The sequence below is a fragment of the Poecile atricapillus genome, chromosome 32 (assembly GCF_030490865.1).
Source record: "Poecile atricapillus isolate bPoeAtr1 chromosome 32, bPoeAtr1.hap1, whole genome shotgun sequence".
NCBI classification, from domain to species: domain Eukaryota; kingdom Metazoa; phylum Chordata; class Aves; order Passeriformes; family Paridae; genus Poecile; species Poecile atricapillus.
In genome coordinates, this window is record NC_081280.1 from 776374 (window position 1) to 845736 (window position 69363).

The window sequence follows — 69363 nt, forward strand, 5'->3', positions numbered from 1 at the left end:
AACCACCCCAAAACCACCCCAAAACACCCCAAACCACCCCAAACCACCCCAAACCCACCCCAAACCCACCCCAAACCCACCCCAAAACCACCCCAAAACACCCCAAAACACCCCAAAACCACCCCAAAACCACCCCAAAACCACCCCAAAACACCCCAAAACCACCCCAAAACACCCCAAAACACCCCAAAACACCCCAAAACACCCCAAAACCACCCCAAAACCACCCCAAAACTCACAGGAACCCCAAATCCACACCTCCCACAACCCCTGAGGTGATTTTGGGGTGATTTTTGGGGTCTCCCTCAGGGATTTTTTGGGGTTCCCCCACAGGAACGCGAAGAAGATCCGGGGGAATCTGAGCTGGTATCCGGAATTTTGGGGGTTCCCAAAAAAATTTGGGGTGGAAAGAGTCCAAATTTGGGGTTTTACACCCCAAAACTCAAAGGGTTTTTTTTTTTGTGGGGATTTGGGTGAATTTTGGGGGGATTTGGGGTGGATTTTGGGGTGGATTTTGGGGGGATTTGGGTGAATTTTGGGGGGATTTGGGGTGAATTTTAGGGGGATTTGGGTGAATTTTGGGGTGAATTTTGGGGGATTTGGGTGAATTTTGGGGGATTTGGGTGAATTTTGGGGTGAATTTTGGGGGGTTTTGGGGTGAATTTTGAGGGCATTTGGGGTGAATTTTGGGGGGATTTTGGGGTGGATTTTGGGGGGATTTGGGTGAATTTTGGGGTGAATTTTGGGGGGATTTGGGTGAATTTTGGGGGGATTTGGGGTGGATTTTGGGGGGATTTGGGTGAATTTTGGGGTGGATTTTGAGGGGATTTGGGGTGGATTTTGGGGGGATTTGGGTGAATTTTGGGGAGATTTGGGTGAATTTTGGGGTGAATTTTGGGGGGATTTGGGGTGAATTTTGAGGGGTTTTGGGGGGATTTTGGGGGGTTTTGGGGTAAATTTTGGGGTGGATTTTGGGGAGATTTGGGTGAATTTTGGGGTGGATTTTGGGGAGTTTTGGAGTAAATTTTGGGGGGATTTGGATGAAATTTGGGGTGAATTTTGGGGGGATTTGGGGTGAATTTGGGGGGATTTGGGGTGGATTTTGGGGGGATTTGGGTGAATTTTAGGGTGAATTTTGGGTGAATTTTGGGGTGAATTTTGGGGGGATTTGGGGTGGATTTGGGGGGATTTGGGGTGAATTTTGGGGGCATTTGGGGTGAATTTTGGGGTGGATTTTGGGTGAATTTTGGGGGGATTTGGGGTGAATTTTGGGGTGAATTTGGGGGGATTTGGGTGAATTTTGGGGCATTTGGGGTGAATTTTGGGGGGATTTTGGGGTGGATTTTGGGGGGATTTGGGTGAATTTTGGGGTGAATTTTGGGGGGATTTGGGTGAATTTTGGGGGGATTTGGGGTGGATTTTGGGGGGATTTGGGTGAATTGTGGGGTGAATTTTGGGGGGGATTTTGGGGTGAATTTTGGGGGGATTTTGGGGTGAATTTTGGGGGGATTTGGGGTGGATTTTGGGGGATTTGGGGTGAATTTTGGGGGGATTTGGGGTGAATTTTGGGGGGATTTGGGTGAATTTTGGGAGGATTTGGGTGAATTTGGGGTGAATTTTGCGGGGATTTGGGGTGGATTTTGGGGTGAGAAAGTTTGTGGGAATCCCAAAATTGGGAAATTCCCAAATCTGTAAAATTTAGGGGGGCTTTGAATGGGATCCTAAAAATTGGGGGGACCCCAAAAATCGAGGGGGGAATTCCCAAAAAATTGGAATATCCCAAAAATTGGGGAAATCCCAAAAAATTCTGGGATGATTCCAAAATTTCTCCTTAACTCAAGGACCAGGTACAGGCACCTGCAGGAGCTGGAGGTGAGGGGGACCCCAAAATTTTTGGGGGGTTTGGAGGGAATTTGGGGTGGGGAACCCCAAATTTTGAGGGGATTTCCTTTAAATTTCATTTTTCTATTGGGGTTTTCCCAAATTTTTGGGGTTGTTTTGGGGTGTCCCTAAAATTTTTGAGGAATTTTGGGGGGATTTTGGGGAATTTTGGGGGCTTTGGGGATTTCTTTTAAAATTTGGGGGTCCCTCGAGTGTGGGGGGGAGATTTGGGGTGAATTTGGGGGGATTTGGATGAATTTTGGGGGAGATTTGGGTGAATTTTGGGGTGAAATTGAGGTGAATTTTGGGGGTTTTGGGGTGAAATTTGGGGTGAAATTGAGGTGAATTTGGGGGGTTTTGGGGTGAAACTTGGGGTGAAATTGGGGGGATTTGGGGTGAATTTTGGGGTGAATTTTGGGGGATTTGGGTGAATTTTGGGGTGAATTTTGGGGTGAAATTGGGGTGAATTTTGGGGTGAATTTTGGGGTGAATTTTGGGGTGAATTTTGGGGGGATTGGGGTGAATTTTGGGGTGAATTTTGGGGTGAATTTTGGGGGATTTGGGTGAATTTTGGGGTGAATTTTGGGGTGAAATTGGGGTGAATTTTGGGGTGAATTTTGGGGTGAATTTTGGGGTGAATTTTGGGGGGATTGGGGTGAATTTTGGGGTGAATTTGGGGGGATTTGGGGTGGATTCTGGGGTGAATTTTGGGGTGCTTGGGGTGAATTTTGGGGGGTTTTGGGGTGAATTTTGGGGGGATTTGGGGTGGATTTTGGGGGGATTTGGGGTGAATTTTGGGGTGGATTTTGGGGGGATTGGGGTGAATTTTGGGGGGATTTTGGGGGGATTTGGGGTGAATTTTGGAGTGAATTTGGGGGATTTTGGGGTGATTTAGGGTGAATTTTGGGGTGATTTAGGGTGAATTTGGGGGGTTTTGGGGTGAATTTGGGGTGTATTTTGGGGTGTATTTGGGGTGTATTTTGGGGTGTATTTGGGGGTGAATTTGGGGTGAATTTGGGGTGATTTTGGGGGTTTTGGGATGTGATTTTGGGGTGTTTTGGGGTGTATTTTGGGGTGAATTTGGGGGTGATTTAGGGTGTATTTTGGGGTGAATTTGGGGGGTTTTGGGGTGTTTTGGGGTTTTGGGGTGTATTTTGGGGTGAATTTGGGGTGATTTTAGGGTATTTTGGGGTGAATTTGGGGTGAATTTGGGTGTATTTGGGGAGTATTTTGGGGTGAATTTGGGGGGTTTTGGGGTGTATTCTGGCTCCTCCCAGGGCGCAGTTGCTCCTCCGAGCCGCCGGGGGGCGCTGGGCGCGGGGTGTATTTTGGGTTGAATTTGGGTGAATTTGGGGTGTATTTTGGGGTGAATTTGGGGATTTTGGGGTGAATTTGGGGTGAATTTGGGGTGTATTTTGGGGTGAATTTGGGGTGTATTTTGGGGTGAATTTTGGGGTGAATTTGGGGAGTATTTTGGGGTGAATTTGGGGGTGAATTTTGGGGTGTATTTTGGGCTGTATTTTGGGGTGAATTTTGGGATGTATTTTGGGGTGTATTTTGGGGTGAATTGGGGGGGTTTTGGGTGTATTCTGGGGTGAATTTGGGGTGTATTTTGGGGTGAATTTGGGGGTTTTGGGGTGAATTTTGGGGTGTATTTTGGGCTGTATTTTGGGGTGAATTTTGGGATGTATTTTGGGGTGTATTTTGGGGTGAATTGGGGGGGTTTTGGGTGTATTTTGGGGTGAATTTGGGGTGTATTTTGGGGTGTATTTGGGGGTGAATTTGGGGTGTATTTTGGGGTGAATTTGGGCGGTTTTGGGGTGATTTTGGGGTGTTTTGGGGTGTATTTTGGGGTGAATTTGGGGTGTATTTTCAGGTGAATTTGGGGTGTATTTTCAGGTGAATTTGGGGTGTATTTTGGGGTGAATTTGGGGTGTATTTTGGGCTGATTTTGGGGGCTTTTGGGGTGAATTTGGTGTGGATTTTGGGGTGAATTTGGGGGTTTTGGGGTGTATTCTGGCTCCTCCCAGGGCGCAGTTGCTCCTCCGAGCCGCCGGGGGGCGCTGGGCGCGGGGTGTATTTTGGGGTGAATTTTGGGGTGAATTTGGGGTGTATTTTGGGGTGAATTTGGGGTGTATTTTGGGGTGAATTTGGGGGTTTTGGGGTGTATTTTGGGGTGAATTTGGGGTGATTTTGGGGTGAATTTGGGTGATTTTTGGGGTGTATTTTGGGGTGAATTTTGGGAGTATTTTGGGGTGAATTTGGGGTTTTTGGGGTGTATTCTGGCTCCTCCCAGGGCGCAGTTGCTCCTCCGAGCCGCCGGGGGGTGCTGGGCGCGGGGTGTATTTTGGGGTGAATTTGGGGGTTTTGGGGTGAATTTGGGGGTTTTGGGGTGAATTTGGGGTGAATTTTGGGCTGTATTTTGGGGTGATTTTGGGGGTTTTTGGGGTGTATTCTGGCTCCTCCCAGGGCGCAGTTGCTCCTCCGAGCCGCCAGGGGGCGCTGGGCGTATTTTGGGGTGTATTTTGGGGTGAATTTGGGGTGTATTTGGGGTGATTTTGGGGTGATTTTGGGGTGTTTTGGGGTGTATTTTGGCTCCTCCCAGGGCGCAGTTGCTCCTCCGAGCCGCCGGGGGGCGCTGGGCGCGGCCGTGGGCCGGATCCGGAAGGAGCTGCAGGCTCTGGGCGCCGCCATCGCCGGCGCGCAGGAAACGGCGCAGAGCCTCGGTGAGTGCACCCCAAAACCCCGATGTGGGGTCCCAGAACCCCTAAATCCCCCCAAAACCCCAATGGGGGGTCCCAAAACCCCCAAATCCCCCCAAAACCCCAATGTGGGGTCCCAGAACCCCCAAAACCCCCCTAAACCCCGATGGGGGGTCCCAGAACCCCCAAAACCCCCCAATGTGGGGTCCCAGAACCCCCAAAACCCCTAATGTGGGGTCCCAGAACCCCCAGTGTGGGGTCCCAGAACCCCCAAAACCCCAAAACCCCGATGGGGGGTCCCAGAACCCCTAAATCCCCCCAAAACCCCAATGTGGGGTCTCAGAACCCCCAAATCCCCCCAAAACCCCAATTTGGGGTCCCAAAACCCCCAATGTGGGGTCCCAGAACCCCCAAATCCCCCAATGTGGGGTCCCAGAACCCCCAAATCCCCCCAAAACCCCAATGGGGGGTCCCAGAACCCCCAAAACCCCGATGGGGGGTCCCAGAACCCCCAAATCCCCCCAAAACCCCAATGGGGGGTCCCAGAACCCCCAAATTCCCTCAAAACCCCAAATTTGGGGTCCCTCAACCCCCAAAACCCCAATTTGGGGTCCCTCTGCCCCCAAAACCCCGAATTTGGGGTCCCTCAACCCCCAAAACCCCCCCAAAACCCCCAATTTGGGATCCCCTGAGCCCCCAAACCCCATTTTTGGGGACCCCACCCCAAATTTGGGGTCTCTCAACCACACCCAAACCCAAATTCTGGGGACCCCACCCCATTTTTGGGGTCCCTCAATCCCCCTCCAAACCCAAATTTTTGGGACCCCACCCCAATTTTGGGGTCCCTCAATCCCCCTCCAAACCCAAATTTTGGGGACCCCACCCCAATTTTGGGATTCCTCTGCCCCCCAAACCCCCCCAAAAATCCCCAAATTTTGGGATCCCCTGAGCCCCCAACCCCCATTTTTGGGGACCCCACCCCAAATTTGGGGTCTCTCTTCCCCCAAAACTCCAAATTTGGGATCCCCACCCCAATTTTGGAGTCCTTCATTCCCCCCCCAAACCCAAAATTTTGGGGACCCCTCCCCATTTTTGGGGTCCCTCTGCCCCCCAAACCCCCCCAAAAATCCCCAAATTTGGGACCCCTCCCCAAATTTGGGGTCCCTCAACCACACCCAAACCCAAATTTTGGGATCTCCACCCCAATTTTGGGGTCCCTCAATCCCCCCCAGACCCCAAATTTGGGATCCCCTGAGCCCCCAACCCCCATTTTTGGGGTCCCCAAACCCCATTTTTGGGGTCCCTCAATCCCCTCAAACCCCAAATTTTGGGGTCCCCTCCCCATTTTTGGGGTCCCCTCCCCATTTCTGTGTCCTCCCCTCCCCCGCAGAGGCGTCGCTGGGGGCGGGGCAGAGGCGCCGGTGGGCGGAGCTTCAGCGAGGGGCGGAGCTTCGGCTGCTGGGGGCGGAGCCGGGCTCTGATTGGCTGAGCCGCCTCCAGCAGGGGGCGGAGCCAGGCTCTGATTGGCTGAGCCACCTCCAGCAGGGGGCGCTAAAGCCCCCCCAGCAAAGGTAAAAGGGGGCGGGGCTTAACCGGGACTTCCTTATATGGGCAAAGGGGCGGAGCTTGGGGAAAATTTGGGAATTTGGGGGGAATTTTTGGGAATTTTGGGGAATTTGGGGATCCTGGGGTGGATTTGGGGGGTCCCGGTAAAAGTGGGGGAGGAATTTTGGGGTTTGGGGAATTTTGGGGGGGAATTTGGAGGGTGGGGAGGGGATTTTGGGGATCCTGAGGGGATTTTTGTGATCCTGATGGAATTTTTGGGATCCTGAGGGGATTTTTTGGGATCCTGATGGAATTTTTTGGGATCCTGCTGGAATTTTTTGGGATCCTGATGGAATTTTTGGGATCCTGCTGGAATTTTTGGGATCCTGATGGAATTTTTTGGGATCCTGAGAGAATTTTTGGGATCCTGCTGGAATTTTTGGGGATCCTGAGAGGATTTTTGGGATCCTCATGGGATTTTTTGGGATTTTCGGGTTTCTGATGGAATTTTTTTGGATTTTGGGGTTCCTGATGTGATTTTTTGGGATCCTGAGCAGATTTTTGGGATCCTGCTGGAATTTTTGGGATCCTGAGGGGATTTTTGGGATCCTGCTGGAATATTTTGGGATCCTTCTGGAATTTTCTGTGTCTCTCCCCTCAGGCCAGGCCAGTCCTGGGTGGAGCTTTCCGCCATCTTGGCCTCGGGGGCGGAGCCGGAAGTGCTGGTGAGTGGGCGTGGCCGGGGTGGGCGTGGCCTCGGGGGTGGGCGTGGCCTCGGGATGGGCGTGGCCTGATCTGGCCACGCCCCCAAACCCATCAATCCCCCTCAGGTGTCAATCAAAGCTTTATGCAAATCAAGGGAGGCGGAGCTCCAGTGGGCCCATCCCCCCAGGTACAGCCCACTTATACAACTCATTAATTAACCCATTAATCAGTCAATTAATCAATCAATTAATTAACCACGGTGCTGTCAATCACCACAGGAAGCCGCAGGCGGAGCTGAACGAGGCTCGGGATTGGCTGGAGCAGGCTGAGGTGGGCGTGGCCTGAAGGGAAGGGGGCGTGGCTTCACCTCTGGCCCCGCCCCTTTTGCTGACGCTTGGCGCCCCCTGCAGGCTCTGCTGATTGGCCACAGCCCCGGGGCCGTGCTGTGGGCGTTGGAGGCGCTGGCCAATCAGAGCACGAGGTGGGCGGGGCTTAGACTGAGGGTGGGCGGGGCTTAAAGGGGTGGGCGGGGCTTGGGGAGAGGGAGGCTGGGGGGGGTCCCAAGGGGATTTTGGGGGGTCCCGAGGGGATTTTGGGGTCTCTGAGGGGATTTTGGGGCGTCTTGAGGGGATTTTGGGGGGTCCTGAGGGGATTTTGGGGGGTCCTGAGGGGATTTTGGGGGTCCTGGGGGGATTTTGGGGGGTCCTGAGGGGATTTTGGGGTCTCTGAGGGGATTTTGGGGGGTCCTGGGGGGATTTTGGGGGGATTTTGGGGGGGTCCTGAGGGGATTTTGGGGTCTCTGAGAGGATTTTGGGGGGTCCTGAGGGGATTTTGGAGTCTCTGAGAGGATTTTTGGGGGTCCCAAGGAGATTTTGGGGGGTCCTGAGGGGATTTTGGGGGGTCCTAAGGGAATTTTGGGGTCTTTGAGGGGATTTTGGGGGGTCCTGGGGGGATTTTGGGGGGTCCTGAGGGGATTTTGGGGGGTCCTGAAAGGATTTTGGGGGGTCCTGAGGGGATTTTGGGGGGTCCTGGCGGGATTTGGGGGGGTCCTTGGGGGATTTTGGGGTCTCTGAGAGGATTTTTGGGGGTCCTGAGAGGATTTTGGGGGGTCCTGAAGGGATTTTGGGGGGTCCTGAGGGGATTTTGGGGTCTCTGAGGGGATTTTGGGGGGTCCTGGGGGGATTTTGGGGGGTCCTGAGGGGATTTTGAGGGGATTTTGGGGTCTCTGAGGGATTTTGGGGGGATTTTGGGGTCTCTGAGGGATTTTGGGGGGTCCTGGGGGGATTTTGGGGGGTCTCTGAGGGGATTTTGGGGGGATTTTGGGGGGTCCTGAGGGGATTTTGGGGTCTCTGAGGGGATTTTGGGGGGATTTTGGGGGGTCCTGGGGGGATTTTGGGAGGATTTTGGGGGGTCCTGAGAGGATTTTGGGGGGTCCTGAGGGGATTTCGGGGGGTCCTGGGTGGATTTTGGGGGCTCCTGGGGGCGTGGTTTAACCCTTTGTGGGCGTGGCCTCAGGGAGCTCCTGGCTGGCCCCGCCCCCTCGGCTCAGGCCCCGCCCACCCTGAGGAGCCTGGTCCAGGTGAGGGGGGAGGGGAACCCGGGGATTTGGGGGGGTCCAGGGGGGATTTTGGGGTCCTTGAGGGGATTTGGGGGGTCCTGAGGGGATTTTGGGGGGATTTTGTGGTCTTTGAGGGGATTTTGGGGGGTCCTTGAGGGGGTTTTGGGGGGGTCCAGTGGGGATTTTGTGGGGTCCTGAGCAGTTGTTGGGGGGTCTTTGAGGGGATTTTGGGGTCTCTTGAGGTGACTTCGGGGTCTTTGAGGGGATTTGGGGGCTCCTTTAGGGGATTTTGGGGTCCTTGAGGGGATTTTGGGGGGTCCTGAGCAGATTTTGGGGGGTCTTCGAGGGGATTTTGAGGGTTCAGAGGAAATTTTGGGGTCCTTGAGGGGATTTTGGAGTCTCTGAAAAGATTCTGGGGTCTTTGAGGGGATTTTGGGGGGTCCTGAGGGGATTTTGGGGTCCTGAGGGGATTTTGGGGTCTTTGAGGGGATTTTGGGGTCTTTGAGGGGATTTTGGGGTCTTTGAGGGGATTTTTGGGGGGTCCTGATGGGATTTTGGGGGGTCCAGGGTGGATTTTGGGGGGTCCTGAGGGGATTTTGGTGTGTTTGAGGGGATTTTGGGTGATTCTGGCTCTGTTTTGGGTTTTTTGGGTTCCTGAGTTCATTTTTGGGGTGTTTTTGTGCATTTTGGGGGTTTTGAGTGGTTTTTTTGGGGTTCCAGGAGAGCTGGGGAGCCGTGGGGGAGGTTTGGGGGGCTCTGCCCCCGCTCCTGACCCACCTGAGACACCTGAGGGGGCTCCTGGAGGAGCTGGAGCCGCAGCTGAGCCGGGACCCCAGCGCCAGGTACCCAAAAAACCCCAAATTCACCCCAAAACCAACAAATTCACCCCAAATTCACCCAAAAAACCACAAATTCACCCCAAATTCACCCCAAAAACCACAAATTCATCCCAAAAAAACACAAATTCACCCCAAATTCACCCCAAAAACCACAAATTCACCCCAAAAACCACAAATTCATCCAAAATTCACCCCAAAAAACACAAATTCACCCAAAAAACAACAAATTCACCCCAAATTCACCCCAAAAACCACAAATTCATCCCAAAAAAACACAAATTCACCCCAAATTCACCCCAAAAACCACAAATTCACCCCAAAAACCACAAATTCATCCAAAATTCACCCCAAAAAACACAAATTCACCCAAAAAACAACAAATTCACCCCAAATTCACCCCAAAAACCACAAATTCACCCCAAAAAAACCCAAATTCACCCCAAATTCACCCCAAAAACCACAAATTCACCCCAAAAAACCCAAATTCACCCCAAAAACCACAAATTCACCCCAGAAAAACCCAAATTCCCCCCAAAAAAAACCCCCAAATCCACCCCAAGTTCACTCCAAAAAACCTCAAATTCACCCCAAATTCACCCCAAAAAATCCCAAATTCACCCCAAAAAACCCCCAAATTCACTCCCAAAAACAACCAAATTCACCCCCAGAAACCCCGAAAACCCCTAAATCCATCCCAAAACGCCCAAATCCACCCCAAAAACCCCAAATTCACCCCAAAAACTTCAAATCCACCCCAAAAAACCCCAAATTCACCCCAAAAACCAAAAAATTCACCCCAAAAAACCCCAAAAAAACTAAAATTCACCCCAAAAAAACCCAAACTCACCTTAAAAACCCCAAATTCACCCCAAAAACCCCAAATTCACCCCCAAAACTCCCAAATTCACCCCAAAAACATCCGAAAAACCTCAACCCCCCCCCAAAAACTTCAAATCCACTCCAAAAAACCCAAAAAAACCCAAATCCACCCCAAAAACCCCAAATTCACTCCAAAAACCCCAATTCCCCCCCCAAAAAAACCAAATTCACCCCAAAAACCCCCAAATTCACCCCAAAAAACCCCAAATTCACCTAAAAACCCCCCAAATCCATCCAAAAAAGCCCCGAATTTACCCCAAAAACCTCAAGTTCACCCCAAAAACCCCCAAATTCACCCCGAAAATCCTGAATTCACCACAAAACACCCCAAATTCACCCCAGAAAAAACTCAAATTCACCCCAAAGAACCCAAAATTCACCCCAAAAAACCCAAATTCACCCAAAAAAAGCCGAATTCACCCAAAAAACCCCAAATTCTCCACAAATTCACCCCAAATCCACCCCAAAAACCCCAAATTCACCCCAAAAAACCCCAAATCCTCCCCAAAACTCTCATTTTTTCCCATTTTCTCCCCATTTCCTTCGCATTTTTCCCCATTTTCCCAATTTTTCCCCATTTTTCCCAATTTTTCCCATTTCTTCCCATTTTTTCCCATTTTCCCCCATTTTATTCCCATTTTTTCCTCAATTTTCCCCCTTTATTCCCATTTTTCCCCCTTTTCCCCATTTCTCCCGTTTTCCCCTCATTTTTCTCCCATTTTCCCCATTTTTTCCCATTTTTTTCTCAATTTTTGCCCTTTATTCCCATTTTACCCCATTTTCCCCATTTTTCCCCCTTTTCCCCATTTCTCCCATTTTTCCCTCATTTTTCCCATTTTCCCCATTTTTCCCATTTTTTCCTCAATTTTTCCCCTTTATTCCCATTTTTTCTCAGTTTTTCCCCTTTATTCTCATTTTTCCCCATTTTTCCCATTTTCCCATTTTTTCCCAATTTTTCCTCCATTTTTCCCATTTTTCCCTTTTTCCCCATTTTTCCCCATTTTCCCCAATTTTCCCATTTCCCCCCATCTTTCCCCCATTTTCCCTGATTTTCCTCATTTTTTCCCATTTTTTTCTTAATTTTTGCCCTTTATTCCCATTTTCCCCCATTTTTCCCCTTTTTCCCCCATTTCATTCCCATTTTCCCCCATTTTTCCCCCATTTTTTCCCCATTTTCCCCGTCCCATTCCCGTTTTTCCCGTTTTCCCCTGATTTTCCCCCATTTTCTCCCCAGGCTCTCTCTGCTCCGGGCGGGGCTCGAGGCATTTTTGGGATCCCTGAGCCGGGAACTGCGGCAGCTGCGGGGGAACCTCCCCAAATCCCCCCAAAAACCCCCAAAACCCCCCCAAAAACCCCCAAAATCCCCCCAAAAACCCCCAAAATCCCCCAAAAACCCCCAAAATCCCCCCAAAAACCCCCAAAATCCCAAAAATCCCAAAAACCCCCCCAAAAAATCCCAAAATCTCCAAAAAAATTCCCAAAATCCCCCGAAAAATTCCCAAAATCCCCCCCAAAATCCGAATTATTCCCCCCAAAATCTGAAATATTCCCCCAAAAATCCCCCCCAAAATCTGAAATATTCCCAAAATCTTCCCAAAAATCCAAAATTTTCCCCAAATCCCCGCCAAAATCCACGATCTTCCCCCAAAAATCTGAAATTTTCCCAAAATCTTCCCAAAAATTCCCAAAATCTCCAAAATTTGCCCCAAAATCGGCCCTGGGGGAGCTCCGGAAGCGGCTCCGGCTGGGACGGGAACGAGCGGTGAGAGACGGGATCGGGAATTCCGGGGGAAATTCGGGAATTTTGGGGGGAATTTTGGGAATTTTGGGGGAAATTTCGGGGAGATTTGGGAATTTTGAGGGAAATTTGGGGAAAATTTGGGAATTTTAGGGGGAATTTGAGATTTTTGGGGGGATTTTTGGAGGAGATTTTGGAAATTTTGGGGGGAATTTGGGAATTTTGGGGGAATTTTGGGGGGAAATTTGGGAATTTTGGGGGAATTTTGGGAATTTTTGGAGGAGATTTGGTGAAGTTTTGGGAATTTTGGGGGGAATTTTGGGGGGAAATTTGGGAATTTTGGGGGGATTTGGGAATTTTGGGGAAATTTTTGGGGAATTTTGGGGGGAAATTCGGGAATTTTGGGGGAAATTCCGGAATTTGGGGGGAATTTGGGGGAAATTCGGGAATTCTGGGGGAATTTGGGAATTTTGGGGGGAAATTCGGGAATTTTGGGGGGAAATTTGGGAATTTTGGGGGGATTTGGGAATTTTGGGGGGAATTTGGGAATTTTGGGGGAATTTTGATGGAATTTTGGGGGAATTTTGGGAATTTTTGGAGGAGATTTGGTGACGTTTTGGGAATTTTGGGGAAAATTCAGGAATTTTGAGGGGAATTTTGGGGAGAAATTTGGGAATTTTGGGGGAAATTCAGGGAAAATTTGGGAATTTTGGGGGGAATTTGGGAATTTTGGAGGATTTTTGGGGGGATTTTTGGAGGAGATTTTGGAAATTTGGGGAATTTTTGGGGGGAATTTGGGGAATTTTGGGGGAATTTTGATGGAATTTTGGGGGGAATTTGGGAATTTGGGGGGAAATTTGGGGAGATTTTGGTGGGAACTTGGGAATTTTGGGAATTTTGGGGGAATTTTGGGGAGATTTGGGAATTTTGGGGGAAATTCAGGGAAAATTTGGGAATTTTGGGGGGATTTTTGGAGGAAATTTTGGGGGGAATTTGGGAATTTTGGGGGAAATTTGGGGAGATTTTGATGGGAACTTGGGAATTTTGGGAATTTTGGGCGAATTTGGGAATTTTGGAGGATTTTTGGGGGATTTTTGGAGGAGATTTTGGAAATTTGGGGAATTTTGGGGGAATTTGGGGAATTTTGGGGAATTTGGGGTGGAATTGGTGATTTTGGGGGGGAAATTGGGGAATTTTGGGGCAATTTTGGGGGGAATTTGGGGAATTTTGGGTTGATTTTGGCTGGTTTTGGGGTATTTTGGGCTGTTTTTGTCTGTTCTGGGCTGGTTTTGGGTTAATTTTGTGTTTTGAGCTATTTTTGGCTGGTTTGGGCTGGTTTTGGGTTGATTTTGGGTTGATTTTGGTGTAATTTTGGCTGTTTTCAGCTGTTTTTGGGGTATTTTGGGTTGATTTCAGCAGTTTTTGGGGTATTTTGGGTTGATTTCAGCCGTTTTTGGGTTGATTTTCTCTCTTTTTGGGGTATTTTGGGTTCATTTCAGCTGTTTTTGGGTTCATTTCAGCCGTTTTTGGGGTATTTTGGGTTCATTTTGGCTGTTTTTGGGGTATTTTGGGTTCATTTTCTCTGTTTTTGGGGTATTTTGGGTTGATTTCAGCCGTTTTTGGGGTATTTTGGGTTGATTTCAGCTGTTTTTGGGGTATTTTGGGTTCATTTTGGCTGTTTTTGGGTTGATTTCAGCCGTTTTTGGGGTATTTTGGGTTGATTTTCTCTGTTTTTGGGGTATTTTGGGTTGATTTCAGCCGTTTTTGGGGTATTTTGGGTTGATTTTCTCTGTTTTTGGGGTATTTTGGGTTCATTTCAGGCGTTTTTGGGGTATTTTGGGCTGATTTTATCTGTTTTTGGGGTATTTTGGGTTCATTTCAGCAGTTTTGGGTTGATTTCAGCTGGTTTTGGGTTGATTTCAGCCGTTTTTGGGGTATTTTGGGTTGATTTCAGCCGTTTTTGGGGTATTTTGGGTTGATTTCAGCCGTTTTTTGCTCTCTCTCTCCCCCAGCTCTGGTGGCAGCAGCGCCTGCGATTCCTCAGCTCGGCCACTCGGGGGCGCCGGGCGGGGCTGAGACCCCTGCAGGAACAGGTGGGGATGGCACCAGTACGGACCAGTATAGACCAGTATGGACCAGTATAGACCAGTATAGACCAGTATAAGCCAGTATGGACCAGTGTAGACCAGTATAAACCAGTATGGACCAGTACGGACCAGGATAGACCAGTATAGACCAGTACGGACCAGGATAGACCAGTACGGACCAGTATAAACCAGTATAGACCAGTACGGACCAGGATAGACCAGTGTAGACCAGTATAGGCCAGTACGGACCAGTGTAGACCAGTGTAGACCAGTATAGACCAGTACGGACCAGTGTAGACCAGTATAGACCAGTATGGACCAGTATAAACCAGTATAAACCAGTATAGACCAGTATGGTCCATTATAAACCAGTATGGACCAGTATGGACCAGGATAGACCAGTATGGGCCAGTATGGACCAGTATAGACCAGTATGGACCAGTATAAACCAGTATGGACCAGTATAAACCAGTATAAACCAGTATGGACCAGTATAAACCAGTATAGACCAGTATGGACCAGTATAAACCAGTATGGACCAGTATGGACCATTATAGACCAGTATAAACCAGTATGCACCAGTATAGACCAGTACGGACCAGTATAAACCACTATGGACCAATATAAACCAGTATGGACTGGTATAGACCAGTACGGACCAGTATAGACCAGTACAAACCAGTATAAACCAGTACGGGCTGGTACAGACTGGTATAGACCAGTATAAACCAATATAGACCAGTATAACCCAGTACAGACCAGTATGCACTGGTATTGACCGGTATAGACCAGTACGGGCCAGTATAAACCAGTATGGACCAATATAGACCAGTACAGACTAGTACAGACCAGTAGAGACCAGTATAGAACAGTATGGGCTGGTATAGACCAGTACGGACCAGTATAAACTGGTACACACCAGTATGGACTGGTACTGACCAGTATAAACCAGTACAGACCGGTATGGACTGGTACTGACCAGTATAGACCAGTATAGACCAGTATAAACCAGTACAGACCAGTATGGATCAGTATGGGCTGGTACAAACCAGTATAGACCGGTACAGACTGGTACTGACCAGTACAAACCAGTATGGGCCAATATAGACCAGTATGGGCTAGTACACACCGGTACAGACCAGTATAAACCAGTATAGACCAGCACAGAACAGTACAGAACAGTACAGACCAGTATAAACCAGTACAGGCCAGTATAGACCAGTATAAACCAGTCCCAGTCCATCCCAGTCCCTCCCAGTTTGTCCCAGTCCCTCCCAGTTTGTCCCAGTCCCTCCCAGTCCATCCCAGTCCAGCTCCTCTCTCTGATTGGCTGCAGGTTCTGGGCGTGGCCCGGCTGAGCTCGGCCCCGCCCCCGCTGGAGGGGGAGGGGCGGCGGCGCCGCAGCCTCGTACTGGGAGCACTGGGAGCACTGGGAGAGCCCCTCCCCCCACCCGGGACCCCTCCCCCACTGCAGAGACTGAGCCGGGAGATGGGGGAGGGGCAGGTGAGGAGGGGGAGGGGCCGGAAAGGGTGGGGGAGGGGCAGGTGAGGGGGGAGGGGCTGGAAAGGGTGGGGGAGGGGCTGGTGAGGAGGGGGAGGGGCCGGAAAGGGTGGGGGAGGGGCAGGTGAGGGGGGAGGGGCTGGAAAGGGTGGGGGAGGGGCTGGTGAGGAGGGGGAGGGGCCGGAAAGGGTGGGGGAGGGGCAGGTGAGGAGGGGGAGGGGCTGGGAGGGGTGGGGGAGGGGCTGGTGAGGAGGGGGAGGGGCTGGGAGGGGTGGGGGAGGGGTAGGTGAGGGGTGGGGGAGGGGCCGGAAAGGGTGGGGTAGGGGCTGGTGAGGAGGGGGAGGGGCTGGAAACGGTGGGGGAGGGGCTGGGAGGGGCTGGAAAGGGTGGGGGAGGGGCAAGAGGGAGGGGCCTGGAGCTGGGGGAGGGGCTGGAAGGGTGGGGCGGGTGGGGGAGGGGGAGGGGCTGTAAAGGTGGGGGAGGGGCCTGGGGTGGGGGAGGGGCAGAGAAGGGGGCGGGGCTTGGGGCTGGGGGAGGGGCCTGGGGCGAGGTTTGAGGGGTGGGGGAGGGGCAGGGGTAAGGATGGGGGGGGGAGCGAGGTCTGGGGAGGAGGGGGAGGGGATCTCAGGGGGGAGGGGCTGTGGGGGGAGGGGCTCAAAGGAAGAGGAGCTGTGGGGGGAGGGGCTCTATGGGGGAGGGGCTATGGGGGGAGGGGCTGTGGGAGGAGGGGCTCTATGGGGGGAGGGGCTCAGAGGGGGAGGGGCTCAGATGGGGCGGAGCTGTGGGGGGAGGGGCTCTATGGGGGAGGGGCTATGGCAGGAGGGGCTCAGAGGGGGGAGGGGCTCTATGGGGGAGGGGCTCAGAGGGGGAGGGGCTATTGGGGAAGGGGCTCAGAGGGGGAGGGTCTCTGTGGGGGAGGGGCTCAGAGGGGGAGGGGCTATGGGGGGAGGGGCTCGGGTCTCTCCCCCATTGTGGGCGTGTCCATCCCCCCTCCCCTCCCCCCCAGGCCTCTCTCCTATCCCGAGCCGCCATCTTGCGGCAGCGGCTGCGCCAAACGCGGCTCCGCCTGCGCCGGGGGGCGTGGCCAGGCCGGGGGGCGGAGCCAGAGCAAGCCCCGCCCCCTCCCGAGGGCCTGGCCGAGCTCCTCCCCCGGCTGCGATTGGTCAGCACCGGCTGCCAGCAGCGAATCAGGAGCTGGCCCCGCCTCCAGGAGCTCCTCAGCCAATGGTGAGCGAGGGACGGGGCTAAAGGGGGCGGGGCTTCTGCACAAGCCACGCCCCTTTTTAAGCCACGCCCCTTTTTCCCAGGTGGGCCCAGCCAGCTCAATGGGCTCTGGCCACGCCCCCCGGCCACGCCCCCTTCTCCCATTGGCTGCAGCGATGGAGAAACGCTGCTGCTGCCCTGCAGGCCACGCCCACCGCCCTGCTGGCCACGCCCACTGCTCTGGCCAGGCCCACTGCCCTGCTGGCCACGCCCACCGCCCTGCAGGCCACGCCCACTGCTCTGGCCAGGCCCACTTCTCTGGCCACGCCCATCACAGCCCTGGCCACGCCCACTGCGCTGGCCACGCCCGTCACTGCTCTGGCCACGCCCACCCAGGAGGGGGAGGAGGAGGCCCCGCCCCCTGCAGGGATCCAAAGGCTCTGATTGGCTGGGAGGGGAAAGGGGGCGTGGCCTGAGGTTGTGTTTAATAAAGGGTTCGGAAAAGCAGCGATGGCACAAAATGACCCAAAATGGCCCCAAATGGCCCCAAATGTCCCAAAAATGTCCCCAAAATGTCCCCAAATGGCCCCAAAATGGCCCCAAATGTCCCCAAATGGCCCCAAATGGCCCCAAAATGGCCCCAAAATGTCCCCAAATGTCCCCAAATGTCCCAAAAATGTCCCCAAATGTCCCCAGGTGTCCCCAGGTGTCCCCGGGCTCTCTGAGGTGGCCCCGCCCCCATTGGTACCGAGGGAAACCAGCAGGGGGCGCACCCAGCCCAAACCAGTTCAAACCAGTTCAAACCGGTTCAAACCGGTTCAAACCAGTTCAAAACAGTTCCAACCAGTCCAAACCAGTTCAAACTAGTTTATCCCAGTTCAAACCAGTTCAAATCAGTTCAAACCAGCTCATCCTAGTTCAAACCAGTTTAAACCGGTTCAAACTGGTTCATCCCAGTCTCTCTCACTTCAAACCAGTTCAAACCAGTTCATCCCAGTTCAAACCAGCCCAAACCAGTTCAAACCAGTTCATCCCAGTTCAAACCAGTTCAAGCCGGTTCAAACCAGTTCATCCCAGTTCAAACCGGTTCAAACCAGTTCAAACCAGGTAATCCCAGTTCAAACCAGTTCATCCCAGTTCAAACAGGTTCAAACCAGTTCAAACCGGTTCATCCCAGTTCAAACTGGTTCCTCCCAGTCCATCCCAGTTCCATCCCAGTCCATCCCAGTTCCCTCCCAGTCCATCCCAGTTCCATCCCAGTTCCTCCCAGTCCCTCCCAGTCCCTCCCAGTCCATCCCAGTATCCCCCAGTTCCCATCTGAACCGGTTCTGTGTTTATTGGGGGAGGGGCGGGGAGGATTTGGGGGAATTTCGGGCGATTTTGGGATCCCGGGAATTCCCGAAATTCATCTCAGGCGGGTGGAGAGACCTGGGGGGAAAACCGGGAATGAGAAAAAAACCGGGAATGAGGAGAAAAAACCGGGAATGAGGGAAAAAAAACCGGGAATGAGGAGAAAAAACCGGGAATGAGGGAAAAAACCGGGAATGAGGGAAAAAACCGGGAATGAGGGAAAAAACCGGGAATGAGAAAAAACCGGGAATGGGAAAAAACCGGGAATGAGGGGAAAAAACCGGGAATGGGAAAAAACCGGGAATGGGAAAAAACCGGGAATGAGGAGAAAAAACCGGGAATGGGAAAAAAAACCGGGAATGAGGGAAAAACCGGGAATGAGAAAAAACCGGGAATGGGAAAAAACCGGGAATGGGAAAAAACCGGGAATGAGAAAAAACCGGGAATGGGAAAAAACCGGGAATGAGGGAAAAAAACCGGGAATGAGGGAAAAAAACTGGGAATGAGGGGAAAAAACCGGGAATGAGGGGAAAAAACCGGGAATGGGAAAAAACCGGGAATGAGAAAAAAACCGGGAATGAGGAAAAAAACGGGAATGAGAAAAAAAACCGGGAATGAGGAAAAAAACCGGGAATGGGAAAAAACCGGGAATGAGAAAAAAACCGGGAATGAGGGGAAAAAACCGGGAATGGGAAAAAAACCGGGAATGAGGGAAAAATTGGGAATTTGGGGGGCAATTTTGGGAATTTGGGGAAAATCGGGAATTTGGCGGGAAAATCAGGAATTTGGGGGGAAATCGGGAATTTGGGGAAATTTTGGGAATTTTGGGAAAATTGGGAATTTGGGGAAATTGAGGGGATTCGGGAATTTGAGGGAAAAATCGGGAATGAGGGGAAATTTTGGGAATTTTGGGGAAAATTTGGGAATTAATTTGGGGAAATTTGGGAATTTTGGAATGAGGGGATTCAGGAATTTGGAAGGAAAATTGGGAATTTTGGGGAAATTTGGGAATTTGGGAGAATTTTGGGAATTTGGGGGGAAATTTTGGGAATTTGAGGGGAAATTTTGGGAATTTTGGGGAAAATTTGGGAATGAGGGGGAAAATCAGGAATTTGGTGGAAATTTGGGAATTAATTTGGGGAAATTTGGGAATTTGGGAATGAGGGGATTCGGGAATTTGGGAGGAAATTTTGGGAATTTGGGGGAAATTCGGGAATTTGGAAAAAATCGGGAATTTGAGGGGAAAAAACTGGGAATAAGGGGAGAAATTTGGGAATTTGGGAGGAAATTCTGGGAATTTTGGGGGAAATTTTGGGAATTTTGGGGAAAATCTGGGAATTTGGGGGAATTTGGGAATTTGGGGGGAAAATCGGGAATTTTGGGGAAAACCGGGAATTTGGGGAGAAATTGGGAATTTGGGGGGATTTGGGAATGAGGGAAATTCAGGAATGAGAGAATTTTTTGGGAAATTTGGGAATTTTGGGGAAATTTTGGGGAAATTGAGGGGATTGGGGAATTTTGGGGGAATTTTTGGGAATTTTGGAGGAAATTCGGGAATTTGGGGGATTTTGGGGGGAATTTTGGGAATTTCAGGGAATTTTGGGGGAATTTTTCAGGAATTTTGGGGAGGATTTGGGGGAATTTTGGGAATTTTGGGGAGGATTTGGGGGGAATTTTGGGAATTTTGGGGAATTTCAGGGGAATTTTGGGGAATTTTGGGAATTTTTGGGAGGATTTGGGGGAATTTTGGGGGAGATTTGGGGGAATTTTGGGAATTTTGGGGGGGATTTGTTGGGAATTTTGGGAATTTCAGGAAATCCAGGGGAATTTTGGGGGAATTTTTCAGGAATTTTGGGATTTCAGGGAATCTGGGGGGGATTTGGGGGCATTTTGGGAATTTTCGGGAATTTTTGGAATTTTGGGAATTTTTAGGGAGATTTTGGGGGAATTTTGGGAATTTTGGGGGGGATTTGTTGGGAATTTTGGGAATTTCAGGGGAATTTGGGGGAATTTTTCAGGAATTTGGGGGAATTTTGGGAATTTTGGGAGGATTTGGGGGAAATTTTGGGAATTCCAGGAATTTTGGGAGAAATTTTTGGGATTTGGGGGATTTTTGGGGAATTTTGGGGAATTTTGGGGATTTTTGGAAATTTTGGGATTTTGGGATTTTTGGGGAATTTGGGGATTTTGGGAATTTTTGGGAATTTTTCAGAATTTTGGGATTTTTGGGGAATTTTGGAAATTTGGGAATTTGGGGATTTTTGGGATTTTGGGGGAATTTTGGGGAATTTGGAGAATTTTGGGATTTTTGGAAATTTTGGGGAGGATTTGGGGGGAATTTTGGGAATTTCAGGAATTTTAGGGAAATTTTGGGGGGATTTTGGGGATTTTTTTGGGATTTGGGGGAATTTGGGAATGAGGGGATTTGTTGGGAATTTTGGGGGGAAATTCGGGAATTTGGGGGGAATTTTTCAGGAATTTTGGGGGATTTGTTGGGAATTTTGGGAATTCTTGGATTTTGGGATTTTTTGGGATTTTTTTGGAATTTTGGGGAATTTTGGAGATTTTGGGAATTTGGGGGATTTTGTGATTTTGGGGATTTTGGGGATTTTTGGGAAATTTGGGAATTTTGGGGAATTTTGGGGGAATTTTGGGAATTTTTTTATTTTTGGGATTTTGGGGAATTTGGGGAATTCTTGGATTTTGGGATTTTTTGGGATTTTTTTTGAATTTTGGGGATTTTTGGGATTTTTGGGAATTTTTTTGAATTTTTCAGAATTTTGGGATTTTTGGGGAATTTTGGAAATTTGGGAATTTTGGGAGTTTTTGGGATTTTGGGGGAATTTTGGGGATTTTTGGGATTTTGGGAATTTTTGGGAATTTTGGGAATTTTTGGGGGATTTTGGGAATTTTTGGGGATTTTTGGATTTGGGGGAATTTTGGGGAATTTCGGGAATTTCGGGAATTTTGGGGAATTTGGGGAATTTCGGGGAATTTTGGGAATTTGGGGATTGGGGCTCAGCCCCTCCCCCACTCACGCCGCATGGATTGGCGCAGGGGCCCCTCGGCCTCGTCCGGCTCCCCCGTCCTGCAACCAGTCAAAACCAGTTAGAACCAGTTAGGGACCAGTATGGACCAGTTACAGACCAGTTAGAACCAGTTAGAACCAGTTAGGGACCAGTTAAACCAGTTACAGACCAGTTAAAACCAGTTAGGGACCAGTTAGGGACCAGTTAAAACCAGTTACAGACCAGTTAAAACCAGTTAGGGACCAATTAGGGACCAGTTAGGGACCAGTTAAACCAGTTAGAACCAGTTAGAACCAGTTAGGGACCAGTTAGAACCAGTTACAGACCAGTTAGAATGAGTTAGGGACCAGTTAAACCAGTTACAGACCAGTTAAAACCAGTTAGGGACCAGTTAAACCAGTTAGAACCAGTTAGAACCAGTTAGGGACCAGTTAGAACCAGTTACAGACCAGTTAGAATGAGTTAGGGACCAGTTAAACCAGTTACAGACCAGTTAAAACCAGTTAGGGACCAGTTAAACCAGTTACAGACCAGTTAGAACCAGTTAGGGACCAGTTAGGGACCAGTTACAGACCAGTTAGAACCAGTTAGGGACCAGTTAAACCAGTTACAGACCAGTTAAACCAGTTAGAACCAGTTAGAACCAGTTAGGGACCAGTTAAAACCAGTTAGAACCAGTTAGGGACCAGTTAAACCAGTTAGAACCAGTACAAACCAGTTAGGGACCAGTTAGAACCAGTTACAGACCAGTACAGACTACTATGGACCAGTTAAACCAGTTAGAACCAGTTAAAACCAGTATGGACCAGTACGGACCAGTTAGAACCAGTACGGACCAGTTAGAACCAGTTAGGGACCAGTTAAAACCAGTTAGAACCAGCTAGGGACCAGTTAAACCAGTTACAGACCAGTTAGGGACCAGTACGGACCAGTTAGGGACCAGTTAGAACCAGTTAAACCAGTACGGACCAGTTTGGACCAATCAGAACCAGTACAGACCAGTTAGATCCAGTTAAACCAGTTAGAACCAGTATGGACCAGTATGGACCGGTTAGAACCAGTACAGACCAGTTAAATCAGTTAGAACCAGTATGGACCAGTACGAACCAGTACGAACCAGTACAGACCAGTTAGAACCAGTTCAACCAGTACAGACTAGTATGGACCAGTTAAACCAGTTAGAACCAGTATGGACCAGTTAAACCAGTTAGGGACCAGTTAGAACCAGTATGGACCAGTATGAACCAGTTAAACCAGTGACCCCACCCCAGCGCCCTTCCCAGTCCCTCCCAGTTCCCTCCCAGTTCATCCCAGTACAAACCAGTTCCCTCCCAGTTACCCCAGGCTCCGCAATCCCAGTCCCAGTTCCCTCCCAGTTCCCTCCCAGTTCCCTCCCAGTAACCCCAGTAACCCCTCCCAGTCCATCCCAGTTCCCTCCCAGTTTATCCCAGTTCATCCCAGTCCCTCCCAGTCCATCCCAGTCCCTCCCAGTTCATCCCAGTTCATCCCAGTCCCTCCCAGTTCATCCCAGTTCCCTCCCAGTTCCCTCCCAGTTCCCTCCCAGTCCATCCCAGTTCCCTCCCAGTTTATCCCAGTTCATCCCAGTCCCCTCCCAGTCCCTCCCAGTCCCTCCCAGTTCCTTCCCAGTCCATCCCAGTTCCTTCCCAGTCCATCCCAGGCCCTCCCAGTCCATCCCAGTATTCCCAGTTCCCTCCCAGTCCCTCCCAGTCCCTCCCAGTCCCCCCAGTCCATCCCAGTTCCTCCCAGTTCCTCCCAGTTCCCTCCCAGTCCATCCCAGTATCCCCAGTAACCCCTCCCAGTCCATCCCAGTTCATCCCAGTTCCCTCCCAGTCCCTCCCAGTCCCTCCCAGTTCCTCCCAGTCCATCCCAGTTCCCTCCCAGTCCCTCCCAGTTCCTCCCAGTTCCCTCCCAGTCCATCCCAGTATCCCCAGTAACCCCCCCCAGTCCCTCCCAGTCCATCCCAGTATCCCCAGTTACTTGGGCTGTTGGTCGAACTTGCAGCGGCAGTGGCGGCCTGAGGGGGGGAGGGGGAGTCAGAGCGGGAAACTGGGACAAACTGGGATGGACTGGGAGGGAACTGGGATGAACTGGGAGGGAACTGGGATGGACTGGGATGGACTGGGACAAACTGGGATGGACTGGGATGAACTGGGATGGACTGGGATGAACTGGGATGGACTGGGATGAACTGGGAGGGACTGGGAGGGATTACTGGGGATACTGGGAGGGAACTGGAAGTGAACTGGGATGGACTGGGATGAACTGGGAGTGAACTGGGAGTGAACTGGGAGGGAACTGGGAGGGACTGGGATGAACTGGGATGGACTGGGATGGACTGGGATGAACTGGGAGGGACTGGGATGAACTGGGACAAACTGGGATGAACTGGGAGGGACTGGGATGAACTGGGAGGGACTGGGATGGACTGGGATGAACTGGGATGAACTGGGAGGGACTGGGATGAACTGGGACAAACTGGGATGAACTGGGATGGATTGGGATGAACTGGGAGGGGATTTGGGGGTCCCTGGTGGGAATTTGGGGTATTTTTGGTTATTTTGGGCTATTTTGGGCTATTTTGGGATATTTTGGGGTGTTTTTGGGTATTTTGGGGTATTTTGGGGTGGTTTTGGGGTGTTTTGGGGTATTTTGGGGTGGTTTTGGGGTGTTTTGGGGTATTTTGGGGTGGTTTTGGGGTGTTTTGGGGTATTTTGGGGTATTTTGGGGTGTTTTGGGGTATTTTGGGGTATTTTGGGGTATTTTGGGATATTTTGGGATATTTTGGGTTATTTTGGGGTGGTTTTGGGTTATTTTGGGATATTTTGGGGTATTTTGGGGTATTTTGGGGTATTTTGGGGTATTTTGGGGTATTTTGGGGTATTTTTTGGGGTATTTTGGGGTCTCTCACTGAGGATGAGGACGACGCCGAGCACGAAGAAGATCCCGGCCACGATGAGACCCCCGAGGCGCAGAGACTCGTAATCTGTGAGAGGAGAGGTGAAACAGCCGGAAAACAGCCGGAAAACGGCAGAAATACCCCAAAAACAGCTGGAAAACAGCAAAAAACAGCCAGAAACACCGCAAAAATACCCTGAAAACAGCCGGAAACAGCCAAAAACACCCTGAGAACAGCAAAAAACAGCCGGAAACAGCCGGAAAACAGCCGGAAAACGCCCTGAAAACAGCCGGAAACAGCCCCAAAAACACCCTGAAAACAGCAAAAACCAGCCGGAAACAGCCCAAAAACAGCGAGAAAACAGCCGGAAACAGCCCAAAAACAGCCAAAAAACAGCCGGAAACAGCTGGAAACAGCCCAAAAACACCCTGAAAACAGCAAAAACCAGCCGGAAACAGCCGGAAAACAGCCGGAAACAGCTGGAAAACAGCCGGAAACACCCCCAAAACGCCCTGAAAACAGCAAAAAACAGCTGGAAACAGCCCAAAACAGCCGGAAAACAGCCGGAAACAGCCAAAAAACAGCCGGAAAACAGCCCAAAAACAGCCGGAAACAGCCCCAAAACCCCCCTGAAAACAGCAAAAAACAGCTGGAAACAGCAAAAAAAAACCCCAAAACCAGCCGGAAACAGCCAAAAAACACCCTGAAAACAGCCGGAAACACCCCAAAAACACCCTGAAAACAGCAAAAAACAGCCGGAAACAACCTGAAAACACCCTGAAAACACCCTGAAAACAGCCAGAAACAGCAAAAAACAGCCGGAATCACCCCAAAAACAGCCCGAAAACAGCCCAAAAACAGCCAGAAACAGCCCAAAAACCAGTGAAAACCAGCCTGAAAACAGCCGGAAACAACCCAAAAACAGCCAGAAACAGCCGGAAACAGCCCAAAAACAGCAAAAAACAGCCCAAAACAGCCCAAAACCAGCCAGAAACAGCCCGAAAACAGCGAAAAACAGCCTGAAAACAGCTGGAAACAGCCCGAAAACACCCTGAAAACAGCCCGAAAACAGCCCAAAACCAGCCAAAAAAAACCCCCAAAACAGCGAAAAACAGCCTGAAAACAGCCAGAAACAGCCGAAAACAGCGAAAAACAGCCCAAAACCAGCTGGAAACAGCACAAAACCAGCCGGAAACAGCTGAAAACAGCCAGAAACAGCCCAAAACCATCAAGAAACAGCACAAAAACAGCCAGAAACAGCCCAAAACCACACCTGGACACACCTGAACCGCCCCCGTGCACACCTGGACACACCTGGGGACACCTGGGGACACCTGGGGACACCTGGGGACACCTGGGGACACACCTGGGGACACACCTGGACTACACCCGGACACACCTGGGGACACCTGGGGACACACCTGTCCCCCCCCATCCCCCCCGCCCCTCCCCCACTCACCGTACTCAAACCGATCCCATTCCCTCGGCGCCGCCTCTGCAGAGGGGGAGGGGCATCATCAATGACGTCATCGCCGCCATGTGACGTCATCCACCATGACGTCACACCCCTCGCGATGACGTCACCGCCCCTCCCCCCCCCCCTCCGCTCTCACCTGTTCTCGCCGCGCTCGGCGCCATCGCGGCCGCACCTGGAGCAGGGACAGGCTCAGCCCCTCCCCAAATTCCCAAATTTCCCCAAATTTCCCCAAGTTTTGCACCAAAATTCCCAAATTTTCCAAAATTTCTCTGGTTTTGCCTTTATTTCCCAGAATTTTCCCCATTTTTCCCAAAATTTTCCCCGATTTTTCCTTTTTTTCACAGAAATTTTCACAATTTTTCCCAATTTTCCCTTTTTTTCCCCCTGAATTTCCCCCCAATTTTCCCCAATTTTTCCCATTTTTTCCCCAATTTTCCCCAAATTTTCCCCAAAATTTTCCCAATTTTTCCCCCAATTTTCCCAATTTTTCCCAATTTTCCCCCAATTTTCCAAATTTCCCCAGATTTCCCCACGTTTCGCACCAAAATTCCCAAATTTCCCCAAGTTTTGCACCAAAATTCCCCCAAATTTTCCCAAATTTCTCCAGCTTTTCCTTTATTTCCCTGAATTTTCCCCATTTTTTCCCCCAATTTTCCCGATTTTCTCCAATTTTTCCCCGAATTTTTTCCCAATTTTTCCCAATTTTCCCTTTTTTTTACCCCTGAATTTCCCCCCAGTTTTTCCCCAATTTTCCCAATTTCCCCCCAATTTTCCAAATTTTCCCAAATTTTCCCATGTTTCCCACCAAAATTCCCAAATTTTCCTAAATTCCTCCAGTTTTTCCTTTATTTCTCAAAATCTTCCCCATTTTTCCTATTTTTTCCCAGTTTTCCCCAATTTTCCCTGAGTTTTCCTTTTTTTCCCAGAATTTTCCCCAATTTTCCCCCAATTTTCCCCAATTTTCCCAATTTTCTCAGTTTTCCCCCAATTTTTAAAATTTTCCACAATTTTCCCCCAATTTTCCCCCAATTTTCCCCCAATTTTCCATATTTCCCCAAATTTCCCCACGTTTTCCCCCAGAATTCCCAAATTTTCCCAAATTCCTTCGGTTTTTCCTTTATTTCCCCCAATTTTCCCCATTTTTCCCAGAATTTCCCAGAATTTTCCCCAATTTTCCCCAATTTTCCTTTTTTCCCCCAATTTTCCCTTTTTTCCCCCAATTTTCCCCCAATTTTCCCCAATTTTTCCCATTTTTTCCCCAATTTTCCCAAATTTTCCCCAAATTTTCCCAAAATTTTCCCAATTTTTCCCCCAATTTTCCCAATTTTTCCCAATTTTCCCCCAATTTTCCCAATTTCCCCAAATTTCCCCACGTTTTCCCCCAAAATTCCCAAATTTCCCCAAATTTCCCCACATTTTTTACCAAAATTCCCAAATTTTCCCAAATTTCCCCACGTTTCCCACGAAAATTCCCAAATTTTCCCAAATTTCTCCATTTTTTCTTTTATTTCCCCAAATTTTCCCCATTTTCCCCAGAATTTTCCCCAATTTCCCCCAATTTTTCCTTATTTTCCTTTTTCCCCAGAATTTTCCCAATTTTTCCTTTTTCCCCCATTTTTTCCCCAAATTTCGTTTTTTCCCAGAATTTTTCCCAATTTCTCCCATTTTTCCCAATTTTCCCCTTTTCCCCCCGAATTTTCCCTCAGTTTTCCCCAAAATTCCCAATTTTCCCCAAATTTTCCCATTTTTCCCCAGAATTTTCCCAATTTTTCCCAATCTTTCCCTATTTTTCGTTAATTCCCCCCAATTTTTCCCAATTTTCCCTGATTTTCCTTTTTTCCCAGAAATTTTTTCCAATTATTCCCTTTTTCCCCCATTTTCCCCAATTTTCCCAGAATTTTCCCCATTTTTTCTCAATTTTTCCAATTTTCTCCAATTTTTTTCAATTTTTCCCCAATTTTTCAATTTTTCCCCAATTTTCCCCTCATTTTTCCCTTTTCCCCCCAGATTTTCCCCAAATTTTCCCCCAATTTCCCCCCATTTTCCCCAATTTTTCCCAATTTTTTTTCCCCTGGATTTTCCCAAGGATTTTTCCATTTTTTCCCCAATTTTTCCTAAATTTTCCTTTTTTACCCCAGAATTTTCCCAACTTTTCCATTTTTCCCAGAATTTTGTCCACTTTTTTCCCCATTTTCCCAATTTTTTCCTTTTTTATCCCAGAATTTTCCCAGTTTTTCCCTTTTGTTCTTTAATTTTCCCCCTTTTTCCCCCAATTTCCCCAATTTTCCCAATTTTTCCCCAATTTTCCCAATTTTCCCAATTTTCCCCCAATTTTTCCCAATTTTTCCCCAATTTTTCCCAATTTTCCCAATTTTCCCAGTTTTCCCCCAATGTTTCCCATTTTTTTCCCAATTTTCCCATTTTTTCCCAATTTTCCCCCAATTTTCCCCCAATTTTCCCAATTTTTCCCAGTTTTTACAATATTCCAATTTTCCCCCAATTTTTCACAATTTTCCAAATTTTCCTCGAATTTTCCTTTTTTCCCCAGAATTTTCCCAATTTTTTTTTCCTGGATTTTCTCCAATTTTTCCCAATTTTTCCCAATTTTTCCCAATTTTCCCCATTTTCTTCTTTTTTCCCCAGAATTTTCCCAAATTTTTCTCTTTTTTCCACAATTTTCCCTTTTTTCCAAGAATTTTCCCTTTTTCTCCAATTTTTTCTTTCTTTTTCCCTTTTTTCCCCAGAATTTCCCCAATTTTCCTCAAATTTTCATTTTTTTCCCCAGAATTTTCCCAATTTTTCTCTTTTGTTCTTCAATTTTCCCCCAATTTTCCCAATTTTCCCCGATTTCCCCCCAATTTTCCTCCATTTTTCCCAATTTTCCCCAATTTTCTCCAATTTTTCCCAATTTCCCAAATTTTCCCCCAAATTTCCCCAATTTTTCCCTGATTTTCCTGAAATTTTCCCAATTTCTCCCAATTTTCCCCAAATTTTCCTTTTTTTCCCCCAGAATTTTCCCAATTTTTCCCTTTTTTCCCCCAATTTCCCCCAAAATTCCCAAAATTTCCCCAAAAACTTCCCCAAATTTCATCAAATTCCCTCAATTTTCCCCAGTTTTGGGGAAAAATTGGGAAAAAATGGGGAAATTGGGAAAAATTGGGGAAAAATGGGAAAAATGGGGAAAATTCTGGGAAAAAAAGGAAAATTTGGGGAAAATTGGGAAAATTTGGGAAAATTGGGAAAATTTGGGGGAAAATTGGGGGAAATTGGGAAAAATTGGAAAAATTGGGATAATCGGGGGAAAATGGGGAAAAATTGGGAAAAATTGGGAAAAATTGGGAAAATTGGGAAAAAATGGGGAAAAATGGGAAAAATTGGGAAAATTTGGAAAATTTGGAATATTAAAAAAACTGGGAAAAATTGGGAAAATTGGGGAAAAATAGGGAAAAATTGGGAAAAAATGGGAAAAATTTGGAAAAATTTGGGGAAAATTGGGTAAATTGGGGAAAAATGGGAAAAATTCTGGGAAAAATTGGAAAAATTTGGAAAATTGGGAAAAATTTGGGGAAATTTGGGGAGAAATTTGGGGAAAATTGGGGGGAAATTGGGAAAAATAAGGAAAAAGGGAAAAATTGGGGAAATTGGGGAAATTGGGAAAATTGTGGAAAATTGGGAAAAATAAAATTGGGGAAAATCCAGGGAAAAAAAATTGGGAAAAATTGGGAGAAAATTGGGAAAAATTGGGAAAAATTGGGGAAAAATTGGAAAAATTGGGAAAATTTGGAATATTGCAAAAACTGGGGAAAATTGGGAAAAATGGGGGGAAAATTGGGGAAAAAATGGGAAAAATTGGGAAAAATTTGGGGGAAAATTGGGAAAAATGGGGAAAATGGGAAAAATTTGGGGAAAATTGGGAAAATTGGGGGAAATTTGAGGAAAATTGGGGGAAAATCCAGGCCTGGACTGGGCAGGAGTGGGTTAAACTGGGTTAAACTGGGACAAACTGGGAGGGACTGGGGGAGTTGGGCAATGGGGGAGGGGCCGTTGCTGGGGAAACGCGACCTTGACCCCTCCCCCACCCAAGCGGGGGGGACTGGGACAAACTGGGACAAACTGGGAGGGACTGGGAGGGACTGGGGGGGCAAACTGGGACTAACTGGGACAAACTGGGAGGGACTGGGAGGGACTGGGAGGGCAAACTGGGAGGGACTGGGAGGGCAAACTGGGACAGACTGGGACAAACTGGGAGGGACTGGGGTGGCAAACAGGGGTTTACTGGGAGTTACTGGGAGGACAAACTGGGAGTTACTGGTGGAGCCCCTGGGGTGTTACTGGGGTTACTGGGAGCTGTTACTGGGAGTTACTGGGGTTACTGGGAGCTGTTACTGGGGTTACTGGGTGCTGTTACTGGGAGTTACTGGGAGCTGTTACTGGGGTTACTGGGAGCTGTTACTGGGAGTTACTGGGAGCTGTTACTGGGGTTACTGGGAGCTGTTACTGGGAGTTACTGGGAGCTGTTACTGGAGTTACTGGGAGGTGTTACTGGGAGTTGCTGGGGTTACTGGGAGCTGTTACTGGGAGTTGTTACTGGGAGCTGTTACTGGGGTTACTGGGAGCTGTTACTGGGAGTTACTGGGAGCTGTTACTGGGGTTACTGGGAGCTGTTACTGGGAGTTGTTACTGGGAGCTGTTACTGGAGTTACTGGGAGGTGTTACTGGGAGTTACTGGGGTTACTGAGAGCTGTTACTGGGGTTACTGGGAGCTGTTACTGGGGTTACTGGGGTTACTGGGAGCTGTTACTGGGATTACTGGGAGCTGTTACTGGGATTACTGGGAGGTGTTACTGGGAGTTACTGGGAGCTGTTACTGGGGTTACTGGGAGCTGTTACTGGGAGCTGTTACTGGGAGTTGCTGGGGTTACTGGGAGCTGTTACTGGGAGTTGTTACTGGGAGTTGTTACTGGGAGTTACTGGGATTACTGGGAGCTGTTACTGGGGTTACTGGGAGCTGTTACTGGGAGCTGTTACTGGGAGTTACTGGGGTTACTGGGAGCTGTTACTGGGGTTACTGGGGTTACTGGGAGCTGTTACTGGGATTACTGGGAGCTGTTACTGGGATTACTGGGGTTACTGGGAGCTGTTACTGGGGTTACTGGGGTTACTGGGAGCTGTTACTGGGGTTACTGGGGTTACTGGGAGCTGTTACTGGGGCTACTGGGAGCTGTTACTGGGAGTTACTGGGAGCAGCCCCCACCCCCCCCCAAGGTCACCCCGAGGACGGGGGGGCCCCGGCCCTGCCCCCCCCAGACCCTCCCAGTTCATCCCAGTTGGTCCCAGTTGGTCCCAGTTGGTCCCGGCCCCTCCCAGGACCCCCCAGCGGTTCCCAGTTTGTCCCAGTTTGTCCCAGTTTGTCCCAGTACCTGACTGGGAGCTGCGGCTCCCCCCGGCTCCGAGCGGCCCAGACCGGGGCTATTTTTAACCGTGACGTCATCGGGGGTGGGGACTGGCCACGCCCCCTCCCAGTAACGGACCAGTAACACCAGTAACGGACTGGGAATGGACTGGGAATGGCCCTGAGCCCCGCCCAGTCCCAGTAACGGACCAGTAACACCAGTAACAGACTGGGAATGGACTGGGAATGGACTGGGAATGGCCCTGAGCCCCGCCCCAAACCAGTAACGAACCAGTAACACCAGTAACGGACCAGTAACACCAGTAACAGGCTGGGAACGAACTGGGAATGGCCCCGAGCTCCGCCCCTTCCCAGTAACACCAGTAACGGACTGGGAATGGACTGGGAATGGACTGGGAATGGCCCCGAGCCCCGCCCAGTCCCAGTAACGGACCAGTAACACCAGTAATGGACTGGGAATGGACTGGGAATGGACTGGGAATGGCCCCGAGCCCCGCCCAGTCCCAGTAACGGACCAGTAACACCAGTAACGGACTGGGAATGGACTGGGAATGGCCCTGAGCCCCGCCCCAAACCAGTAACGGACCAGTAACACCAGTAACGGACTGGGAATGGACTGGGAATGGACTGGGAATGGCCGTGAGCCCTGCCCCAAACCAGTAACGGACCAGTAACACCAGTAACAGACTGGGAATGGACTGGGAATGGACTGGGAATGGCCCTGAGCCCCGCCCAGTCCCAGTAACGGACCAGTAACACCAGTAACGGACTGGGAATGGACTGGGAATGGACTGGGAATGGCCCTGAGCCCCGCCCCAAACCAGTAACGGACCAGTAACACCAGTAACGGACTGGGAATGGACTGGGAATGGCTCCGGGCCCCGCCCCCTCCCAGTTACACCAGTAACGGACTGGGAAGCTCAGGGACACCGCCCCCCTCCCAGTCCCTCCCAGTGCTCCCAGTAACCTCCCTCAGTCCCTCCCAGTGCTCCCAGTAACCTCCCCCAGTCCCTCCCAGTGCTCCCAGTGACCTCCCCCAGTCCCTCCCAGTGCTCCCAGTGACCTCCCCCAGTCCCTCCCAGTGCTCCCAGTGACCTCCCCCAGTCCCTCCCAGTGCTCCCAGTGACCTCCCCCAGTCCCTCCCAGTCCATCCCAGTAACAAAGCCCCTCTGTCCCAGTCCCTCCCAGTCCCTCCCAGTCCATCCCAGTAACAAAGCCCCTCTGTCCCAGTCCCTCCCAGTCCCTCCCAGTAACAAAGCCCCTCTATCCCAGTGTCCCCCAGTCCCTCCCAGTCCCTCCCAGTAACAAAGCCCCTCTGTCCCAGTGTCCCCCAGTCCCTCCCAGTCCCTCCCAGTAACAAAGCCCCTCTGTCCCAGTCCATCCCAGTAACAAAGCCCCTCTGTCCCAGTCCCTCCCAGTCCCTCCCAGTCCCTCCCAGTAACAAAGCCCCTCTGTCCCAGTCCCTCCCAGTCCATCCCAGTAACAAAGCCCCTCTGTCCCAGTCCCTCCCAGTCCCTCCCAGTCCCTCCCAGTAACAAAGCCCCTCTGTCCCAGTGTCCCCCAGTCCCTCCCAGTCCCTCCCAGACCCTCCCAGTCCATCCCAGTAACAAAGCCCCTCTGTCCCAGTCCCTCCCAGTCCCTCCCAGTAACAAAGCCCCTCTGTCCCAGTGTCCCCCAGTCCCTCCCAGTCCATCCCAGTAACAAAGCCCCTCTGTCCCAGTCCCTCCCAGTCCCTCCCAGTCCCTCCCAGTAACAAAGCCCCTCTGTCCCAGTGTCCCCCAGTCCCTCCCAGTCCATCCCAGTAACAAAGCCCCTCTGTCCCAGTGTCCCCCAGTCCCTCCCAGTCCCTCCCAGTCCCTCCCAGTCCCTCCCAGTAACAAAGCCCCTCTGTCCCAGTCTGGCCCAGCGCCCGCTCCCAACAAGCGGCGCCTTTGTACTGGTTGTGGGCGTGGCCTCCCCATATATGGCAATAACTTCCATATATGGTCATGATGCCCATATATGGTCTGGCACCGCCGCTGTGGGCGTGGCCTCTCCAAGCCCCGCCCACCCCGCCCGGAGCCGCCAGCGCCGCCGAACGCGGGGGGGGGGGAAGGGGGAAAAATCCCGAATTTTGGGGGAATTTCCGGGGATTTTGGGCAATTTGGAGTGGGAAAAGGCGACCCCGGAGGGCTCCAGGGAGAGGGGGGAGGAGCGGAAATTTTGGGAATTTTTGGGGAATTTTTTGGGAATTTTTTGGGAATTTTTTAGGGAGTTTTTGGGGGAGATTTGGGCGATTTTCGGGCGGATTTTGGGGGGATTTTCTGGGAATTTGGGATCAATTTGGGATCGATTTGGGATCGATTTGGGATCGATTTGGGATCGATTCGGGGGGGCGGAAGCTCCAAGCGGGATTTTGGGGGGGATTTCGGGCGGATTTTGGGGTGGGAGGGGCCGGCGGGGTTCAGGAATCGCCTTTTTGGGGCTTTTTGGGGCTTTTTTTGGGCTTTTTCGGATTTTTGGGATTTTTTGGGGATTTTTTGGGGGTTTTTTAGGGCTTTTTGGGGATTTTTGGGGTTTTTTTTTATTTTTTTAGGGCTTTTTTAGTTTGGTTTTTTTTTAGGGTTTTTTGGGATTTTTTGGGGATTTTTTAAGGTTTTTTTTAGGTTTTTTGGGGATTTTTTTGGATATTTTGGGGTTTTTTTGGGGATTTTTTTGGATTTTTTGGGGGTTTTTTGGGAGATTTTTTAGGGCTTTTTTAGGATTTTTTTTTAGGTTTTTTTGGGATTTTTTAGAGCTTTTGGGGGTTTTTTTGTTTTGTTTTTTGGGGGTTTTTTGGGATTTTTTTAGGGTTTTTTGGGGGTTTTTTTGGGTATTTTGGGATTTTTTAGGGTTTTTTTTTAGGGTTTTTTGGGTTTTTTTTAGGGCTTTTTTAGGGTTTTTTTTTTGGGTTTTTTGGGGGGATTTTTTAGGGCTTTTTTAGGGTTTTTTTTTAGGGTTTTTTGGGATTTTTTAGGGCTTTTTTAGGGGTTTTTTTTAGGCTTTTTGGGGACTTTTTAGGATTTTTTGGGGTTTTTTTGGGGATTTTTTAGGGCTTTTTTAGGTTTTTTTTTTTAGGTTTTTTTTGGGATTTTTTAGGGCTTTTTGGGTTTTCTTTGGGGTTTTTTGGGATTTTTTTTAGGGCTTTTTTGGGATTTTGGGGGTTTTTGGGGATTTTTTTAGGGCTTTTTTGGGGGTTTTTTTTGGGTTCTTTGGGGGGTTTTTTTGGGTTTTTTGGTGGGTTTTTTTGTGGGTTTTTTGGGATTTTTTAGAGCTTTTGGGGGTTTTTTTGTTTTGTTTTTTGGGGGTTTTTTGGGATTTTTTAGGGCTTTTTTGGGGTTTTTTTTTTAGGGTTTTTTGGGATTTTTTAGGGCTTTTGGGGTTTTTTGGGGGGTTTTTCTTTGGGTTTTTTTGGGTTTTTTGGGGGTTCTTTTGGGGTATTTTGGGATTTTTGGGGTTTCTTTGGGGGGATTTTTTGGGGGGTTTTTTTGGGGATTTTTTGGGGGTTTTTTTGGGTTTTTTTTGGGGTATTTTGGGGGGATTTTTTTGGGTTTTTTTTGGGGTATTTTGGGGGGATTTTTTTGGGGTTTTTTTGGGGTTTTTTGGGGGGATTTTTTGGGGGTTTTTTGGGTTTTTTTTGGGGTATTTTGGGGGGATTTTTTTGGGGTTTTTTTGGGGTTTTTTGGGGGGATTTTTTGGGGGTTTTTTGGGGTTTTTTTGGGTTTTTTGGGGATTTTTTTAGGGCTTTTTCGGGGTTTTTTTTTTAGGGTTTTTCGGGATTTTGGGGGGATTTTTTTAGGAGTTTTTAGGGGTTTTTGGGGTTTTTTTGGGGGGTTTTGGGGTTTTTTTTAGGGCTTTTTGGGTTTTCTTTGGGGTTTTATTTGTGGTTTTTTGGGATTTTTTAGGGCTTTTTTGCGGGTTTGGGGGTTTTTTTTGAGTTTTTTTGGGTTTTTTTGGGGATTTTTGGGGTTTTATTTTGGGTTTTTTTGGGGTTTTTTTTGGGGTATTTTTGGGGGGTTTTGAGGGGATTTTTTTGGGTTTTTGGGTTTTTTTTTGGGGTTTTTTTGGGGTAATTTTGGGGTTTTTTGGGGATTTTTTAGGGCTTTTTTAGGGTTTTTTTGGGGGGGTTTTGGGATTTTGGGGTTTTTTTTGGGGGGGGTTGGGGATTTTTTGGGGTTTTTTGTTTTTGGTTTTTTTTTGTTTTTTGGGATTTTTTGGGGTTTTTTTTTGCTGTTTTTTGGCTTTTTTGGGTTTTTTTTTTTGGGGGGGGGGTTCGGGGGTTTTTTTGGGTTTTCTTTGGGTTTTCTCCTCCAACCTCCGATTTTGGGGGATCTCCCCCCAACCCTCATATTTTTTGAATTTTTTTTTTATTTTTTCGAGGTTTTTTTTGGGATTTTGCTTCACCCCGAGCTCTAAATTTGGGAATTTTGGAGCTTTTTTGAGGGAATATATTAAATTTTATTGTTGGGTTGGGCTCCACCCCCAGCTCTGATTTTTTTTGGGGGAATTTTAGGAATTTATTTTATATTTTTATGGAATTTTTGGGTGGGAGTTTTGGGGGAGTGAATCCTAAATTCACCTTTTTTTTCGCTTTTTTTTAAAGGGGATTTGGGAGTTTTTTGAGGGGATTTTGGGTTTTTTGGGGGTTTTTTTTGAGGGGATTTTGGGGTTTTATTTTTTTTTGGTTTTTTGCGGGGATTTTGGGGTTTTTTTAGGTTTTGTTTTTTAGGGGATTTGGGGAATTTTTTGGGTTTTTTTTGAGGGGATTTTGGGGTTTTTTTAAGATTTTTTTTTAGGGGATTTTGGGGATTTTTTTTGGGTTTTTTTAGGGGATTTTGGGCTTTTTTTGGGTTTTTTTGAGGGGATTTTAGCAGCTTTTTGGGGTTTTTTCAAGTTTTTTTTTTATGGGATTTTGGGGGATTTTTTTGGTTTTTTGGTGGATTTTCGGGGATTTTGGGGTTTTTTGGGGGGGTTTTGAGGGGATTTTTTGGGGTTTTTTGGGGGGGGTTTTGAGGGGATTTTTTGGGTTTTTTTGAGGGGATTTTGAGGCATTTTTGGGTTTTTTTGGGGGGGTTTGAGGGGAATTTTGGGGTTTTTTTTGAGGGGATTTTCGGGGATTTTCGGGAGGTTTTTTGGAGGGGATTTAAGGGGATTTTTGGGGTTTTTTTTGTTTTTTGAGGGGATATTTTTGGGATTTTTTTTCTTTTTTTAAGGGGATTTTGGTTTTTTTGGGGGGAGTTTAAGGAGATTTTTTGGGGGTTTTTTTGAGGGGACTTTGGGGGATTTTTTGGGGTTTTTTTAGGGGATTTTGGGGGGATTTTTTGATTTTTGGGTTTTTTTTGAGGGGATTTTAGGGGAACTTTTTGGGGTTTTTTTTTTCAGGGATTTTTGGGGTTTTTTTGAGGGGATTTTAGGGCAATTTTTGGGGTTTTTTTTTGATTTTAGGAGAATTTTGGGGTTTTTTGGGGGGGATTTTTGGTGGTTTTTGGAGGGGATTTTAGGGGAATTTTTTGGGTTTTTTTTGAGGCGATTTTGGAGTTTTTTAGGGTTTTTTTAGGTGATTTTAGGGGATTTTTTAGGTTTTTTTTTTAGAGGATTTTGGGGTTTTTTGGGGGGGTTTTGAGGGATTTTTGGGTTTTTTTGAGGGGATTTTAGCGGATTTTTGAGGGGTTTTCTGGGGTTTTTTTTAGGGGATTTTGGGGTTTTTTTGAGAAGATTTTAGGGGATTTTTGAGGTTTTTTTTGAGGGATTTTTGTGGTTTTTTGAGGGGATTTTAGGGGAATTTTGGGGTTTTTTTAAGGGAGTTTTGGTGTTTTTTTGAGGAGATTTTGGGGGATTTTTGGTTTTTTTTGAGAAGATTTTAGGGGATTTTTTGGGGGTTTTTTTGAGAGGATTTTGGGGTTTTTTGGGGGGGTTTTGAGGGATTTTTGGGATTTTTTTGGAGGTGATTTTGGGGGATTTTTGTGGTTTTTTGAGGCGATTTTAGGGGGAATTTTTGGTGGTTTTTTTAGGGGATTTTGGGGTTTTTTTGAGGGTATTTTTTTGATTTTTGGTGTTTTCTTTAGGGGATTTTTGGGTTTTTTTGAGGGGATTTTAGGCGGATTTTTGGGGTTTTTTTTAGGGGATTTTGGTGGTTTTTTTGAGAAGATTTAGGGGGATTTTTGGTGGTTTTTTGAGGGGATTTTACGGGAAATTTTTGGGGTTTTTTTTAGGGGATTTTGGGGGTTTTTTGAGGTTTTTTTTTTTTTTTGGTGGTTTTTTTAAAGGGATTTTTGGTGTTTTTTTGAGGGGATGTTAGGGGATTTTTGGTTTTTTTGAGGGGATTTAAAGGGATTTTTTGGTTATTTTCTTTAGGGGATTTTCGGGTTTTTTTTGAGGGGATTTTTTTGGTTTATGGTGGTTTTTTAAAGGGATTTTTGGTGGTTTTTTGAGGGGATTTTAGGGAAATTTTTTTTGGTTTTTTTAGGGGATTTTGGTGTTTTTTTGAGAAGATTTTGGGGGATTTTTGGTTTTTTTGAGGGGATTTAAAGGGATTTTTTGGTTATTTTCTTTAGGGGATTTTGGGGTTTTTTTTGAGGGGATTTTTTTGATTTTTGGGGTTTTTTTAGGGGATTTTCGGTGGTTTTTGGAGGAGATTTTGGGGGATTTTTGGGATTTTTTTAGGGTATTTTGGGTCGATTTTTTGTGGTTTTTTGAGGGGATTTTGTGGGATTTTTGGAATTTTTTTAGGGGATTTTGGTGTTTTTTTTGAGAAGATTTTGGGGGATTTTTGGGTTTTTTTGAGGGGATTTTGGGGCGATTTTTTGTGGTTTTTTGAGGGGATTTTGGGGGATTTTTGGGATTTTTTTAGGGGATTTTGGTTTTTTTTTTTGAGAAGATTTTGGGGAATTTTTGGTGGTTTTTTGAGGGGATTTTGGGGAATTTTTTTTGTTTTTTTTAGGGGATTTTGGGTCGATTTTTTGTGTTTTTTTGAGGGGATTTTGGGGGATTTTTGGGGTTTTTTTGAGGGGATTTTGGGGTTTTTTTGAGGGGATTTTTTTGACTTTTGGTGGTTTTTTGAGGAGATTTTGGGGAATTTTTTTGGGTTTTTTTAGGGGATTTTGGGTTTTTTTTGAGAAGATTTAGGGGAATTTTTGGTGGTTTTTTGAGGGGATTTTGGGGGATTTTGGGGATTTTTTTAGGGGATTTTGGGTTTTTTGGGGGGAATTTTGAGGGAATTTTTTTGGGGTTTTTTTTGAGCCAATTTTGTGATAATTTTCCTTATTTTTTTTCAATATGTGGCGCCCAAAACGGAGGATTTTGGGGTCCTTTTGGGCCCTGCTCCTTCTGGGGGGGTTCCCGGCGGTTTTTGGGGGGGTCCCGGTTTTTGGGGGGGTCCCCAGGGGGGGCGGGGCCTGTCCCGGGGGCTGCGACTGCGACCGCGACAGCGCCTGGTGCCGGGGTGGGGGAGGGGGCGTCCCCCGGGGGCTCCCCCCCCGCCTGGCCACGCTGTGAGTGCCCAGTTCAGACCAGTTCAGACCAGTTCCATCCCAGTTCCCCCCATTCCCCATCCCACTCCTTCCCACTTCCCCATTTCCCCCAATTTTCCTGATTTTCCCCAATTTTACCAAATTTTCCCCCCATTTGTTCCCATTTTATTCCCATTTTATTCCAAAGTTTCCCAATTTTCCCAATTTTTCCCCAATTTTTCCAAATTTTCCTTTTTTTTCCCAGATTTTCCCCAATTTTCCCCAAAATTTTCCCCAATTTCCCCCAATTTCCCCCAATTTCCCCCAATTTTTCCCAATTTTTCCCAATTTTACCAAATTTTCCCCCTATTTGTTCCCATTTTATTCCCATTTTATTCCAAAGTTTCCCAATTTTTCCCAATTTTCCCAATTTTTCCCCAATTTTTCCAATTTTTCCTTTTTTTTCCCAGATTTTCCCCAATTTTCCCCAATTTTTCCCAATTTTTCCCAATTTTACCAAATTTTCCCCCCATTTGTTCCCATTTTATTCCAAAGTTTCCCAATTTTTCCCAATTTTTCCCAATTTTCCCAATTCTTCCCCAATTTTTCCAATTTTTCCTTTTTTTTCCCAGATTTTCCCCAAAATTTTCCCCAATTTCCCCCAATTTCCCCCAATTTTTCCCAATTTCCCCCCATTTTACCAAATTTTCCCCCCATTTGTTCCCATTTTATTCCCATTTTATTCCAAATTTTCCCAGTTTTTCCCATTTTTCCCCCAGTTTCCCAATATTTCCCAATTTATTCCCAATTTATTCCCATAATTTCCCATTTTATTCCTTTTTTATTCCCATTTTTTCCCAATTTTCCCCCGTTTTATTCCCATAATTTCCCGTTTTATTCCCATTTTATTCCCATTTTATTACAAATTTTCCCCATTTTCCCCTTTTCCCCCAAATTTTCCTCATTTTTCCCAATTTCCCCCCAATTTATTCCCATCATTTCCCATTTTATTCCTAATTTTCCCAATTTTTCCCAATTTTTCCCCCATTTATTCCCATTTTATCCCAATTTTCCCAATTTTTCCCAATTTTCCCCCAAAATTTCCCAGTTTTTCCCAATTTTCCCTCAATTTATTCCCATCATTCCCCACAAATTTCCCATTTTATTCCCAATTTTCCCCATTTTTACCCCTTTTCTCCCAAAGTTTCCCAATTTCCCCCAATTTATTCCCATAATTTCCCATTTTATTCCCATTTTATCCCAATTTTCCCAATTCTTCCCAAATTTTCCCCCAAAGTTTCCCAGTTTTTCCCAAATTTCCCCCAATTTATTCCCATAAATTCCCATTTTATTCCCATTTTATTCAAATTTTCCCCATTTTCCCACTTTCCCCCCAATTTTCCCAATTTTTCCCAATTTCCCCCAATTTATTCCCATCATTTCCCATTTGATTCCCATTTGATTCCCATTTTATCCCAATTTTCCCAATTTTTCCCAATTTTCCACCAATTCATTCCCATAATTTCCCATTTTATTCCAAATTTTCCCCATTTTCCCCTTTTCCCCCAAATTTCCCTCATTTTTCCCAATTTTCCCCCAATTTATTCCCATAATTTTCCCATTTTATCCCCATTTTCCCCCAAAGTTTCCCAGTTTTTCCCAATTTCCCCCCATTTTTTCCCATTTTATTCCCATTTTATTCCAAATTCTCCCAATTTTTCCCAAATTTCCCCCAATTTATTCCCATAATTTCCCGTTTTAATCCAAATTTTCCCCACAAATTTCCCAATCCCCCCAGTTTCCCAGTTTTTCCCAATTTTTCCCAATTTATTCCCATAATTTCCAATTTTATCCCATTTATTCCCATTTTATCTCAATTTTCCCCATTTTTCCCCCTTTCCCCCAATTTTCCCAATTTTTCCCAATTTTCCCTCAATTTGTTCCCATAATTTCCCATTTTATTCCCAATTTTCTCCATTTTTCCCAATTCCCCTCAAAGTTTCCCAGTTTTCCCCGATTTTCCCCCACTTTATTCCCATTTTATTCCAAATTTATTCCAATTTTTCCCATTTTTCCCAATTCCCCCCAAATTTTCCCAATTTTTCCCAATTTTCCCCCAATTTATTCCCGCAATTTCCCATTTTATTCCAAATTTTCCCCGTTTTTCCCAATTCCCCCCAATTTTTCCCAATTTTCCCCCAATTTATTCCCATCATTTCCCATTTTATTCCAAATTTTCCCCATTTTTCCAATTTTTCCCCCAAAGATTCCCAGTTTTTCCCAATTTTCCCCCAATTTATTCCCATCATTTCCCACAAATTTCCCATTTTATTCTAAATTTTCCCAAATTTTCCCAATTTTTCCCAATTTCCCCCCAATTTATTCCCATAATTTCCCATTTTATTCCAAATTTATTCCAAATTTTCCCCCTTTTCCCCCAATTTTCCCGGTTTTTCCCAATTTCCCCCTAATTTTTCCCATAATTCCCCACAAATTTCGGATTTTATTCCAAATTTCCCCAAATTTCCCCAATTTTTCCCAATTTTTCCCCAAATTTTCCCAATTTTTCCTTCTTTTTACCCAATTTCCCAAATCTTTTCCTGATTTTTCCCAAATTTCCCCATTTTCCCCCCGTTTTCCCCCGATTTTCCCCCTCTCATTCCCAGATTTCCCCCATTTTTCCCGATTTTTCCCAAATTCCCGGTTTTTCACCCCAATCCAGCTCCCTGATCCGCTGGGACATCGAGGCCCTGCCCGAGGGGAGCTTCCGGCACCTTCCGGCCCTGACCCTGCTGTGAGTGACCCCAAAACGGCCAAAATTAACCCAAAATCACCCAAAATCACCCAAAATGACCCCAAAATTACCCAAAAATACCCCAAAATGACCCAAAATCACCCAAATTACCCCAAAATAAACCAAAATTACCCCAAAATGACCCAAAACTGCCCCAAAATCACCCAAAATTACCCCAAAATGACCCCAAAATGACCCCAAAATGACCCAAAATGACCCCAAAATGACCCAAAATGACCCAAAATTACCCAAAATCACCCAAAATTACCCCAAAATTATCCAAATTACCCCAAAATGGCCAAAATTGCCCCAAAATCACCCAAAATTACCCCAAAATGAGACCGAAATGACCCAAAATTACCCCAAAATGACCCAAAATGACCCCAAAATGACTCAAATTACCCCAAAATGAACCAAAATTACCCCAAAATGACCTCAAAATGACCCAAAATTACCCCAAATTACCCCAAAATGACCCAAAATCACCCAAATTACCCCAAAATGAACCAAAATTACCCCAAAATGACCCGAAATGACCCAAAATGACCCCAAAATGACCCCAGAATCACCCAAAATTACCCCAGAATCACCCAAAATTACCCCAAAATGACTCAAAACTGCCCAAAATTACCCCAAAATGACCCAAAATGACCCAAAAATGACCGAAAAATGACCCAAAATTAGCCCAAAATGACCCAAAATTACCCCAAAATTACCTCAAAATTACCCAAATTACCCCAAAATGACCCAAAATGGCCCAAAATGGCAAAAATGACCCAAATTCCCTCAAATTTGTTCCAAAATGACCCAAAACTGCCCAAAATTACCCAAAAATGGCCCAAAATTTCCCCAAAATGACCCAAAATGGCCAAAATTACCCCAAAATCACCCAAAATCACCCAAAATTACCCCAAAATTACCCCAAAATGACCCAAAATGACCCCAAAATTACCCCAAATTACCCCAAAATCACCCAAAATCACCCAAATTACCCCAAAATGAACCAAAATTACCCCAAAATGACCCAAAACTGCCCAAAATTACCCCAAATTACCCCAAATTACCCCAAAATCACCCAAAATGACCCAAAATGACCCAAAATGACCCCAAAATTATCCAAATTACCCCAAAATGGCCAAAACGGCCAAAATTAACCCAAAATGACCCAAAATGACCCCAAAATTACCCCAAAATTACCCCAAAATGAGACCGAAATGACCCAAAATGACACAAAATGACCAAAATGACCCAAAATTACCCCAAAATGACCCAAAACTGCCCAAAATTACCCCAAAATGGCCCCAAAATTACCCCAAAATTACCTAAAATTACCCCAAAATTACCTCAAAATGACCCAAAATTACCCAAAATTACCCCAAAATGACCCAAAATGACCCCAAAATGACCCAAAATGACCCAAAACTGCCCAAAATCACCCCAAAATCACCCAAAATTACCCCAAAATGACCCAAAATGACCCCAAAATGACCCCAAAATGACCTCAAAATGACCCAAAATGACCCCAAAATTACCTCTAAATGACCCCAAAATCACCCAAAATTACCCCAAAATGAGACCGAAATGAGCCCCAAAATGACCCCAAAATGACCCAAAACTGCCCAAAATTACCCCAAAATGACCCCAAAATGACCCAAAATGACCCAAAATGGCTCCAAATTAGCCCAAAATGACTCAAAATGACCCCAAAATGACCCCAAAATGACCAAAAAATGACCCAAAATTAGCCCAAAATGACTCAAAATTACCCCAAAATGAACCAAAATGGCCAAAATTACCCCAAAATCACCCAAAATGACCCAAAATGACCCCAAAATGGCCCAAAATTAGCCCAAAATGACCCAAAATGACCCCAAAATGACCCCAAAATGAGACCGAAATGCCCCAAAATGACCCCAAAATGACCCAAAATGACCCAAAAATGACCGAAAAATGACCCAAAATTAGCCCAAAATGACCCAAAATGACCCCAAAATTACCTCAAAATTACCCAAAATGACCCCAAAATGACCCAAAATTACCCCAAAATTACCTCAAAATTACCCAAATTACCCCAAAATGAACCAAAACTGCCCAAAATTACCCCAAAATGACCCCAAAATGACCCAAAATGACCCCAAAATTACCCCTAAATGACCCCAAAATCAGCCCAAAATGACCAAAAACGGCCCCAAATGACCCCAAAATCACCCAAAATGACCCCAAAATGACGCAAAATGACCCAAAATCACCCAAAATCACCCAAAATCACCCAAAATTACCCCAAAATGAGACCGAAATGACCCAAAATTACCCCAAATGGCCCCAATTACCCCAAAATGTCCCAAAATGTCCCCAAATGGCCCCAAATGTCCCCAAATGTCCCCAAATGTCCCCAAATGTCCCCAAAAGTCCCCAGGTGTCCCCTCTGTCCCCTCTGTCCCCCCTGTCCAGGTTGGTGGCCTCGGGGCGTTTGGGGACAATCGGGGACGGGGCCTTCGCTGGACTGGGGGCACTGGAATATCTGTGAGAGCAACTGGGGATACTGGGATGGACTGGGAGGGACTGGGATGGACTGGGAGGGACTGGGAGGGACTGGGATGGACTGGGAGGGAACTGGGATGGACTGGGAGGGAACTGGGAGGGAACTGGGATGGACTGGGATGAACTGGGATGGAACTGGGATGAACTGGGATGGAACTGGGAGGGACTGGGATGGACTGGGATGGACTGGGAGGGACTGGGAGGGACTGGGATGGACTGGGATGGACTGGGAGGGAACTGGGAGGGACTGGGATGGACTGGGATGGACTGGGAGGGAACTGGGAGGGAACTGGGATGAACTGGGATGGACTGGGAGGGAACTGGGATGGACTCGGAGGGAACTGGGTAGGACTGGGAGGGGCTGGGATGGACTGGGAGGGACTGGGATGAACTGGGATGAACTGGGAGGGAACTGGGATGAACTGGGAGGAACTGGGTAGGACTGGGATGAACTGGGATGAACTGGGATGAACTGGGAGGGACTGGGAGGGAACTGGGAAGGACTGGGGGGAAAAAAGGGTGAAAATGGAGGGGACTGGTCCGTACTGGTCTGAACTGGTTTAAACTGGTGTGAACTGGTCTGGACCGGTCTGAACTGGTCCGTAGTGGTGTGAACTGGTCCATACTGGTTTGAACTGGTCTGTACTGGTTTATAATGGCCTCTACTAGTTTAAAGTGGTTCGTACTGGTTTGAACTGGTCCATACTGGTCCGTACTGGTCCATACTGGTTTATACTGGTTTGAACTGGTCCATACTGGTCTGTACTGGTCCATACTGGTCCGTACTGGTCCATACTGGTCCATACTGGTTTATACTGGTCCATACTGGTCTGTACTGGTGTCCCAGGTTCATTGAGGACACCGAGCTCGGGGCCATCGCGCCCACGGCCCTGAGGGGGCTCCGGGGGCTCCTCTTCCTGTGAGTGACACCAAAATGTCCCCAAATGTCCCCAAATGTCCCCAAAATGTCCCCAAAATGTCCCCAAATGGCCCCAAATGGCCCCAAAATGTCCCCAAATGTCCCCAAATGTCCCCAAAATGTCCCCAAATGTCCCCAAATGACCCAAAATGTCCCAAAATGTCCCCAAATGTCCCCAAAATGGCCCCAAAATGGCCCCAAATGGCCCCAATTGTCCCCAAATGGCCCCAAATGGCCCCAAATGTCCCAAATGTCCCCAAAATGTCCCCAAATGTCCCCAAAATGTCCCCAAATGGCCCCGAAATGTCCCCAAATGGCCCCAAATGTCCCAAAATGGCCCCAAAATGTCCCCAAATGGCCCCAAAATGGCCCCAAATGATCCCAAATGGCCCCAAATGTCCCCAAAATGTCCCAAAATGTTCCCAAATGGCCCCAATTGTCCCCAAATGTCCCCAAATGTCCCAAATGTCCCCAAAATGTCTCCAAATGTCCCTAAAATGTCCCCAAATGATCCCAAATGTCCCAAAATGGCCCCAAAATGTCCCCAAATGGCCCCAAATGTCCCAAATGTCCCCAAAATGTCCCCAAATGGCCCCAAAATGTCCCCAAATGTCCCCAAAATGGCCCCAAATGTCCCCAAATGGCCCCAAAATGTCCCCAAATGTCCCCAAATGGCCCCAAATGGCCCCAAAATGTCCCCAAATGGCCCCAAAATGTCCCCAAATGGCCCCAAAATGTCCCCAAATGGCCCCAAAATGGCCCCAAATGTCCCCAAAATGTCCCAAAATGTCCCCAAATGGCCCCAATTGTCCCCAAATGATCCCAAATGGCCCCAAATGTCCCCAAATGGCCCCAAATGGCCCCAAATGTCCCCAAATGTCCCCAAAATGGCCCCAAATGTCCCCAAATGTCCCAAAAATGTCCCCAAAATGTCCCCAAATGGCCCCAAATGGCCCCAAAATGTCCCAAAAATGTCCCCAAATGTCCCCAAATGTCCCCAAAATGTCCCCAAATGTCCCCAAATGTCCCCAAAATGTCCCCAAAATGTCCCCAAATGTCCCCAAATGTCCCCAAAATGTCCCCAAATGTCCCCAAAATGTCCCCAAATGTCCCCAAAATGTCCCCAAATGTCCCCAAATGTCCCCAAATGTCCCCAAATGTCCCCAAATGTCCCCAAATGTCCCCAAAATGGCCCCAAAATGTCCCCAAATGGCCCCAAAATGGCCCCAAATGATCCCAAATGGCCCCAAATGTCCCCAAAATGTCCCAAAATGTCCCCAAATGGCCCCAATTGTCCCCAAATGATCCCAAATGGCCCCAAATGTCCCCAAATGGCCCCAAATGGCCCCAAATGTCCCCAAATGTCCCCAAAATGGCCCCAAATGTCCCCAAATGTCCCAAAAATGTCCCCAAAATGTCCCCAAATGGCCCCAAATGGCCCCAAATGTCCCCAAATGTCCCCAAAATGTCCCCAAACGTCCCCAAAATGTCCCCAAATGTCCCCAAATGTCCCAAAAATGTCCCCAAATGATCCCAAATGTCCCCAAATGTCCCCAAATGGCCCCAAAATGTCCCCAAAATGTCCCCAAATGTCCCCAAATGATCCCAAATGTCCCCAAATGTCCCCAAAATGTCCCCAAAGTATCCCAAAATGTCCCCAAATGTCCCCAAATGTCCCCACAGGAGTTTGGCCAACAACCGCCTGGAGTCGCTGCCCCCGGGACTCTTCCAGGATTTGGGGACACTGACGCAGCTGTGGGTGACACTGGGGACACTTGGGGACATTTGGGGACATTTGGGGCCATTTGGGGGGGTTTGGGGACATTTTGGGGACATTTGGGGACATTTTGGGGGGGTTGGGGACATTTGGGGACATTTGGGGGCATTTGGGGACATTTGGGGACATTTGGGGACATTTTGGGGGGGTTGGGGACATTTGGGGACATTTGGGGACATTTGGGGGCATTTGGGGGCATTTTGGGTCCATTTGGGGACGTTTGTGGGGGGTGGGGACATTTTGGCGTCCCTTCGGTGTCACTTTGGTGCCACTTGAGTGGCCTTTGTCACCGTTTGTCACCATTCGTCACCATTTTGTCACCGTTTGTCACCGTTTGTCACCGTTTGGTGCCATTTTTTGCTGACTTGGTGCCATTTTGTCACCGTTCGTCACCATTTGTCACCATTCGTCACCATTTGTCACCGTTTGTCACCGTTTGTCACCGTTTGGTGCCATTCGTCACCATTTGTCACCGTTTGTCACCGTTTGTCACCGTTTGGTGCCATTTGTCACCATTTGTCACCGTTTGTCACCGTTTGGTGCCATTTTGTCACCGTTTGTCACTGTTTGGTGCCATTATTTTGCTGTTTTGGTGCCATTTTGTCACCGTTTGTCACCGTTTCTCTCTCACTGTTTTGTCACCCCCCCGGTGCCACCGCTCCCGTTCGGGTGACACCACAGGGACCTGCGTGGGAACCCGTTCCACTGCGATTGTCACCGTTTGTCACCATTTGGTGCCATTTTGGTGCCATTTTTTGTTGTTTTGTCACTGTTTTGTCACCATTTCTCACCATTTGTCACCATTTGTCACCCCCCGGTGTCACCGCCGCAGGGACCTGCGTGGGAACCCGTTCCGCTGCGATTGTCACCGTTTCTCACCGTTTCTCACCGTTTCTCACCGTTTGCCACCATTTTGTCACTGTTTGGTGCCATTTTCTGCCATTTTGTCACCGTTTGTCACCATTTTGTCACCATTTGGTGCCATTTTTTGCTGTTTTGATGCATTTTTTCACCATTTGTCACCATTTTGTCACCCCCCCGGTGTCACCCCTCAGGGACCTGCGTGGGAACCCGTTCTGCTGCGATTGTCAACCGTTTGTCACCATTTGTCACCATTTTGGTGCCATTTTTTGTTGTTTTGTCACCATTTTGTCACCATTTGTCACCATTTGTCACCATTTGTCACCATTTGTCACCGTTTGGTGTCATTTTTTCACCATTTGTCACCATTTTGGTGCCATTTGCTGCCATTTCTTGTTGTTTTGTCATCATTTTCTCACCATTTCTCACCATTTTGTCACCGTTTGTCACCATTTGTCACCCCCCGGTGTCACCGCCTCAGGGACCTGTGTGGGAACCCGTTCCACTGCGATTGTCACCGTTTGTCACCGTTTGTCACCGTTTGTCACCGTTTGTCACCGTTTGGTGCCATTTTTTGTTGTTTTGTCACCATTTTGTCCCAGTTTCTCACCATTTTCTCACCGTTTGTCACCGTTTGTCACCCCCCGGTGCCACCGCCACAGGGACCTGTGGGGGAACCCATTCCACTGCGATTGTCACTGTTTGTCACCGTTTGTCATCATTTCTCACTGTTTGGTGCCATTTTGTCACCATTTCTCACCATTTGTCACCGTTTGTCACCATTTTGTCACTGTTTGGTGCCATTTTCTGCCATTTTGTCACCGTTTGTCACCATTTTTGTCACCATTTGATGCCATTTTTTGCTGTTTTGATGCCATTTTTTCACCGTTTCTCACCATTTGTCACCGTTTTGTCACCCCCCCGGTGTCACCGCTGCAGGGACCTCCGTGGGAATCCGTTCTGCTGTGATTGTCACATTTGTCACCATTTGTCACCATTTGTCACCATTTGTCACCATTTTGGTGCCATTTTTTGTTGTTTTGTCACTGTTTTGTCACCATTTCTCACTGTTTGTCACCATTTTGTCACCCCCCGGTGTCACCGCCACAGGGATCTCCGTGGGAACCCGTTCTGCTGCGATTGTCACCGTTTGTCACCATTTCTCACCATTTTGTCACCCTTTTGTCACCGTTTGTCACCGTTTTGTCACCGTTTGTCACCGTTTTGTCACCCCTCAGGGATCTCTGTGGGAACCCGTTCCACTGCGATTGTCACCATTTGTCCCCATTTGTCACCATTTGGTGCCATTTTTTGTTGTTTTGTCACCATTTGTCACCATTTGTCACCATTTTGTCCCCGTTTCTCACCATTTTGTCACCGTTTTGTCACCCCCCCCGGTGTCACCAACTCAGGGATCTCCGTGGGAACCCGTTCCGCTGCGATTGTCACTGTTTGTCACCATTTGTCACCATTTGGTGCCATTTTTTGCTGATTTGGTGCCATTTTGTCACCATTTTGTCACCGTTTGTCACCATTTGTCACCATTTTGGTGCCATTTTTTGTTGTTTTGTCACCGTTTTGTCACCATTTCTCACCATTTTGTCACCGTTTGTCACCATTTTGTCACCGTTTGTCACCATTTTGTCACCGTTTGTCACCATTTGTCACCGTTTGTCACCATTTGTCACCGTTTGTCACCGTTTGTCACCATTTCTCACTGTTTGTCACCGTTTGTCACCGTTTTGTCACCGTTTGTCACCATTTTGTCACTGTTTGTCACCGTTTGTCACCATTTTGGTGCCATTTTTTGTTGTTTTGTCACCATTTTGTCACCGTTTGTCACCGTTTGTCACCGTTTGTCACCGTTTTGTCACCCCTCAGGGATCTCCGTGGGAACCCGTTCCGCTGCGATTGTCACCTGCGCTGGCTCCTGCGCTGGCTGCCCACCCGCCCCTCCCCCGCCGAGGCCGGGGGGCGCTGCCGGGGGCCCCTCCCCCACCAGGGCACCCCCCTGGCCCTGCTGAGCCCCGGGGAGCTCCAGTGCCAGCGGCACGGTAACTGGGATGGACTGGGAGGGGACTGGGATGGGACTGGGAGGGACTGGGATGGGACTGGGAGGAACTGGGAGGGACTGGGAGGGACTGGGATGGACTGGGATGGGACTGGGAGGGACTGGGAGGGACTGGGAGGGACTGGGAGGGACTGGGATGGACTGGGATGGGACTGGGAGGGACTGGGAGGGACTGGGATGGACTGGGATGGGACTGGGAGGGACTGGGAGGGACTGGGAGGGACTGGGAGGGACTGGGAGGGACTGGGATGGAACTGGGAGGGACTGGGATGGACTGGGAGGGACTGGGATGGACTGGGATGGGACTGGGAGGGACTGGGATGGACTGGGAGGGACTGGGATGGACTGGGATGGACTGGGAGGGACTGGGATGGACTGGGAGGGAACTGGGATGGACTGGGAGGGACTGGGAGGGGACTGGGAGGGACTGGGATGGGACTGGGATGGACTGGGACAAACTGGGACAAACTGGGACAAACTGGGAGGGGATGGGACAAACTGGGACAAACTGGGACAAACTGGGAGGGGATGGGACAAACTGGGACACACTGGGATGAACTGGGACAGAGTGGGATGGACTGGGGGGGGAAACTGGGTGGTTTTGGGGTGAAAAATGGGGATTTTGGTGGGGAACGGGACTGGGGGGGGGAATGGGAGTGTCCCTGAGCTGTCCCCGTGTCCCCTGCGTTGTCCCCAAGCTGTCCCTGCCATGTCCCTGTGTCCCCAGAGCTGTCCCCAAGCTGTCCCCATGTCCCCAGAGCTGTCCCCAGCCGTGTCCCTGTGTCCCCTGCCATGTCCCCAAGCTGTCCCCGTGTCCCCAGGGCTGTCCCCATGTCCCCAGAGCTGTCCCCAGAGCTGTCCCCGTGTCCCCAGAGCTGTCCCCATGTCCCCAGCCATGTCCCCAGAGCTGTCCCTGTGTCCCCAATCTGTCCCCGTGTCCCCAGAGCTGTCCCCGTGTCCCCTGTGATGTCCCCAGCCATGTCCCCAAGCTGTCCCCATGTCCCCAGAGCTGTCCCCGTGTCCCCTGTGATGTCCCCAAGCTGTCCCCTGCCGTGTCCCCAGAGCTGTCCCCGTGTCCCCTGTGATGTCCCCAGTCTGTCCCCGTGTCCCCAGAGCTGTCCCCAAGCTGTCCCCAGAGCTGTCCCCAATCTGTCCCCGTGTCCCCAGAGCTGTCCCCGTGTCCCCTGTGATGTCCCCAGCCATGTCCCCAAGCTGTCCCCATGTCCCCAGAGCTGTCCCCGTGTCCCCAGCCATGTCCCCATGTCCCCAAGCTGTCCCCGTGTCCCCAGAGCTGTCCCCAAGCTGTCCCCATGTCCCCAAGCTGTCCCCGTGTCCCCAGAGCTGTCCCCGTGTCCCCAGAGCTGTCCCCAGCCATGTCCCCAGAGCTGTCCCCGTGTCCCCAGAGCTGTCCCCAAGCTGTCCCCATGTCCCCAAGCTGTCCCCGTGTCCCCAGAGCTGTCCCCGTGTCCCCAGAGCTGTCCCCAGCCATGTCCCCAGAGCTGTCCCCGTGTCCCCAGAGCTGTCCCCAAGCTGTCCCCATGTCCCCAAGCTGTCCCCGTGTCCCCAGAGCTGTCCCCGTGTCCCCAGAGCTGTCCCCAGCCATGTCCCCAAGCTGTCCCCTGCTGTGTCCCCAGAGCTGCGGCCGTTCCAGTCGCTGCCGTTCTCGTCCCTGGGGGCCGAGTCCTTCGCGCTGGGGGGACAGCGGGGGGTGGCCCTGGCGCAGCCGGTGACAGGAGCCTGCGCCCTGCTGGAGTGGGACCAGCTCGGGGGGCGCTTCCGGGCCCCCACCATCATCAACAGTGAGCAAAACGGGGCAAAAAACGGGGAAAACGGGAAAAAATGGGGAAAAACGGGGAAAAAACGGGGGAAAATCGGTGAAAAAATGGGGAAAAAATGGGGAAAAAATGGGAAAAATTGGTGAAAAAATGGGGAAAAATTGGGGAAAAAATGGGGAAAAAGGGGGAAAAAAAGGGGAAAAATGGGTGAAAAACCAGGGAAAAAACGGGAAAATTTGGTGAAAAAATGGGGGAAAAACAGTGAAAAATGGGAAAAAAGGGGGAAAAATGGGGGAAAATGGGGGGAAAATGGAAATAAACGGGGAAAATCTGTGAAAAAATGGGGAAAAAATGGGATAAATTGGTGAAAAAATGGGGAAAAAATGGGGAAAAAAATGGGAAAAAGAGGGGAAAAATGAGTAAAAAAACAGGGAAAAGCAGGAAAAATTGGTGAAAAAATGGGGGAAGAAACAGTGAAAAATGGGAAAAAATGGTGAAAAAATGGGGAAAAATGGTGAAAAAATGGGGAAAAAACGGGGGGAAAATCAGTGAAAAATCTGTGAAAAAACGGGGGAAAAACGGTGAAAATGGGTGAAAAAACGGGGTAAAAAAATGGGAAAAAATGGGGAAAAAAAGGGGAAAAATCGGTGAAAAAACAGGGGAAAAATGGGGAAAAAAAGGGGAAAAATCGGTGGAAAAATGGGGAAAAAATAGTGAAAAGATGGGGGAAAATCGGTGAAAAATGGGAAAAAATGGGGGAAAATAGGAAAAAACGGGGGAAACGGGAAAATCGGTGAAAAAACGGTGAAAATTGGTGAAAAAATGGGGAAAAATGGGGGGAAAAAAGGGGGAAAATGGGTGAAAAAACAGGGAAAAAATGGGGAAAAACCAGGAAAAATCGGTGAAAAAATGGAGAAAATCAGTGAAAAATTGGTGAAAAAATGGGAAAATGGTGAAAAAATGGGAAAATGTTGAAAAAATGGGAAAATTGGTGAAAAAATGGGAAAATTGTTGAAAAAATGGGAAATTGTGTGAAAAAGCGGGGGTGGCCCTGGCGCAGCCGGTGACAGGAGCCTGCGCCCTGCTGGAGTGGGACCAGCTCGGGGGGCGCTTCCGGGCCCCCACCATCATCAACAGTGAGCAAAACGGGGCAAAAAACGGGGAAAACGGGAAAAAATGGGGAAAAAATGAGAAAAAATGGGGAAAATCGGTGAAAAACAGGGAAAAAATGGGAGAAATTGGTGAAAAAATGGGGAAAAAACGGGGAAAAAAAGGGGAAAAAATGGAGGAAATCAGTGAAGAAATGGGGAAAAAACAGTGAAAAATGGGAAAAAATGAGGAAAAAATGGGGGAAAATGGTGAAAAATGGGGGGAAAATGGGGAAAAAACAGTGGAAAAATGGGGGATAAAATGGAGAAAAATAGGAAAAAATGGGAAAAAATGGGGAAAAATGGGGAAAAATCGGTGAAAAAACAGGGGAAAAAAGGGTGAAAATTGGTGAAAAAATGGGGAGAAAAATGGGGAAAATTGGTGAAAAAACAGGTAAAAAATTAGGAAAAAACGCGAAAAATCGGTGAAAAAATGGGGGAAATCTGTGAAAAATTGGTGAAAAAATGGGAAAATGTTGAAAAAATGGGAAAATTGGTGAAAAAATGGGAAAATTGTTGAAAAAATGGGAAATTGTGTGAAAAAGCGGGGGTGGCCCTGGCGCAGCCGGTGACAGGAGCCTGCGCCCTGCTGGAGTGGGACCAGCTCGGGGGGCGCTTCCGGGCCCCCACCATCATCAACAGTGAGCAAAACGGGGCAAAAAACGGGGAAAACGGGAAAAAACGGGGAAAAAAATGAGGAAAAATGGGAGAAAATCGGTGTAAAAATGGGGAAAAACGGGGAAAAAATGGGGAAAAAAATGGGAAAAATTGGTGAAAAAACAGGGAAAAAACGGGAAAAATTGGTGAAAAAATGGGGGAAAGAAACAGTGAAAAATGGGAAAAAATGGGGAAAAATGGTGAAAATTGGTGAAAAAATGGGGTAAAAAAATGGGAAAAAATGGGGAAAAGGGGAAAAATCGGTGAAAAAGCAGGGGAAAAATGGGGGAAAAAATGGAAAAAATTGGTGGCAAAATGAGGAAAAAATAGTGAAAAGATGGGGGAAAAAACGGTGAAAAATGGGAAAAAATGGGGAAAAATGGGAAAAAACGGGGAAAACGGGAAAATCAGTGAAAAAACAGTGAAAATTGGTGAAAAAATGGGGAAAAAATGGGGAAAAATGGGGGGAAAAAAGGGGAAAATCGGTGAAAAAACAGGGAAAAAATGGGGAAAAAACGCAAAAAATTGGTGAAAAAATGGGGAAAATCTGTGAAAAATTGGTGAAAAAATGGGAAAATGGTGAAAAAATGGGAAAAAGGGGAAAAAATGGGAAATTGGGTGAAAAAATGGGAAATTGTGTGAAAAAGCGGGGGTGGCCCTGGCGCAGCCGGTGACAGGAGCCTGCGCCCTGCTGGAGTGGGACCAGCTCGGGGGGCGCTTCCGGGCCCCCACCATCATCAACAGTGAGCAAAACGGGGCAAAAAACGGGGAAAACGGGAAAAAATGGGGAAAAACGGGGAAAAAACGGGGAAAAATGGAGGAAAATGGGAAAAACGGTGAAAAAATGGGGAAAACTGGGCTGAGGAAAATCAAATCAGAGCCCAGAAATGATGGTGGCACCCCAAAAATGACATCAGGGACCCCAAAATGGCCTTGGGGAGACCAAAGCCAGCATCCCAATGTCCCCAAGGTCCCCAATGTCCCCAAGGTCCCCAAGGTGCCCATCACCCCAACATCTCCAATGTCCCCAGTGTCCCCAAGGTCCCCATCACCCCAACATCTCCAATGTCCCCAAGGTCCCCAATGTCCCCAAGGTCCCCAATGTCCCCAGTGTCCCCAAGGTGCCCATCACCCCAACATCTCCAATGTCCCCAAGGTCCCCAGTGTCCCCAAGATCCCAGTCACCCCAACGTCTCCAATGTCCCCAAGATCTCCAATGTCCCTCAAGGTCCCCATCACCCCAACATCTCCAATGTCCCCAAGGTCCCCATCACCCCATCTCCAATGTCCCCAATGTCCCCAAGGTCCCCAATGTCCCCAATGTACCCATTGTCCCCAGTGTCCCCAAGGTCCCCATCACCCCAAGGTCTCCAAGGTCTCCAAGGTCTCTGATGTCCCCAATGTCCTCAATGTCCCCAAGGTCCCCATCACCCCAACATCCCCAAGGTCCCCAACGTCCCCAAGGTCCCCAATGTCCCCAACATCTCCAATGTGTCCAATGTCCCCAATGTCCCCAAGGTCCCAATCACCCCAACATCTCCAATGTCCCCAAGGTCCCCAATGTCCCCAATGTACCCAATGTCCCCAAGGTCCCCAAGGTCCCAATCACCCCAACATCTCCAATGTCCCCAATGTCCCCAAGATCTCTGATGTCCCCAAGGTCTCCAATGGCCCCAATGTCCCCATCACCCCAAAATCTCCAAGGTCCCCAAAGTCTCCAATGTCTTCAGTGTCCCCAGTGTCCCCAAGGTCCCCAAGGTCCCCAATGACCCCAATGGCCCCAAGGTCCCCAAGGTCCCCAATGGCCCCAAGGTCCCCAAGGTCCCCTCTGTCCCCACTGTCCCCCAGGTCCCCATCACCCCAACATCTCCAAGGTCCCCAAAGTCCCCAATGGCCCCAAGGTCCCCAATGGCCCCAATGTCCCCAGTGTCCCCCAGGTCCCCATCACCCCATCTCCAATGTCCCCAAGATCTCCAGTGTCCCCAGTGTCCCCAATGTCCCCAAGGTCTCCAACATCTCCAATGTCCCCAAGGTCCCCATCACCCCAACATCCCCAATGTCCCCAAGGTCCCCAATGTTCCAAATGTCCCCAATGTCCCCAGTGTCCCCAATGTCCCCAAGGTCTCCAACATCTCCAAGGTCCCCAATGTCCTCAATGTCCCCAAGATCCCCAATGTCCCCAATGTACCCATTGTCACCAATGTCCCCATCACCCCATCACCCCAACATCCCCCCTGACCCCCTCGCTGTCCCCTCTGTCCCCCCAGGCTCGTCCCCGGTGGCCTGCCACCCCCTCCCGGTGGGCGACACCCTTCTGGTGGTGGTGGCCCAGCTGGGGGGCGGCTCCTGGGTCTGGCGCCGCTCGGGCGGCCCCGGCTCCTCCTTCGTGCGCCACCAAGCCCTGGGCTCGGGCCACCTGCGCCGTCCCCACGCCGTGGCCGCCGCCCGCCTGGCCGGCCACCTCTACCTGGGGGTGGCCGACAGCTCCAAAGGCGGCACCAGCACCGTCTTCCGCTGGGCTTCCGGAGGCTTCTACCCGCACCAGACGCTGCGGCCGTGGCAGAGGGACACGCACCTGGAGTTCCTGGAGCTGGGCGGGCGGCCGGCGCTGGTGGTGTGCAGCGCGGCGCGGCGGCCGCTGGTTTACCGCTGGAGCGGCGGCGGCTTCGCGCCCCACACCGACATCCCCCACGTGCCGGACGTCTACGCCGCCAAGCACTTCCGGGTCCGGGGGAGCGTCTTCCTCTGCCTCACGCGCTTCCTGGGGGATGCCAAGGTGAGGGGACGGGGGGGGGGGGGGGGTCAGAGGGGTCGTGGTGGGGTCAGCGGGGTCGTGGGGGGTCGTTGGGGGTCAGCAGGGTCATGGGGGGTCAGCAGGGTCATGTGGTCATGGGGGGTCCATGGTGGGGTCAGCAGGGTCATGGGGTTCCACTGAGGGCATGGGGGGTCAGTGGGGTCATGGGGGGTCAGCAGGGTCATGGGGGGTCATTGGGGGGTCAGCAGGGTCATGGGAGGTCCATGGAGGTCATGGAGGGTCATGGGAGGTCCATGGTGGGGTCAGCAGGGTCATGTGGTCATGGGGGGTCCATGGAGGTCAGCAGGGTCATAGGGGGTCCATGGAGGTCATGGAGGGTCATGGGGGGTCCATGGTGGGGTCAGCAGGGTCATGGGGGGTCCATGGTGGGGTCAGCAGGGTCATGGGGGGTCATTGGGGGTCAGCAGGGTAATGGGGGGTCAGCAGGGTCATGTGGTCATGGGGGGTCCATGGTGGGGTCAGCAGGGTCATGGGGTTCCACTGAGGGCATGGGGGGTCAGTGGGGTCATGGGAGGTCAGCAGGGTCATGGGGGGTCATTGGGGGTCAGCAGGGTCATGGTGGGTCCATGGGGGGTCAGCAGGGTCATGGGGGGTCATTGGGGGTCAGCGGGGTCATGGTGGGTCCATGGAGGTCCATTGAGGTCATGGGGGTCCACCAAGGTCATGGGGGGTCAGCAGGGTCATGGTGGGTCCACTGAGGGCATGGGGGGTCAGCGGGGTCATGGGAGGTCAGCAGGGTCGTGTGGTCATGGGGGGTCAGCAGGGTCATGGTGGGGTCAGCAGGGTCATGGGGGGTCATTGGGGGTCAGCAGGGTCAGGTGGTCATGGGGGTCCACCAAGGTCATGGGGGTTCCATGGCGGGTCAGCAGGGTCATGTGGTCATTGGAGGTCAGCAGGGTCATGGGAGGTCATTGGGGGTCAGCAGGGTCATGGGGGGTCCACAGGGGTCATGGGGATCCACCAAGGTCATGGAGGGGTCAGCAGGGTCATGGGGGGTCCATGGTGGGGTCAGCAGGGTCATGTGGTCATGGAGGGGTCATCAGGGTCATGGGGGGCCAGCAGTGTCGTGGTGGGGTCCATGGGGGGTCATTGGGGGTCAGCAGGGCCATGGTGGGTCCATGGAGGTCCATCGAGGTCATGGGGGGTCAGCAGGGTCATGGGGGGTCATTGGGGGTCAGCAAGGTCATGGGGAACCACCAAGGTCATGGGTGGGTCAGCAGGGTCGTGGTGGGTCCACTGAGGTCATGGGGGGTCATGGGGGTCCATGGGGGGTCAGCAGGGTCATGGTGGGGTCCATGGGGGTCCTCTGAGGTCATGGGGGGTCATGGGGGGTCAGCAGGGTCATGGGGGGGTCATGGGGGTCCACCAAGGTCATGGGGGGTCAGTGGGGTCAGGTGGTCAAGGGTGGTCGCGAGGGTCCTGTAGCACCATCGCGGTTGTGACCCCATGAGTGACCCCACGAGTGACCCCATGAGTGACCCCACGAGTGACCCCTGAGTGACCCCTGAGTGACCCCACCACCCACCCCATGATTGACCCCTGAGTGACCCCATGAGTGACCCCTGAGTGACCCATGAGTGACCCCTGAGTGACCCATGAGTGACCCCTGAGTGACCCCTGAGTGACCCCTGAGTGACCCCATGAGTGACCCCACGAGTGACCCCTGAGTGAACCCTGAGTGACCCGAGTGACCCATGAGTGACCCCTGAGTGACCCCATGAGTGACCCCTGAGTGACCCCTGAGTGACCCTTGAGTGACCCATGAGTGACCCCACCACCCACCCCACGATTGACCCCCGAGTGACCCCATCAGTGACCCCCACAGTGACTGCAGTGACCCCGTGACCCCCGAGTGACCCCGTAGCCCCACCAGTGACCCCACAGTGACCCCAAGTGACCCCAGAGTGACCCTGTGACCCCACAGTGACCCCACAATGGACCCCAGAGTCACCCCAGAGTGACTCCCGAGTGACCCCTCAAGTGACCCCATTGACCCCTGAGTGACCCCCGAGTGACCCCGTGACCCTACCAGTGACCCCCAAGTGACCCCACCACCCACCCTACGATTGACCCCTGGTTGACCCCCAGCTGACCCCATGACCTCTGGCTAACCCTGTGACCCCCGAGTCACCCCATGACCCCCGGTTGACCCCGTGACCCCGGTCTGACCCCGTTTGACCCCTGGTTGACCCCTTGACCCCACAGTGACCCCGTCACCCTCGGTTGACCCCGTGACCCCACAAATTACCTCGGTTTGACCCCATGACCCCACAGTGACCCCGTCACCCCCAGTTGACCCCGTGACCCCACAAAAGACCCTTGTTTGATGCCGTGACCCCTGGTTGACCCCATGACCCCACAAATGACCCCTGTCTGACCCCGTGTGACCCCGTGACCCCACAAATGACCCCGGTTTGACCTCATGACCTCACAGTGACCCCGTGACCCCCAGCTGACCCCGTGACCCCACAAATGGCCCCTGAGTGACCCTGTGACCCCACAGTGACCCCAGTCTGACCTTGTGACCCTGGTCTGACCCCATGACCCCTGAGTGACCCCATGACCCTGCAGTGACCCCATGACCCCTGAGTGACCCCGTGACCCCTGAGTGACCCCGTGACTCCACAAATGACCCCTGAGTGACTCCATGACCCCTGTTTGACCCCATGACCCCTGAGTGACCCCACAGTGACCCCTGTTTGACCCCATGACCCCTGAGTGACCCCACAGTGACCCCTGTTTGACCCCATGACCCCTGAGTGACCCCACAGTGACCCCTGTTTGACCCTGTGACCCCTGTCTGACCCTGTGACCCCTGAGTGACCCCACAGTGACCCCTGTCTGACCCCGTGACCCCTGAGTGACCCCACAGTGACCGCATGACCCCTGTTTGACCCCGTGACCCCTGTTTGACCCTGTGACCCCCGTTTGACCCCTGGCTGACCCCTGTGCAGGTGATGCGCTGGGAGGGCTCCATGTTCCGCGAGGTGCAGCAGGTGCCGGCCCGTGGCTCGCTGGTCTTCCAGCCGCTGGCCCTGGCCGGCCACCGCTACGTCCTGCTGGGCAACGACTTCGCCCCGAGCCGCGTCTTCCGCCTGGGCCCGGCCGGACGCCTGGAGCCCGGCCAGGAGCTGCCCGCGCCCACCCCCCGCGCCTTCGTCCCCCTCACCGCCGGCCACCGGCACTTCCTGCTGGCCACCAGCTTCAAGGGGGCCACCCAGATCTACGCCCACGTCACCGAGGACATCGGGACCTGAGGGGACGTGGGGATGGTGGCCACCAGGTCATCGAGGGCATCGGGACATGAGGGGACACGGGGGATGGTGGCCACCAGGTCATTGTGGCCATTGGGATGTGAGGGGACACGGGGATGGTGGCCACCAGGTCATTGTGGAGATAGGGACACTGGGGATGGTGGCCACCACGTCACCGAGGACATCGGGACCTGAGGGGACATCTGGGGACATGGGGATGGTGGCCACCAGGTCATCGAGGGCATCAGGACATGAGGGGACACGGGGATGGTGGCCACCAGGTCACCGAGGACATCGGGACCTGAGGGGACACGGGGGATGGTGGCCACCAGGTCACCAAGGACATCGGGACATGAGGGGACACGGGGATGGTGCCACCAAGTCACTGAGGACATCGGGACCTGAGGGGACACGGGGATGGTGGCCACCAGGTCATTGTGGAGATGGGGACACGGGGGATGGTGGCCACCAGGTCAGCGAGCACATCGGGACGTGAGGGGACGTGGGAATGGTGGCCACCAGGTCATCGAGGGCATCGGGACGTGAGGGGACACGGGGATGGTGGCCACCAGGTCACTGAGGACATCAGGACATGAGGGGACACGGGGATGGTGGCCACCAGGTCATCGAGGGCATCAGGACATGAGGGGACATCTGGGGACATGGGGATGGTGGCCACCAGGTCGTTGTGGAGATGGGGACACTGGGGATGGTGGCCACCACGTCACCGAGGACATCGGGACCTGAGGGGACACGGGGATGGTGGCCACCAGGTCATCGAGGGCATCGGGACATGAGGGGACATGGGGATGGTGGCCACCAGGTCATCGAGGGCATCAGGACATGAGGGGACATCTGGGGACATGGAGATGGTGGCCACCAGGTCATTGTGGAGATGGGGACACGGGGGATGGTGGCCACCAGGTCATTGTGGCCATTGGGATGTGAGGGGACACGGGGATGGTGGCCACCAGGTCATTGTGGAGATGGGGACCCTGGGGATGGTGGCCACCAAGTCATTGTGGCCATTGGGATGTGAGGGGACATGGGGATGGTGGCCACCAGGTCGTTGTGGAGATGGGGACACTGGGGATGGTGGCCACCAGGTCACCGAGGACATCAGGACCTGAGGGGACATGGGGATGGTGGCCACCACATCACCGAGGACATCGGGACATGAGGGGACACGGGGATGGTGGCCACCAGGTCATTGTGGACATCAGGACATGAAGGGACACGGGGATGGTGGCCACCACATCACTGAGGACATCGGGATGTGAGGGGACATCTGGGGACATGGGGATGGTGGCCACCAGGTCATTGTGGCCATTGGGACGTGAGGGGACGTGGGGATGGTGGCCACCAGGTCATTGTGGAGATGGAGACATGTGGATGGCGGCCACCAGGTCATCGTGGACATCGGGACATGAGGGGACGTGGGGATGGTGGCCACCAGGTCATTGTGGAGATGGGGACATGTGGGGATGGTGGCCACCAGGTCATTGTGGCCATTGGGACGTGAGGGGACGTGGGGATGGTGGCCACCAGGTCAGCGAGCACATCAGGACGTGAGGGGACATCTGGGGGATGGTGGCCACCAGGTCACTGTGGAGATGGGGACATGAGGGGACACCATGGGGACATGAGGGGACACTGGGGACCTGAGGGGACACTGGGGACACGAGGGGACACCGTGGGGACACGAGAGGACACTGGGGACCTGAGGGGACACCGTGGGGACATGAGGGGACACCGTGGGGACACGAGGGGACACTGTGGGGACACGAGGGGACACCGTGGGGACACGAGAGGACACTGGGGACCTGAGGGGACACCGTGGGGACATGAGGGGACACCGTGGGGACACGAGGGGACACTGTGGGGACACGAGGGGACACCATGGGGACGGTGGTGCCACCACAGGCTGGTGCAGCCACTGGGGTGTGGGGACATCCCCATGGGCTCGGTCACCTGAGGGACACGGCCACATCCAGCAGGGACCTGGGGCCACCCTCACCTGATGTCCCCAAGGCCACCGTGTCACCCCCTGGGGCCACCATCACCCAATGTCCCCAAGGCCACCATGTCACCAAGGCCACCATCACCCAATGTCCCCAAGGCCACCATTGACCTCGTTTCACCTCCTGGTGCCACCGCCCTCACCCGATGTCCCCACCCCGATGTCCCCGTGTCACCTCCTGGTGCCACCCTCATCACCCCAATGTCCCCAAGGCCCCCATGTCACCAAGGCCACCATCACCCGATGTCCCCAAGGCCACCATTGACCCTGTGTCACCTCCTGGTGCCACCACCCTCACCCCGATGTCCCCAAGGCCACCATGTCACCAAGGCCACCCCCACCTGATGTCCCCATCCCTGTCCCCATGTCATCTGGTGCCACCATCACCCGATGTCTCCAAGGCCACCATTGACCCCATGTCACCTCCAGGTGCCACCACCCTCACCCCAATGTCCCCACCCCTGTCCCCATGTCACCAAGGCCACCATCACCCTGATGTCCCCAAGGCCACCATTGACCCCGTGTCACCTCTGACCCCGTGTCACCTCCTGGTGCCACCGTGACCCAATGTCCCCAAGGCCACCATTGACCCTGTGTCACCTCTTGGTGCCACCATCACCCCGATGTCCCCAAGGCCACCATGTCACTTCTGTCTTGGTGTCACCTCCTGGTGCCACCGTGATCCCGATGTCCCCAAGGCCACCACTGACCCCATGTGACCTCCAGCTGCCACCATCACCCGATGTCCCCAGGGCCACCACTGACCCAGTGTCACCTCCTGGTGCCACCATCACCCAAGGTCACCATGTCACCTTGGCCTTGGTGTCTCCTGGTGCCACCATTGACCCCGATGTCCCCAAGGCCACCACCATTGACCCCGTGTCACCTCTGCCTTGGTGTCACCTCCTGGTGCCACCGTCACTCCACTGTCCCCAAGGCCACCATCACCCAATGTCCCCAAGGCCACCACTGACCCCGTGTCACCTCCTGGTGCCACCACCCTCACCCAATGTCCCCACCCAATGTCCCCGTGTCACCTCCTGGTGCCACCATCACCCGATGTCCCCAAGGCCACCACTGACCCCGTGTCACCTCCTGGTGCCACCACCCTCACCCAATGTCCCCACCCAATGTCCCCGTGTCACCTCCTGGTGCCACCATCACCCGATGTCCCCGTGTCACCTCCTGGTGCCACCATCACCCGATGTCCCTGTGTCACCTCCTGGTGCCACCATCACCCGATGTCCCCGTGTCACCTCCACCGTCCCCCCGCTGCTGCTGCCGCCCCTCCCCCAATGACCAAAATCTCCGTTTTTTGCCCCATTTTTATTCCGGCTCCTCCTTGGGGACATTTGGGGACATCCCCGAGGGCTCTGTCCCCAAGTGTCACCTCTTGGGGACACTTGGGGACACTCAGCGCGAGCCGGTGGCTCCTGTGGAGAGAGGGGGGAGGGGTGAGGGTGGCACTGTCCCCTCGATGTCCCCAAGGGGGGAGGGGACACTCACCTGTCCCAGCCAGGGGTGACAGCTCCGCTGGGGGGTGGCGGCGGCTGTGGGGAGGGAGAGGGGACACCTCAATGTCCCCAAATGTCCCCAGGTGTCCCCAAGTGTCCCCAGGTGTCCCCAAGTGTCCCCAAGTGTCCCCAAAGTGTCCCCAAAGTGTCCCCAAGTGTCAGGAGGTCCCACCTGGCCTTGCTCCGGCACTTGCACTTCCCACCTGAGGGGACACAAAGGTGACATCAGGAACCGCCGGGGGACACCGAGGACACGCAGGGGACGGGAGGGGGACACAGGTGACACACAGGTGACACAGGTGACACACAGGTGGGACGGGACACACAGGTGACACACAGGTGACACACAGGTGACACACAGGTGACACAGGTGACACACAGGTGGGACGGGACACACAGGTGACACACAGGTGACACAGGTGACACAGGTGACACACAGGTGGGACAGGTGACACACAGGTGACACACAGGTGACACACAGGTGACACAGGTGACACGGAGGTGACACACAGGTGACACACAGGTGACACACAGGTGAGAGGTGACAGGTGACACAGGTGACACACAGGTGACACAGGTGACACACAGGTGGGACAGGGGACACAGGTGACACAGGTGACACACAGGTGACACACAGGTGACACACAGGTGACACGGGTCACAGGTGACACACAGGTGGGACAGGGGACACACAGGTGACACACAGGTGACACACAGGTGACACAGGGACAGGTGACACAGGTGACACACAGGTCACACAGGTGACACACAGGTGACACAGGTGACAGGTGACACACAGGTGACACAGGTGACACAGGTGACACACAGGTGACAGGTGACAGGTGACACAGGTGACACAGGTGGGACAGGGGACACACAGGTGACACAGGTGACACACAGGTCACACAGGTGACACACAGGTGACAGGTGACACACAGGGACAGGTGACAGGTGACACACAGGTGACACAGGTGACACAGGTGACAGGTGAGACAGGTGACACACAGGGACAGGTGACAGCTGACAGGTGACAGGTGACACAGGTGACAGGTGACACAGGTGACAGGTGACACACAGGGACAGGTGACAGGTGACACAGGTGACACAAGTGACAGGTGACAGGTGACAGTCACTCACTGAACAGGACAATGATCCCCACCACGCTCAGCACGGCCGCCACCACGAGGCCACCGACGCGCAGGTGACACCAGTCTGGGGAGGGGACAGGGACACCTTGGGGACACCTGGGGACACCTGGAGACACCTGGAGACACCTGGGGACACCTTGGGGACACCTTGGGGACACCTTGAGGACACCTTGGGGACACCTTGGGGACACCTGGGGACACCTGGGGACACCTGGGGACACCTGGAGATGCCTTGGGGACACCTTGGGGACACCCTGGGGACACCTTGGGGACACTTTGGGGACACCTTAGGGACACCTTGGGGACACCTTAGGGACACCTTGGGGACACGTGGGGACACCTTGGGACACCCTGGGGACATCTGGAGATGCCTTGGGGACACCTGGGGACACCTTGGGGACACCCTCGGGACACCTGGGGACACCTTGAGGACACCTTGGGACACCCTGGGGACACCTGGAGATGCCTTGGGGACACGTGGGGACACCTGGGGACACCTTGAGGATACCTTAGGGACACCTTGGGGACACCTGGGGACGTTCCCAGTCCCTCCCAGTTCCCTGCACTCACCATACTGGAAAGGACTGGTGGCATCTGCGGGGGAGGAAGGGGGGGGGGCGTCAGGGGGACCAGTACAAACCAGTATAAACCAGTACAAACCAGTACAAACCAGTACAAACCAGTATATACCAGTACAAACCAGTATAAACCAGTACAAACCAGTATAAACCAGTATGGACTGGTCCAGGCTTCCCCCGCCCAGTATAGACCCGGATGGGTTTGCTGTCCCAGTATGACCAGTATGACCCAGTTCATCCCAGTACATCCCAGTATCCCCCAGTCCCCTCCCAGTTCATCCCAGTTCATCCCAGTTCCCTCCCAGTCCCTCCCAGTTCATCCCAGTTCCCTCCCAGTCCATCCCAGTTCCCTCCCAGTTCCCTCCCAGTTCCCTCCCAGTTCCTCCCAGTCCATCCCAGTTCCCTCCCAGTCCATCCCAGTTCCTCCCAGTTCATCCCAGTCCACCCCAGTCCATCCCAGTTTGTCCCAGTTTGTCCCCACTTACCGGGGGGGTCCCCTCTGGCCAGGGACAGAACTGGGAGGGTGAGAGGGGACACCAGTTAAACCAGTTTGGGGCAGGCACTGGTCCCAGTCCCTCCCAGTCCCCCTCCCAGTTCCATCCCAGTTCCCTCCCAGTACCCCCAAACCCCTCCCAGTCCATCCCAGTTCCATCACAGTGTCTCCCAGTCCCATCCCAGTTCCCTCCCAGTTCCCTCCCAGTCCATCCCAGTCCCTCCCAGTTCATCCCAGTTCCCTCCCAGTTCATCCCAGTCCCTCCCAGTTCATCCCAGTCCCTCCCAGTCCCATCCCAGTCCCATCCCAGTCCCTCCCAGTACCTCCCAGTATCACCAGTGCTCCGAGCCTTTCCCGCTCCATTCCGTGACCTTTGACCCCTGGGGGGAGGAGAAATTCCAAAGGGTCTCGGGGGGAGGGACTGGGAGGGACTGGGGGATACTGGGAGGGACTGGGAGGGACTGGGAGGGACTGGGAGGGACTGGGGGATACTGGGAGGGACTGGGAGGGACTGGGGGATACTGGGAGGGACTGGGAGGGACTGGGAGGGGTTTGGGGATACTGGGAGGGAATTGGGAGGGAACTGGGAGGGACTGGGAGGGGTTTGGGGATACTGGGAAGGAACTGGGAGGGAACTGGGAGGGAACTGGGATGAACTGGGAGGGGTTTGGGGATACTGGGAGGGAATTGGGAGGGAAGTGGGAGGGACTGGGAGAGGCTGGGAGGGAACTGGGATAAACCGGGAGGGACTGGGATGGAACTGGGATAAACTGGGAGGGGACTGGGGATACTGGGAGGGAACTGGGGATGCTGGGAGGGGACTGGGGGATACTGGGAGGGAACTGGGAAGGGACTGGGAGGGAACTGGGAGGGAACTGGGATGGACTGGGAGGGAACTGGGATGAACTGAGAGGGGTTTGGGGATACTGGGAGGGACTGGGAGGGAACTGGGATGGACTGGGAGGGAACTGGGATGAACTGAGAGGGGTTTGGGGATACTGGGAGGGACTGGGATGGGGACTGGGAGGGAACTGGGAGGGGTTTGGGGATACTGGGAGGGAACTGGGAGGGACTGGGAAGGAACTGGGAGGGACTGGGAGGGAACTGGGCGGGAACTGGGAGGGGCTGGGATGGACTGGGAGGGAACTGGGAGGGGCTGGGATGGACTGGGAGGGGACTGGGGATACTGGGAGGGAACTGGGGATGCTGGGAGGGGACTGGGGGATACTGGGAGGGACTGGGAGGGAACTGGGAGGGAAGTGGGAGGGGTTTGGGGATACTGGGAGGGAACTGGGAGGGACTGGGGGATACTGGGAGGGAACTGGGAGGGAACTGGGAGGGAACTGGGAGGGACTGGGAAGGAACTGGGAGGGGTTTGGGGATACTGGGAGGGAGCTGGGAGGGAACTGGGAGGGACTGGGATGAACTGGGAGGGGACTGGGGGCGGGTGAGTCACTGGGATTCCTGAGCAGGGCGGGACTGGAACAAACTGGGGGGAACTGGAACAAACTGGGGGGAACTGGGAGGGGGGGATGAGTCACTGGGATTCCTGAGCGGGGCGGGACTGGGACAAACTGGGGGGACTGGGACAAACTGGGGACAAACTGGGGAGAACTGGGGGGAAACTGGGACAAACTGGGGCGACTGAAACTGACTGGGATGGACTGGGAGTTACTGGGATGGACTGGGGGGTTACTGGGAGGGGTTACTGGGGGGGTTACTGGGAGTTACTGGGATGAACTGGGAGTTACTGGGAATTACTGGGATGAACTGGGAGGGACTGGGGAGTTACTGTGAGGGACTGGGGGATTACTGGGAGTTACTGGAGGTTACTGGGATGAACTGGGAGTTACTGGGATGGACTGGAGAGTTACTGGGAGTTACTGGGAGGGACTGGGAGGTTACTGGGATGAACTGGGAGGTTACTGGGATGAACTGGGGGGTTACTGGGATGTTACTGGGGGGTTACTGGGATGAACTGGGAGTTACTGGGATGAACTGGGGGGTTACTGGGAGTTACTGGGATGAACTGGGAGTTTACTGGGGGGTTAGTGGGATGAACTGGGGGGGTTACTGGGAGTTACTGGGAGGTTACTGGGAGTTACTGGGATGAACTGGGAGGTTACTGGGGGGTTACTGGGATGAACTGGGATGAACTGGGGCCCCACTCACCTTCCCAGAGCAGCCACGAGGAACTGGAACTGGGGGGGAGGGGAACTGGAGGGGGCGGGGCCAAGGGACAGCGGCGGGGAACTGGGAGGGACTGGGAGGGAACTGGGAGGGACTGGGGGGGACTGGGAGGGGACTGGGGGGGACTGGGAGGGTCTGGGACATACTGGGAGGGGACTGGGACATACTGGGACATACTGGGAGGGGACTGGGGGGGACTGGGAGGGGACTGGGAGGGGACTGGGATATACTGGGAGGGAACTGGGGGGGACTGGGAGGGACTGGGAGGGACTGGGGGGGGAACTGGGACAAACTGGGGGGGACTGGGACAGATTGGGAGGGAACTGGGAGGGACTGGGAGGGAACTGGGAGGGACTGGGAGGGGAGGGAACTGGGAGGGACTGGGACATACTGGGAGGGGACTGGGGGGGACTGGGAGGGGACTGGGACATACTGGGGGGGACTGGGACATACTGGGAAGGACTGGGACATACTGGGAATGGCACTGGGATGAACTGGGACATACCGGGAGATGTTGGGGGGTACTGGAAGGGACTGGGATGAACTGGGACACACTGGGAATGGCACTGGGATGGACTGGGATATACTGGGAGACGCTGGGGGGGACTGGAAGGGACTGGGATGAACTGGGCTGTACTGGGATGAACTGGGATGAACTGGGGGGGACTGGAAGGGACTGGGATGAACTGGGCTGTACTGGGATGAACTGGGATGGACTGGGGGTTACTGGAAGGGACTGGGATGAACTGGGTTGTACTGGGTTGTACTGGGATGAACTGGGCTGTACTGGGATGAACTGGGATGGACTGGGGGTTACTGGAAGGGACTGGGATGAACTGGGCTGTACTGGGGGCTACTGGGCTGTACTGGGATGAACTGGGCTGTACTGGGATGAACTGGACTGTACTGGGCTATACTGGGATGAACTGGGCTGTACTGGGATGAACTGGGCTGTACTGGGCTGTACTGGGATGAACTGGGCTGTACTGGGATGAACTGGACTGTACTGGGCTATACTGGGATGAACTGGGCTGTACTGGGATGAACTGGGCTGTACTGGGCTATACTGGGATGAACTGGGCTGTACTGGGATGAACTGGGCTGTACTGGGATGAACTGGACTGTACTGGGCTATACTGGGATGAACTGGGCTGTACTGGAAGGGATTGGGGCGGGGACAAACGCGCTGTTGCCGCTTTCGCCGCCTCTCATTGGCTGAAGCTCCCGCCCCTCACCGCCCTCAGCCAATCAGCAGCCAGGCTCGGTGTTTGGGGGCGGAGCCTAGGGGTGATTTCAGACTACAGTTCCCGTCATGCCCCGCGCCCCTCAGAGCCCCCGGGACCCCCCACCCTGAGGGCCGCGACCCCCGGGACCCCCCGGGATCCGCCGGGATCCACCCGGGATCCACCCGGGATCCACCGGGATCCACCGGGATCCACCCGGGACCCTCCCCGGGACCCCCGAGCGCCTCCTCGGACCCACAGCCACCCCCAAACCACGCGGATTTGCTTTGGGGCCCGCACGGAGCGCAGGTAAAACCGGGACTTCAGCCCCCGCCTCAGCCCGGCCGGGCCTTCCTCCTCCCTCATCGCCCTCATGAAGCGCTCCGGTAACAAAAATACCACAAAAAACCTTCAAAAACAACCCAAAAAAAACCCCAAAACCCCCCAAAAACACAGAAAACCTCAAGAAAACAAAAAACAAAAACAAAAAAAACCCAAAAAACCCCAGAAAACCCCCCAAAAACCCAAAAAACAAAAAAACCCCCAAAAACCCCAAAAAACCCCCCAAAAAACCCAAAATACCCCAAAAACCCCCCCAAAACCCCCAATAACCCAAAAAAACCCCAAAAAACCCCAAAAAGCCAAAAAACCTAAAAAACCCCCAAAAAACAAAAACCCCCGAAACCCCCAAAAAGCCCCCCAAAAAAACCCCAAAAAACCGCCAAAAAACCCAAAGAACACAAAAAACCCCAAAAAAACCCAAAAAACCCCAACCCCCCCCAAAACCGCAAAAACAGAAACAAAAAAACCCCAAAAAACTCCAAAAAAACCCAACAAAAAAACACCAAAAAACCAAAAACAACCCAAAAAACCCAACCCCCCCCAAAAACAATAAAAAACCAAAAAACCCCAAAAAAACCCCAGAAAATCCCAAAAAAACCCAACCCCCCCAAAAAAAACCCCAAACAAAAAAAATAACTTAAAAAAACCCCAAAAAACCAAAAAAACCCAAAAAAAACCCAACCCCCCCCAAACACCCCCCAAAAACCCAGAAAACAAAAAAAAACCCAAAAAAATCCAAAAAACCCAAAAAACCCCCCAAACCCCCAAACAACCCAAAACCCCCCAAAAAAACGCAAAACCCCCCCCAAAACAACAAAAAAACCCCAAAAAACCCCCAAAACCCCAAAAAACTCCTAAGAAACCCCCAAAAAACCCCAGAAAACAAAAAAAACCCCACAAAACCCCCCCAAAAAACCCCAAAAACCCAAAAAGCCCCCCAAAAAAACCCAAAA

The 69363-nt window shown here is 51.1% G+C and overlaps 4 protein-coding genes across 4 annotated transcripts in view; 2 read left to right on the forward strand and 2 right to left on the reverse strand.

Moving 5' to 3' along the window:
- Nucleotides 1-17956: 17956 nt before the first annotated feature.
- On the reverse strand, nt 17957-30940 carry LOC131590181 (phospholemman-like). Its single transcript, XM_058860093.1, has 7 exons — nt 30832-30940; nt 25548-25583; nt 25394-25429; nt 23947-24021; nt 23016-23052; nt 21027-21076; nt 17957-18066 (listed from the first exon to the last, which is right to left on the reverse strand). The coding sequence occupies exons 2-7, from the start codon at nt 25570-25572 to the stop codon at nt 18044-18046; spliced, it is 246 nt and encodes an 81-aa protein (XP_058716076.1). The 5' UTR covers nt 25573-25583; nt 30832-30940; the 3' UTR covers nt 17957-18043.
- A 599-nt stretch (nt 30941-31539) lies between these two features.
- LOC131590138 (leucine-rich repeat LGI family member 4-like) lies at nt 31540-58948 on the forward strand. Its single transcript, XM_058860039.1, has 13 exons — nt 31540-31565; nt 38225-38332; nt 41013-41084; nt 43536-43607; nt 44473-44544; nt 46228-46299; nt 49064-49236; nt 50888-51082; nt 52069-52164; nt 52722-52817; nt 53481-53576; nt 55101-55609; nt 58603-58948. Exons 1-13 carry the CDS (start codon nt 31540-31542, stop codon nt 58903-58905), a joined length of 1890 nt encoding a protein of 629 aa, XP_058716022.1. The 3' UTR covers nt 58906-58948.
- Nucleotides 58949-62210: 3262 nt separating this feature from the next.
- On the reverse strand, nt 62211-66907 carry LOC131590252 (FXYD domain-containing ion transport regulator 3-like). Its single transcript, XM_058860182.1, has 8 exons — nt 66828-66907; nt 64979-65035; nt 64648-64677; nt 64155-64178; nt 63574-63648; nt 62609-62639; nt 62429-62472; nt 62211-62355 (listed from the first exon to the last, which is right to left on the reverse strand). The coding sequence occupies exons 2-8, from the start codon at nt 65016-65018 to the stop codon at nt 62336-62338; spliced, it is 264 nt and encodes an 87-aa protein (XP_058716165.1). The 5' UTR covers nt 65019-65035; nt 66828-66907; the 3' UTR covers nt 62211-62335.
- A 1534-nt stretch (nt 66908-68441) lies between these two features.
- Nucleotides 68442-69363, forward strand: part of LOC131590139 (uncharacterized) — a 9651-nt gene continuing 8729 nt past the window's right edge. The window contains exon 1 of the mRNA XM_058860040.1: nt 68442-68454. Within this exon, the coding sequence (XP_058716023.1) occupies nt 68442-68454 (13 nt within the window). The remainder of the gene's footprint in view (nt 68455-69363) is intronic.

Excerpts from the sequence above, each read along its gene's own strand:
- LOC131590252 (XM_058860182.1), bottom strand. The coding sequence starts at position 65,018 with ATGGAGCGGGAAAGGCTCGGAGCACTGGTGATACTGGGAG. Across the intron at positions 64,678-64,978 it reads AGCACTGGTGATACTGGGAG|TTCTGTCCCTGGCCAGAGGG; the intron begins GTACTGGGAGGG and ends TCACCCTCCCAG. Across the intron at positions 62,473-62,608 it reads AAGTGCCGGAGCAAGGCCAG|CCGCCGCCACCCCCCAGCGG; the intron begins GTGGGACCTCCT and ends CCCTCCCCACAG.
- LOC131590138 (XM_058860039.1), top strand. The coding sequence starts at position 31,540 with ATGGCCCTGAGCCCCGCCCAGTCCCA. Across the intron at positions 41,085-43,535 it reads CTTCCGGCCCTGACCCTGCT|GTTGGTGGCCTCGGGGCGTT; the intron begins GTGAGTGACCCC and ends CCCCCTGTCCAG. Across the intron at positions 52,818-53,480 it reads GGCCCCCACCATCATCAACA|CGGGGGTGGCCCTGGCGCAG; the intron begins GTGAGCAAAACG and ends TGTGTGAAAAAG.
- LOC131590181 (XM_058860093.1), bottom strand. The coding sequence starts at position 25,572 with ATGGCGCCGAGCGCGGCGAGAACAG. Across the intron at positions 23,053-23,946 it reads CGGCGTCGTCCTCATCCTCA|GCCGCCACTGCCGCTGCAAG; the intron begins GTGAGAGACCCC and ends TCCCCCCCTCAG. Across the intron at positions 18,067-21,026 it reads CCTGCGCCAATCCATGCGGC|GTCTCTCCACCCGCCTGAGA; the intron begins GTGAGTGGGGGA and ends TTTTCCCCCCAG.